At 34.5% G+C, this 62,761-nt stretch overlaps 2 protein-coding genes and 2 pseudogenes across 4 annotated transcripts; 1 reads left to right on the top strand and 3 right to left on the bottom strand.

Annotated features, from left to right (window-relative positions):
• Positions 1–9,698: 9,698 nt before the first annotated feature.
• Positions 9,699–12,711, bottom strand: LOC143549579 (protein PHOTOSYSTEM I ASSEMBLY 2, chloroplastic-like). Of its 2 annotated transcripts, none has more exons than XM_077040458.1 (6): positions 12,549–12,711; positions 12,296–12,396; positions 11,635–11,794; positions 11,454–11,546; positions 10,579–10,709; positions 9,699–10,042 (listed from the first exon to the last, which is right to left on the bottom strand). In XM_077040458.1, exons 1-5 carry the CDS (start codon positions 12,697–12,699, stop codon positions 10,579–10,581), a joined length of 636 nt encoding a protein of 211 aa, XP_076896573.1. In that variant the 5' UTR covers positions 12,700–12,711; the 3' UTR covers positions 9,699–10,042. The 2 variants fall into 2 exon arrangements, with proteins under 2 accessions (XP_076896573.1, XP_076896574.1); XM_077040459.1 differs by having other exon boundaries at positions 12,555–12,658.
• Positions 12,712–13,888: 1,177 nt separating this feature from the next.
• Positions 13,889–19,660, bottom strand: LOC143549592 (casein kinase 1-like protein HD16; annotated as a pseudogene). Its single transcript, XR_013138160.1, has 15 exons — positions 19,125–19,660; positions 17,488–17,616; positions 17,313–17,386; positions 17,158–17,227; positions 17,014–17,069; positions 16,825–16,896; positions 16,599–16,693; positions 16,458–16,524; positions 16,250–16,379; positions 15,951–16,169; positions 15,732–15,874; positions 14,957–15,131; positions 14,772–14,862; positions 14,504–14,661; positions 13,889–14,407 (listed from the first exon to the last, which is right to left on the bottom strand). The product of XR_013138160.1 is annotated as a casein kinase 1-like protein HD16 (transcript).
• A 19,871-nt stretch (positions 19,661–39,531) lies between these two features.
• On the bottom strand, positions 39,532–40,219 carry LOC143549578 (dirigent protein 22 pseudogene; annotated as a pseudogene).
• A 4,232-nt stretch (positions 40,220–44,451) lies between these two features.
• Positions 44,452–44,913, top strand: LOC143549567 (uncharacterized protein At5g01610-like). Its single transcript, XM_077040449.1, has one exon. The coding sequence runs from the start codon at positions 44,452–44,454 to the stop codon at positions 44,911–44,913; it is 462 nt and encodes a 153-aa protein (XP_076896564.1).
• The last annotated feature ends 17,848 nt before the right edge of the window (positions 44,914–62,761 follow it).

The raw sequence follows: 62,761 nt of genomic DNA, 5'->3' as shown, positions 1-62,761 counted from the left end.
TTTCACCTCAAAACTAAACCACACACACTCAGGCAAGTGTACCTATCGTATATGTAATATAGTATTGGTAAGAACCAAGTATCGATCCATGGACACGATAGTTCTTGATACTAAATCTTTGCTAATGTCTAACCGGCTAAAATAACAAGTTTGTTGGTTTTAACTAAAATAACATGCAAACTATAACAACTAAGCTAAAGAACACAAAAGCAAACGATCAACGAAGAATATCACTTTAATCTTGAATCCATTTAGCTCACAAATGACAACAATTATGGATACATAGCAAGATCACAAAACGCAAGTAACTAGAATTTCGCTAAAGATATCTAATCATGTTACTTGTTGGAAAGTTAGAATGAAAGATACAAACTAACCACCTAAAGTCATTCAAGTAGGACGAGTGATACGATTATGTCAATGTTTCATGATGGTATGGACTAGTTTCCTATCACGGGTGACTAATCCAACAACTCTTTGGAAAGATAACATGAAAAACACATAATCCACCTAAAGTTGATTAAACTAAGCAATAATCATTCACTTCTTCAACTTATGATGTTCATATCAAGATTACATAAATTAGATGTTCGTGTCAACAAACCCTAGATAGATATATCACTTAACATGACAAATCATAACAAATACTTTGTCTTTCCAAACATTAGCATAAGGATGCACATTCAAGAGTTTATCATGAATAATCAAGACTTCATTCACCATTCCTAGTTCAAAAGCCAGAGACTAGCATAAAAATATACAAATCCATGAATGGATGCTTAAATCATGAGTTTTCCAACATTACATAACCAAACAACCACAAGTCTTGAATATCATGACATAACAAACCTTTAAATACACAAAACCATTGAAGAATAATAATGAAATGGCTATATCACTAACACAATCCTTGCCAATAATCCATAAATACCATCAATTATTACTAAACTTCGTCTAAATCAAAGTGATAACAAAGAGTTTAGCTCATCATGAGCTCAAGAACAGCATACAAGATTGAAAAGATAACAAAATTCATGGTAAAATCAAGAATAATCAAACCAAGAATCCAAGCTGGATGATGTAGATGATGGATGATGCTTCTCTTGATGTTGGAATCCTTCAAAGTGCTTGCAAATGGATGGAAATCACCAAGGTTTAGAAGATAAACAGTAGGTTCAAAACTCCTTGGGACTCCCCTTTCTTCTTACTAGGAGTTGTTATTTATATAGATAAGAGATACATGATCATGTTTGGAGAAAAACATGATCATGTTTAAACAAAATACCAGATCTAGCCTCCCATTGGTCATTGCAAGTTACGAGATGTTGAAGGAGTGTACACGCTAACAAAAACAGGTGGCCTAAGATGAAAGTAATTGCCGAGCTTTGCTTAGTTGAGGCATGTGAACAAGGTGGAACATGATCATGCCATTCCAAAGGCATGGTCATGTGTGAAAGTGCGTTGGGTAAATAAATAGTGTATGAAGACATGGTCATGCTTATTTGTTAACATGATCATGTTTGCATAAAGTGCCATTTCTTCTATTTTTCTTCATAAAATATCCAAAGTCTTATATATCACCAACCAAGTCTTGAAAATTCACAAATAGATAAATAAGTATATAATTTCTTGATATTTCCAATAAACGTGCATGACACGGGGATAAAATCGAGCAATAAATATGTGTTATTTTAAGCACATCAAGCATCCGACTACTATAGTTAGAAAGGGGAGCCTACGTTGTGCATAAACTAAAACACATTCAGGGAACAAAACGAAACCTTCTTAAACTAAACGACTAAATATGTACAAACTAAAACATATTCAGGGACCAAAATGAAACCTTTTTAAAGTAAAGGACTAAATTTTTAATGTACATAACTTTACTATAGCAAAAAGTTGTGTACTGTGGATTGCTATCGTCATTTTCCTTTGATATACAGTGTAATATTTGGTTGTTTCTTTTCTTTTTTTTTAAGTTTTCGCATCACTCCATGTTACTGATATGGTACCACTCTTACTATCAGTACCTTGTTATTATGACTCGCCTAGTTACACTTTAAAATATCTGTTTTTATATAGTTTATTACATAGATTCAAAAAACATTTTTTTTCCTGTAGCAACAGATCTTAGTGGGAGCAGTCTCTCTATCTCCTTAAGATAGAGACAACGCTTGCCCTCGTCCCACCATCTCCAGACTCCACCTTAATTACGAGTGAGATTTTACTAGGTACATTTATTTATATCTTACAATTGTATTTTTGTTATAAACAATTGATGTTAAATGAAGATAATGTTGATCAGTTCTTCATGTATGTAATAGAAAACATGGATATTATGATAAACTTACAACTAAAACATACCTGCCACAGCAGAGAGAGAGAGACCACGGCTGATGAGAACGATCCAGACGACATGATTTTCAGCTTGGTCGAGTTCCCCTTTAGGATGTATATTAGTGATGGGGATTAGGGTTCTTGAGAAACCGAATAATATATGGAGAGAAGGTCACGACAATATTAGGTGAGGTTTAGGGTTATGTCATGTGATATTAATTAAACTCTCCATATATTTATACATACACCCAAGGGGAAACCCTTGATTAGCAAGAAAGAGTAATTTGGTCCATCAACAATTACCTAGCTAATATAATTATAAGGTATAATTTAATATTTTGATCTAATTATTATATAAATGATAATGATGGCCATATTTAAATATATATATCCATATATTTATTCTTACATTCTCCCACTTGGCCGAGTAATCATTTATTATAAGCATTAGATTAGTCTGCAGATTTTAACACTCATTTTAGCTTTAAACTTAAACTGGAGCAGAGAAATACAGTCATTGAATTGAACATCAGCTCAAGACCCCCATTAATCATACGACAGTCCTTATTTAAAACCTAAGTAGTTATGATCAAAATTTTATAAGTAAGCCCTTCAAATATTTGATTTGTATACTAATTTGTCTTAATGTCATTACGCATGCAAAACATATTAAGAGACATACAAAATCAAAATTGATGAGGAAAGTTAATAATTAGTCATTCATTTAACGATATACAGTTACATGGTCATTGATAATCCCGTCTTTATTATAAGCGCTTTCATAAGGCTTATGGGTGACAGACCTTTGGTTATAGGATCCTTAAGCATATCATGAATGTATTCGATATGAAAATGTAGTTTCCTCAATCCGTTCATAAACGATTAATGTATTTCAAATCGAAATTTAATGCAGCACCTCTCGAACTGTTATTGTTTGAGAAAACATGGTAGCTGACTTTATCACAATAAGTCTTCAATATATAATTTTTATGGAGTTAATAACTTGTGAGTCCAATGATAAATTTTCAACAAAATTTATTGACAATTGCGTTGTGATTTAACCAACATATTATGCCAATAAAATTTAAATTGTTGTTATCAGTTCATTATGACTCCTCCATTAGATAGATTTTTCTGATGACATAAGAATATATCCCGAAAATTAAATTATGTTATATTTGAATATAACAAAGTTTTAGAGTAATTAACCGCTTTGAATTCTCACTTCTTATAAATTATAGTCTTTCGTTTCTCTTAAAGATATTTTAATACTCTTTTAAACGCTTCACATTAATCTAGACATATCTAGTGTGTTGCAATTCTAAACGAGTATAGACTTGAACTTATATAAGGCTTCTACTTGATGAAGCATAAAGAAATAATCTATGTGATCCTATTATCCTCTAAAGTAGAGCAATACTGTTTGTTACATGTGTAAGAAATATCTCTGAGATCTATAATATCAAAGTATGTGTGAAAAATCCTTTGACTCATGTAACATATACTTGTTAGAAGAATGTCATCTATATAAGGACAAGTTTGTTTTTAGTTGCTCCGCTCCCACTCATCTTGAGGTAGGCACATTAATCCACTTGTTATTGATGAAAATAATTGTATAAAGATTTCTTCATATTTGATGTTTGCATTAATCCATATATGGATTTTATTGACTTATGGACAAAATGTTCTTTGACCTTCAATTTATAACTTTTAGGTTGTTTTATGAACATATAAATATGTAAGCCGATTGTTAGGGAAAGTTGTTTTAATGTTCATCTATTGTAGCTCTTAACTATTATAAGCTACGAGAAAAATAATGATCCTTAAAGAAATCTTTTGTAATATAGGTAAGAAGACTCTTTGATAATTGGTTTATCCTTGAATGTAACCTTTAACAATCAGTCGTGCTTCTTATTGTCTTAGCATTTCGTATTGGGATTTAGTTTAGTTATGAACACTTTTAGGTGATTCAACCAAATCTCAAAACGTTAGCTTGACTTATGGAGTTAATTATGATTGATGCTAATGGTTTAATTATAAGGGGTAAGATCATTAAACTTTCCAACATCCATTCCAACTTTAGTTAGGGAGGTTACATAATCATCAGTGTTAGTAGGTTTTAAAACCTACATGGCCTCCTGAGTTGATTATTGGGTAATTTTAAAAGTCTCGGTTTTATGGATTAGCTCTTGGTTAGGTTGCTATCATTTTTAGGATTCCAAGTATGTAAGAGTTTGTGTAGTATGGTGTACAAGAGTTGTAATTGGAGTTAAATTTGGAGAAAAATTTAATAACTCTTTTCCCCCCGCCTCTTGTACTTCTAACAAGTCATTATAAAGACTTTTACTGCTCGCACTGACCTTAGAAACCTTTAAGAAATTTACATGCTTATGGTCAATATTTAAAGACCAATAGATTCTAATAGAGAAACAAGTTAATAATATAAGTTGTTGTACTTTCTCTTGGTGAGGATTATTTTAGTAAGAAATCTGAATATGTCCACGTTTACGCAACAATGAAACTTTAGTAGCAGTAGTAGTAGCAGTAGCAGTAGCAGTAGTAGTAGTAGTAGTAGATTCTACAGAGATAAGTTTTGATGGAATAGTGTTGTGATGGAGCAGTGTCTTGTACAAGAGGTGTAATTAAGATAATATCAAGTTTTCACTCCCCCACCTCTTGCAAATCTTGTAAGTTATGATTGAGACACTTAGGGCTCCCACTAATATTCGATATCTCTAGGAAAACTGCATGATAAGTTTTAATGATGTACGTGATGTGGGATTTGTCATACATACGTTAGACTTAATTTGATTTCCGCTATGTGTCATAAGAAACTTAGGGACAAATTTAGAAGAAATCATATTAAGTATATATGAATGGATCTCTTTAAGACCATGAATGATAGAAGACAGATTAAATTCAAGTAAATAGCCTTTAAAGATAAAATAATTATGTCTGAATATTCCGTTTGAATAAGTTCCACTAATGTAAGTGAAATGTAACTTCTGGTGGACCCATACTTATTTCTTAAGCCAAACAATGTTTAGGACATCTAACACATGATTTAAAATCACTAAGAATGAGATTATATGAAAAATCACCCTCATGAACCATGTCATGATTTCTCATGAAATTTGGTTTTAATAGATGAATTTTATATATCTCATTTGTCTTTTGTTAAATTTTTATTTGCATGATAACAAAAGTTGTGAAAGTATATAGTATCATCTAGTTGTATTTTATAAATGTTTCAATCCAAATATTGATAACAAATCATATGAGAGTTTAAGGTAATAGTGACCTTATGTTGGCTACGCAAACCTTATAACTGTCATAATGTAGCTTAAGTATTGATACTGAATTCTGAATAATCTCCAGATTTTGTAAGGTATCATAAAGCGTACCTAAAAGACAGTTAATTATGATTCTAATGCCTTAACATTTGAATTTGTCACTAACTCTCAAGTTAGTAATTTGTTGAATCTTGGTAAGGAAACATATAGAACTAGACTCAACATATCATGTGTTAGTTGGAATATTAGAATTAGCAGACTTAAATATCATTAATATACAACTATCAATTTAACCAGTTGTTCTTTTGAATTATGGATAGTCTTGTTGCTTATGCAGAATCTGATGACATATATTTGCAGTGAGACTTCTCCTTAGAGAAATTAAAGCTGAAAGTAATATTTGTATTTTGTCCATGAACTTTAGTATTATCCTCTTTTAGGTTTTATTTAATGGAAATGAGTTGAATAACATCTTACTTTCTAGTACCATACATGTCTTTTCTTGTACATATGTCGCTGATCAACGCACTCATTTTCCTTTGGTACTTTTGAGTGTTATAGTTGATTCTTAAGGCATCAACTTGTACTATTGAAAATTTTAGTATATAATGTACTAGAAAATTATACTTATTTTTATGTGTGAGCCCTTAATTTTATGGGTCATGAAACTGTGTATTATGATGTATTCAGTAATGCCATTTAACCTTATAGTTAGAATTTAGAAGGAATGCACGCATCTTAAGGGTTATTTTGGTTATTTTCAATATATTAGATTAGTTTTAGGGAAAACTAAATCTAGAATAACTCTATTTGAAAGCATGAGTTTATTGATTATCATAAGAGACATTATGTTTGACTCATCTCATTTGTCATGCTCTAGATTTCTTCTTTATTACTATTATTAGAAAAAGCAACGAGATTGTCATGTCTTTAGGGATAATCAAAAACGATAAGAGCTAAAAGTTAATCAAACTCTTTATGAAGCAAAACATATGATGTTTTATAGTAAATGATTTGAATGAGATATTAATTTATAGGAAGAAAATTATAGTGAGTAATGTAATAGGATATTAAGGTAAGACAGATTAAATTTTATGATCATTAGATTAATGAAGGATTATTAATGTGAGGATCATTATATTTTATTGAAGATGTGATATGTCTATTATTAACATCAAACTAATAGACTATATAATTAATAAAATTCTACTTAAATAAAATATAAATTACCTTTGGGCAGAATTAAATTTTACTTAAGTATATGTGCATTACAATTGTAACACATCACCTTTGGGCAGAAGTGAGACAACCATTTTAATCATGCACAAGTAAGTTTTGCTTGATATTGATGTATCGCATCACCTTTGGGCAGAAGTGATACATTTAAATCAGGTTTAAGCTAAATTAACACAGTTTGTATTTAGACTTGAATGATATGTTAGATGTATCACATCACCTTTGGACAGAAGTGTACATCATCATTCATTCAAGTTAAGCTTTTTATATGTTTTGTAAATTAACTATTATTATTAACTTAAGTGTTTACAAAACACTATTAATTTTTAGTTTACTGTTTACGAGATTTAAGAGTTTTCGGAAAACTTGGTTTTTGGAAAATATAAGTTCTCGATAATTATGGCGTTTTCGGTATGATTAGTTCTCAGTTTTATGAGATCTCGGAAATTATGAGTTCTCGGTGAACATTAAAAATAAAACCCGAAAACTATTTTAGACAATAAAAATTAAGTCCAAAATTTTAAGTGGTTAAACTTTATCTCCAAGATTTAGTTATTTTTAAATTTTGTATTATATTAATTATTCAAATTTCATAAAGATACCTGAAGATTTGTTTATCTAATTAACAGAATCAAGATCCGAAATTTAAAACAAAATACGTATTATTTAAAAAAAAACTGTTTTTAGCCAAAAAAAAAAAAAAAAAAAAAATCATCAACCGTCACTAACTTTTGGTTGATAATTATTCAAATATTTATTCAGTAATGCTTACTTCCTTTTAGTCATAATATGCTTCCCTTTTTTTTATTTAAATAAATCAAAACAACTTTAAAAAATTAGAATAAATCTTTATTTCATAACTGGAAATTATTACTTTAATAGCACAAGACTGTCAATCCAACAAAACCAATTCGTCGTATGCAAACAAGTGACCAGTGTTAAATATTATCATATTTCAAAATCATAGAACGGAGCTAATAATAAAATTTATTAACTTAGGGTTTATCAGGTTTCAGTCCATGTCTTCCGATTTAGATCCTGAGTTAATGGAAAGCATGAAGAACTGATTAATCAACATCGCTCTGATACCACATGTTGATCAGTTCTTCATGTATGTAATAGAAAACATGGATATTATGATAAACCTACAACTAAAACATACCTGCCACAGCAGAGAGAGAGAGGCCACGACTGATGAGAACGATCCAGACGACATGATTGTCAGCTTGGTCGAGTTCCCCTTTAGGATGTATATTAGTGATGGGGATTAGGGTTCTTGAGAAACCGAATAATATATGGAGAGAAGGTAACGACAATATTAGGTGAGGTTTAGGGTTATGTTATGTGATGTTAATTAACCTCTCCATATATTTATATATACACCTAAGGGGAAACCCTTGATTAGCAAGAAAGGGTAATTTGGTCCATCAACAATTACCTAGCTAATATAATTATAAGGTATAATTTAATATTTTGATCTAATTATTATATAAATGATAATGATGGCCATATATAAATATATATATATCCATATATTTATTCTTACAGATAAACCATTCTTGTTCTTGAGTTTTTTAACCAAGGAAAGGAGAGGGAAGGATAAGAAAGGGAAAGGAAGGGAAGGAAATTTTTTTTTAATTAGGTGTGTTCTTGAGTTGGAAGGAAATTAGAGGAAAGGAAAGGATAACTATGTTAAAAAATAGCTATCCTTAGTAATCATCCCATTTTTTGGAGGATAACTTATAGGGAAAATACATTAATTTAATCCTTCCTAACTCCTCCTACTCCTTTCCTTTCCATCCTAAAAAAAAACTCAAAAACAACAATTTTTCAACTATCTTTAGTTTCCTTTCCTTTTCTTCTTTTAAGAAAACTCAAGAACCAGTGTTCAAGAATTACATGTATGTTCATTGATACTATGTAATATGTTCCGAATAAGAACTATATATCAAAATTGTCATATAATGTTTTGAAGGATATGGGAACTATCAAGCATTACATAGTACATTATTTATGTTAGAAGCTAAGTTAGTTGTAACTACACCTCGGCCTTTAATTGCCTTTCGATGTAGGTAGCAACAATAAGACTCATTATTGCAAGTTTGCCAAAAGTAAACACTTTGCCAGTGATTTATACCAGTTTTGACAACGTACATTCTCTACTAGAGTGATTATTTCTAGTTTCCACCCCAAAGTCACAAAGTCACCTGAACTCTTTATCAAGGTTTTGTGCATTACAAACAAGCATGAGAGGCTAAAACTTTTGCATTTTTGTTCAAATCAGTCGTTATATTTAGCATGATGAAACCGATGTCTAGACAATGTTAGCAAAGCTAACTAAGAGAGCATGAACACTAGTAACAACATAAACTATCGAAAATGCACAAACCGTGGTGAATGATGGTTGAAATGAGTTGTTAAGTAGTTTAAGACAGCGTTTGATAACATTCCTAGATTCTTTGATAACTTCGTAAAACGCAATGTAAAGGCAATAGGAGGTTAGAAATCGGAGCCTTACGTTTTTAAAAGAAAACGTAATAAGTTGATAGCACCACTCTCATGATTGATCATACGAACTAACCAGAAACAGAAGGCTAATCTATTTTAAAGAGCCCTGATATGCTTGCACATATGATGGAATCGACATCACCCTACATGATGTTTCATCCCTCGAATATTACACAAACTTTACGACACGGGGTTTACCGCCTTGAAAACTGTTCAAACCGTTAAACCCTTGAACAAGCAACACCGCAATGAGAAAATGAGTAAAATTGACGATTCAGAAACAGAAGCCACAACTTCTGCACTACAAACTGATGTATATGTTGATGACTAGAAGTGGTGTATTGACATATATACCCTGTAAAGATTAGTGTTTTCATCTGAGGTTCCTCTAAACTTATTGCCCAAAAGACTAAAAATATGTAATCACAACAAATTCCCATATTCTTAAAGTGTAGAATCATATGAACTATCTAAGCTAGACCTCAAATCCAATAAAACATATTAAAATTGTTGTTTCTTACTGGTTCTTATATGAAGAAACCGCGACCTCAAATTCAATGACTCAACAGCAGCTCAAGTTAAAGATACACCCTGAGCAGCTTCTATCTACGCGCATTTTTGCTGTTTTACACACCATGTTCAAGATAAACCCAAGAACCGAATGCTACCTGTGAAGAATAAAAACAGAATATCAATACTAACCATACGTCCATACTCCATACAACCCACTTTTCCCAGTAGAGGCACCGTTTGACTTTTCCGGCTCAAATAGACTAACGTCATTAGAAACAAGACTATATATTATTGCCTCTGATCCCAATTAATCCCATAATGTACCAAAAATGGAAGAAAACAAATCGAACGTACACATTGTGAAAATCAAAAAAGAGAAAAAGAAATGTTTTCAAAAGCCCAAAAACCAACATTTTGATTTTTTGGTTCAGACTGAGCTTAAAACCACCCAAACCGACCCATGCACACCACTATTTGGAGGGGCTGGTGAGTTTACAGCTAACGGGTTCTCACGTTTATAAAAAAACAAGGCAATGTAAGTATTTCCATCACTACACTTTTAGTGTAAATTCAATGAGTGGGTAAACAGCCTATATTTGGGCACATAATCTAACATGGCGTCTAATTGTCACTTTTTTGCAAAACTATATTCAAATAAACGGTAAAAGAATAACGAAAGTTGGAAAATGACCTAAGAATTTGGAATTAACCGCCCGTTATACATCTTATTCAGCAACTCTTTGGCATCGGGCCTCCTGAGAAGACCTTTGTTGTTAGGTAAACCAGTACCTAAACAAACCGGACATACAAGTTTTCCTCTACCTGCATTTAACTGAATCTTGTCATTACAATATAGAAGAAAGAAACTAGAAACAAACCCCTGAAAAGCCTAACTCGGGCCATGGGCTAAAGACAAATAAACCCTAATTATGAAATACTAATAATCTAATATCTACACGTCACAAAAATAATAGAGATGTAAATGAACCGAACGTTCAATGGACCATTTAGCTGGAAGTTTGTTTATTTAATAAACAAACGAACATGAACAAAAAACTGTGTTCATTTAGTTAAATGAAAGAGCATTAACATATGTCTCGTTCGTTCATTTATGTTTGTTTATGTTCGTTCATTTAAATTCGTTAATGTTCGTTCGTTCACGTTCATGTATGTTCGCTAGTTTACGTTTGTTTAATTTGTTAGATTATGTTCATTATTATAATCATTTAAAATTTTTGGGCGATTACAGCTTAGTCTAGTTTTAATAACTTTTTAAACCTAATACATTGTTCCCCACGTTACTTTTTAAATATTTTCATTTGTGAACAGTTCACTTACACTGTTAATGAACATAAAGGAGCATGGGCATGTTTATTTTCTTAACAAAGGGACAGGACGAAGAAAACCCTGTTTGTATGATCGTTCATGTTCGATCTTTGTTCGGTTAAAGCTAAACGAACACAAACATGCTTTGTTCGGTTCGTATACATGCGTAAACACAGACCAAGAATAACCATTGACACATCACATAAACACGGTTAGTGACAGTAAAAAAATGAAGTATACCATAACAATTAGGGCACTCGGTAAACTCGTACGTATCTTTGGCCCGCTTTCTGTTTAAAGCTTTCCATTTTCCTGTACCACCACACATAACACCTAGATAGGAAATCAAAATCTCATGGACCAAAAAGGGGATATTAATATTCATGTAAGTAAATGTCATTAAGCATATATGAAAGCTTACATATGATAGCACCACTACCACCACAGTTCCTACATACTGGTCTTTCCTTTGCATCTGAAGCAATTGCTTCAATCTGGTTACTGTTTGAACTGCTTATTAAAGCCATTGATGAAGCTAAACATGCTACACATAGTCTTCTTGATGTCAATCGGTTTTCAGTCTGTTAAGATGAGTTATTATGAGAACAGAAGATCTAATGTATAAAGGCTCAGGATCTATAAACATTTTATTATGCAAGAGAAAGCTGAGTCAAAAACTTGTTACAATAATTCTCTATTGATCACACATCCAAGCTTCTACCCAAGCCCTATATTTCTAACGCTAACTTGGTGACCAAGACATTACCATACTAATCCTATTAGTATTAAGGGGGACTAAAGAAACTTAATCGAATTGTCAGCTTAGGTCTTTCCATATACGGTCCAGAACTACCAACAATGTCCATAAACTGGTTAAACCGATAGCGTTGATTATGTTCAGTCAGTCGATGATCGCCTTTTCATTAACAAAAACATAGCATATATATAATTACAATATTAACACTCGACTACCTTCGTCTATACAAAATAATGTCACGAGATATCTAATCTAGTCGAATATAAACAACAAACAATTAGCAGTAAAAAGCATAAATGTTAGCAGCTAATGAGAAGAAGCACACCTTTTCCGTGATAGTTTCTGGTGAGGTGACCGGAGTATCTGCAGAGGAGCTCTCGGATTCTGAACTGCATCTCACACGAAAGCTCGCAAACTTCAAATTGGCTGATCATCAAAAGAGGCGATTAATACTATAGCTAGTTCTCAATGATGTAAACTGAATAAATTATATAATTGTTTAAATTCAATCAACAAATTGGAAGTACAGTACAGAAACCCTAGATTGTGAAATTAGGAACGTAGAAAGAGAGAGTTACAGTGACAGTGTAGAGCAGGTGGAGCGTTTGAGAGAGTTGTAATTGCGGAAGAAATGTGAAACGCCATTTTACTCCTTCTCAACTCAGCTCTGTCTGCTCTATGATGCAGATGAATTGCAGTAAAGCAAGACCGTTTATTGTTGGATATCATACCATGGCGTCGCCTGTTGACAACCGTTAATCTACATTCTATTCCCGCCACGTGCTTTATATCTGCAACTGCGTATTATTGGCAAATAACAATTTTAATTTAAGACTTGATTGGTGAAGGATCAAACTAAATGTGTATTTGTTTACAACAGTTCGCGACTAAAAGAACCCTCACGTCGTTAGTTGCAAGTCGCTGGAAAAACGTTTTCGGTCGGAAAACTTACGTTATTCGTTAGACAACTTAACCTAAACATCACCATCACCAACTGACTCACCACCAACCAATTGCCACCACCAATTGACTTCGATGGTGGTTTTAGAGTTCTGGCAACTCAATAATTGGGGCTTTTACCAGAATAATGTTCATAAAAGTCCGATCTAAGAGTACAACAAGGCTTAAGTAGAAAAGATTGAGTTTTCCGGGAAAAAAATATTTTTCCAGCGATCTACAACTAACGGTGTTATGGTTTTGTTAGTCGTAGTAAGCAAATACATATTTAGTTGGGACCGTCACCAGCCAAATGTTAAGTTTAAGACTGTTATTTGTCAATAGACTATATTGTCGATTATTTAAAAACCAATTTTCCATTTTTAAAAGAGAGATTTACATATTTCTCTAAATCAAAATATCACTTACATATTTATTCACACGTGATTTGTTTAGATTTCACTTTTAGAGTATACAACTTCCATAGAAACATAAAGCAGATGGTCTAAATAGATTGATGAAAGTTAACTTTCGTATATGTTTGATATTCGTAAATCTTTTTTACCATCTGGCAAAATTTATCACTAACTTTAAATTCTAAATGAAAGTAATAAAAGAAGCAATATAAGCAATCTAAATTGAACCATTTTAAGACGTCAAAGCTATGTAAACAAGTCGAGTCGCCCACAATTTACTTTAGGTTCGATAGCCAAAAGCTTAAAACTAGTCAAATAGAAGCAAAACTAATCTTGAGGTCGTTATTTGTAACAGGGTGTATGTTTCTTGTCTAGTCTAGCCTCTCCTCTCCCTAGTATAGATTTTACTGTTTTAGTGTGTTATGAACAAAATTGACCTTTACCAAACTAATCTTAAGTCTTTAGAGATAGATCTAGAGCTACATAGACAAACTAGCTGATTAGCTTAGAATTATAGCCATCACTCATCACCAAGGGGCTGTAACAAAAATAGCAAAAAATATAAAGAGGAGCCAACTATACAACTTCAAATTTAAATATAAAAACTTCTACAACACAAGAAAAAACATCATTCTACTTGTCGAAAATCCCAACTCCTAACATCAGTTCTTTCGTTGACTAACCAACGCAGTTAAAGTAAAAAACAAAAACAACAAGACAAACGGCTTCCTCGATTTCCAACTGTCGTCAGACAAGCTTCCCTTTGCAATCAATCAAGACACGGTTCTTCCATAACAAATGCAAGCAAGATACAAATTTTTCGCCCACTTCACCTGCACGTTGCAAAACCGCGAATAATTAGGTCAGTTATTACATGTGGCAATTTTTACCCGTGTACAATATGGTCAACGTTGACTAAGAGACGTACGCAACGTTTCCTGCGTTTCATCACCGGGCTTACGACGGGGCACACTTAATATGAGAGCAGACTGGTCCCACGTGGCGGCGGTTGATGTGATACGGTAACCGTTATCCCACCGTCTATGTATACCCTCACTCGGATACAAAAAGTCCAACTCCACCACCTACACACATAAACCAACACCCAATTGTAAACTTCAAATTAAAAGATTTTTAAAAAAAATATAATAAAGGGGGAAAACTTAAACCTTAAACCATACCTGATCACTGAAACCAGCATTGCGAGACATGACTACACCCCATCGTGCACCCGCAGTAGCCATGGAAGTCACATGAAACCCTTCTCTCCATTTCTTGTTTATCCACTTGAACGGGAACGAGTCACTTACTTTGTAAGATTGTTGAGAATATGGGGTCCCTATAATTTAACCAAGAAGTTCAGCAACCAAAAATAATAATAATAATAATAATAATAATAACAATAATAACAATAACAATGCACTATCTATATTCAGCACGTCTACAAACCTTTAGACATCACAACAAGAGAGCTTCCGTTGTTAGCACCAGCAATAGCGCTAATGTAATAGTTCTTCTCCCATTGTTCCATAATCCATTCCTATGGCATAAATGAAATTAACAACATAAATAATTGTTTAAAGAATGAAGAACATTTTTGAAGTGATTGTATCGCGTTATTTTATTTATAGTACCTTGTGTAGGAAGTAAGGAGAGAGTTCATAAACTTGGCTAGAAAAGCCGGTTCCAGCATCCATAATAAGAGCCCAGAGATTAGAACATGATGAAACGGAACTAATGAGCAAACCATCTGCATTTCCTCTCTCAACATGTTGTGCCAGTCTGGCATCAGCAACATTGTAATGGTACCTATGCAATAATTTATAGATATTGTCATAAACAAATCAAAACAAATGAACCCAACCAAAACCAAGTTTGATTTTGATTGTTTTCAAAAACTAAATTTCCAGTTCGATAGATTGGTTTTTATTCTCTTTTAAAAACCGAATTTCAGGTTCAGTTATGGTTTTGTACTGAAAACCAAAAAAAACAATACGAACCTGTAAAATCCAACAAACTGGTTTTTGTTATTAAATTTATAGATTATATTATAATTTTTATTTTTGAGTGTTAAGTAATTTATAAAAAAACTAATAACTGATGTAGCCCGAAAATCAAGTGTGTAATAGTCAAATAATCATAATGTAACAAAAAAACTTAAGGCCCAAAGTTTCAGACCCAAATTTATTATTTTGGGTCATTTGTTTTCAGCCTAAAAACTTCAAGCCTACTTAGCAAAACCAAAAATACTAAGACCAAAAAACTTTTTTAAATCCCAAAACCGAGTTTCGATTTGAGCCCAAAACCAAACCTCACACATGCCTAGTATATATGTATGTACACACACAAATACATACATATGTGTGTGTATTTATAGGTGTGTACAAGTATGCATAAAGCATGGTGTACCTCTGTTTCATGGGCTGTCTAGCATTGTAAACCGAAATCCACTGTGTCGCAGGAACGCCCATTCGAATCTTCTTCTTCGGCTGCCCATCATCATCCTCATCAAGATTCAATCTGCCTCGTTTTTGGCCAACTTGAAATATAATCTAAAAATTAAGAAATCCAAAAACCATAAATAACCATTTCACAAAAAGAATGTAATTCCACAAACATATACATCACCTTTTGAGCACCATCCGTATTAATTGGTCTTATTGCAGGATTCGGTCCAAGTAATCCCTCAAACAAAGATATTAGCTTTGAATAATTAGGTTCTTCATCAAACTTCATGTTCACGACAATTTCAAGAAAATTCTTTAAAGGTGCGGGGCAAAAATTGCATAATATTTCAGGCGATGTTGACATTTTCTTCTTGCAAACCAGAAATGATTTATTGTCACCCTAAAAATAATAAAAATTTTAGTATTAGATTTAATTAAACCTTAAAAAGTCAAAAATTTAACTTTGCGAACAAGTAATACCTGATACCCTTGCCAAGGAAGTCTACCACGGTAAAGAAACACAAGTGTGTATGCTAGAGATTCTAGATCGTCTCGTCTACTAGCTGTCCTACCCAAATGTGCATGCACACTCGCGTATCTAACCGTTCCTCTGTAGACCAAACAAATATTATATGTAATTTGAAATGAAATGAAGAGTTTTCTATAAGTTATTGGAAATGCATATTACCTAAACATGTCAGGCCTCTGATCATAGTCAACATGTTGACCACTGGCAGTCTCACGCCACTTTGTTGCTGTATTTCATATACAAACTAATTAATAAAAATTGAGAAAGAATGGAAAATGCATCATCAGATGTCTGTCTTACCTAGCCCTAAGTCAACAAGAAATAGTTTCTTTTCTTGAGGTGTTGATGGTTAACCAAGTAGAAAGTTTTCTGGCTTTACATCTCCATGCACATACCTGATAAGAACAGTAGTCGTTCAATACAGGCATAAAGTCAAGAAGCCAACTCACATGAATAAAAGAGAAAATAAAAACTTCCTGAAGTTGAGAACTAATTACAAAGAATATGAACAAATGGAATTGCATACCCTCTTGAATGCATCTTATCCAAAATTGATAAAGACTCAACAGCTATACAAGCTACCATTTCTGACGACATTCTGATAAACTGGCACAAAGTCAATAAGTCAACTCACATGAAGAAACATTTATTTTTCAAATACATGGTGTGCAGTTACTATCAAACAATTTAAAATACATATAATCTGGGAACTCACGATTGGCCTGAAGAATTCCAGACATCCCACAAACTAGGTCCCAACATGTCCATGACCTGGAATATAATTAACAGAAAAAAATTATTGATATTGTGTTAAGACAGTTGGTCATCTAAATGAAAGAAAAAAGAAGTATTATCATACCATTACATAGTAGTCTCCTTGTTTTCCTTTATAGTGAACTTTAGGCACGCCATGACTGCCACCGAGAGTACTGTTTCACCAAAAATCCCAAATATCACTTTTAGAATTTTAAAAAATAACTGCGTGAATATGTTCAAAAGAAATTGCGCACGTACTTGTAAACTTGCCACTCGTATGGAGGACCATAACTACAGCCTTTGCTGTTTCTATGCTCAAACTTAAGAGCTACCTGCCACAAACAGAGTGAATGCAAATTGACTTTAAAAAATCAAACTTTAAAGAAGAGAACATTTTCAAAGAATCCAAAACTGCTTGGTGCAAGAATATTACCTCTGTGGCACCAGGACCTGATATGCGATCAGTTCCACCCGAAACACGACGACCTACAAAAACCTGACCAAACCCACCCTTGCCTAACTTTCTCTCAACCTTATATACAGGTGATCCACCTACTTGAACCTGAAAACAAGCCCAATAAGGGTCAGTGAAATTAGATGGCCCTTATTCTGAAAGCTTAAAGAGAGCATTCTGCAATTTATGCAACACAACTTTCAGGCATTTGCAAAAAGGGCATTGGTCTAAGATAAATGATGAAACATTAATAACCAAGCCCACATAAATTAATTCTAAAATTTGATCACTGACTTTCTTTCCTTCTTTGAGACGAACAACACATAGACATTACATATCTTTTAACTAACAGCAACCTTGTATGTTTAACTCTCTACACAAATTCTAGGCTACACCAAACATTATAAAAAAATGTGATATCTACTACCTGAATATATATTCCATATTAGATGATCAGGTATTATGACTGAGAATCTGAAAAAAGGTTTTAGATTTAAATCCCATGTATCAAGATCTAGAACAGTTAAATGCCATGATATGTTGTTAGCTGGGCTAATCAAACCATAGATGATGTTCAGGTAAACAACATGCAACATAGCACACATCTTATGTGACCAATGATGACAGTTTCAAATTGAATTTCTTTTAACTTAAGCTTTCATGAAGTAGCATAAGATAAGAGTATGAGGCAGACATCACAATCAAATAACATGGAACAACTTTCAAGTCCACAAGATAGAACAAATGGTAGAAACACTTAAAACTTTAAAAAGTAAAATCCCTAGTTCACAAAGCTGAGAAACAGACAGCATTTGACATAATTGATAATTCCCATCAGTATATGAAACCATAGGTGTTTAAAACGACGGCAGCATAAACAGTTTCCAAAGCCAATGCATTCAAGATACCAAAAAGATCAAAACAAGACATGTAATAGCATCAAAAAGAATTAATGCCGTCATTAAGAGATACAACACATAACTGCAAAAATCATAAGGAAATCAAAGACTAATAGCTTTAAGATTTCCCACGGATCACATACCACAATGCCACTCATCATTTCAGCATTCAAGTACAGTCAATTAATTCACAAAAAATAACAAGAATTTTAACAAAATCATAACATTTAACTGCTATCGAGCCAGGGGTCTCACCGGAAGCAGCCTCTCTATCCTTATGGGGTACATGCACCGATCAGCCGGTGTCCCGATGATTGAGTGCTATGTGCCTTATGTCCAAGGCTTGATGCAAAACTACTATCGAGCCGGGGGTCTCACCGGAAGCAGCCTCTCTATCCTTATGGGGTAGAGGTAAGGCCGTCTACATCTTACCCTCCTCAGACCCTACTATAGCTTTGCTATTGGTGGGATATACTGAGTACGATGATGATGATGATAACATTTAACTGCATAATTTCAAAATATTCATTTAAAGCATAACTAAACAATAATATTAATCTGCAGAGACAAAGAGCATGTATTCACAAACAATAACAAAAGTTCTAACAAAATGATAACATTTAGCTGCATAATTTCAAAATATTCATTAAAACCATGACTTAAAATAATAATATTAATCTGCAGAAATAAATGAAAAGCATATATATTATATTATACCCTATCCGGAAACGGAGCGGTATTCCCTTCTTCTTCCTGACCAGTAACCTTATTAGCACTCAATCCACCACTACCATCCGCCATTACTATTACTTCTTCCTTCTTCGTCTTATTCTCTACCTTAACCTCAACCACAGCAGCCTCCGCCTTAGCCGCCTTAGCTGCAGCCGCGCGTGTCTTCACGTAACCACCGGCTAAATTATCCGATCGCTTCTTGTCAACTACAACTACAGGACGGCGTACTCCACTACGCAGCTCCGGCATTCTCTATCCATACAACTCACACATATCAGCAACGAAAACGTACTAATTAACATCGTCTATGTTGAAACCATCAATTGACCGGTGAATAATTGACGAAATGAAGAATTGGAAACGGATTGATGGATGAGTACGGTTGTGATAATTTGAAATGGATTTGGAAATGAATTTGAAGAGATGTGTTATTATTATATAATATAATAATATAGGGTTTGTGTGTGCATGTATGAGCTAGGTCAAATTAAGGAAGCCATAGGGGATGATGGATGAAAGAGAGGCGCGTGGGTTTAACCCTATATATTCGTCAGATATTTTTTACGTTTTATGAAATATTGAAATTAAAATTGAAATTGAAATTGAAATTCATTCATTCCCCCTTTTCAAAAAATCATTTCAAATGATTTTGATGTATTTAATGTGAATATATTTTTGTAAATTATTATTATTAATTAAATAAATATATTTTTTAATCTTATCTTAATCTTTATCTTATCTTAAATATATATAAACGAAGCATTTAAAAGCTCTCTTGTTGTTTTCTATATTCTATCAAGCCACCGGATTGCTTTATTGGTAAATGAAGGTTTCTCACGTATTTTACCCGAATTTACGTGTATGGGTTTCACCAATCCTAGATAGTCCTTAAGCGGGTTATAATACCTCATTAAATTAAAAAATAGTTTCATCAAATATTTGATATGAAAATCCTATAAAATAGGGATATACTAAAAATTAATATTGATTTTTTTTAAATATGATTTATAATTAAGAAGCAATTTTATAGTAAAAAAATAAGTGGGTCATGTGTCTCACCAGACCTATATAGCTTTTAAACCGGGATATAACATCTTATTTATTTGTGAACTTATTTCATCATCAAATCCTAAATATATTATTAATTTTATTACCATAAATAAAATTAAAATCCATAAAATATATATAAATATTAGAAATGAATAATATAAAACAACTCCGTAATACAGAAGATAAAAGCTAGTGTGTGTATATTGATTAGATGGCCGTATATACCACTTTAGAAGATTTCAAGGATATTTATTTGTTTGATTTCTTTAACTATGAAAAGAAGAGAAATTACTCTAAATCTGAATGCTTGACTGGAACACATAAAACTGATTTTTATTAACTTTTCATTTAAGTTTCATTTTTTATTGTCTAATGGGGTGTTTGGAATTCATTATTTTACATCCTTATCACTAATATACTCACCTATAAGTTATAAGTTATAATGAGGTCAAATAAGGAACCCCAAACACCCTCTAAATCTAGACCCACAACTACCATCGGAAAGTTAAGGCTCTAACATGATTGTATATATAAATAAACAATGATCTATGAATTCAAATTGTAAGGCCCCGTTACCGGTAGCCCTACTTTCGTGTTGGATTTACTCATAAACACAGTTCTAAATATCAGAGTTAATTAAAACATTCGCGGAATATAAAAACTTTCGTAAAACATTTCATAGCAAAACACATCTTGTCTTAAAACAACATCTTGTCTTTCAAAATAAACAAAACGTTAAACTTAAACGTCTTGAGTCTTCTGATGCCAGCCTCTTATTCAGGGCCACGTGTCTCCCCAAGCGAGCTGCCTCATCCTACTCACCTGCGTGCATACTAAAAGTCAGCTACGCTGAGTGAGTTCTAGTTAATCATACATTATACAATGCACATAAACTTATATTCTTTCAATCATACTTTCTTTTGTATTAACTTGCTTTCATATCTTACGTTATAAAGAGCATTACGCCCTACATTCCTCGAGTATTATTAGGGCTCGGTACCCTCCTTCCTCGAGTATTATTAGGGCTCGGTACCCTCTTTCCTCGAATATTAGTAGGGTCCGGTTCCCTAGTTATCAAATATTAGTAGGGTTCGATTCCCTCTTCGTTACCATACAACCATACATCATACCTCGAGTATTATTAGGGCCCGGTACCCTCTTCGTAACCATACAACCATACATCATACCTCGAGTATTATTAGGGTCCGGTACCCTCTTCGTAACCATACAACCATACAACCATCATTTCCTTCTTTTATTAACTTTATCTCATTCATACACATAAGCATACATATCATACTTACCTTATACATAGCGTTACAGCCTGACAGTACGTGCAATATCCGAAGATCGTTCACGTACCATCAAGCCATCATTCATACATATCACATCATTCACATAAGGCATACACTTATCTCTTAGGATAAGCGTATTAACAAACATATTGAGTATGCACACAGCCCCGAAAACATAACACATAAATGGGGCTAGAAACTCACCCGAATCCTGTTACGCTCCCCGTTAATCGTTATTCCCTTCTTGAGCTGTGCACGGCTAACTGTATAATATTTACACGTATCAATTAACTACTACTACTCACATTGTATTTCTATCTTTATATAACCCACAACGAACGGGGGTCCGGAGGCAGCGCCCCTGGAGCGGGGTCTAGGGGCGGCAGCCCCTAGCAGGGTCCAAGGGGCAGAGCCCCTGGCTGGGGTCGAGCTGCCAGGTCAGCTTGGAAAAATTTTATTTCCATTAACTGTCTTAACACATTTTTCATTAGGTTTTTCATTTATTTTCTAATTTGCTAACTCAAGCGAACTTATCATTAAGCGAACTTAACAATAAGCGAACTTAACATTAAGCGAACTTAACAATAAGCGAACTTAACACCAGGCAAAGTTAACTAGGCGAAGTTACACCTTAAGCGAACTTATGCCAGGCGAAGTTGTCAAGGGCGAACTTATGCCAGGCGAAGTTAACTTGGCGAAGTTACACCTTAAGCGAACTTATGTCAGGCGAAATTGTCAAGGGCGAACTTATGCCAGGCGAAGTTAACTTGGCGAAGTTACACCTTAAGCGAACTTATGCCAGGCGAAGTTGTCCAGTTAGGCGAACTTGCTTGCAAGCGAACTTGCTTGCAGGCGAAGTTCGCTTGTAGGCGAAGTTGTGCAGCAGCCCCGCTGTTCATCCTTAATCCCTAAAATCATCATCGTTTTAACGTGAAACTCTTGGATACGATATTTAACCAACTCGCGATCAATCCTATGGTCGTTTTTTGATATGGTTTGACCCGAAAACACGTAAAGTTTGGACCTTTAAGTTCAAAAACGTTCAATACTAGTGTTAAGGGTTCATTAACCAAGCCGTTCCATTTTCGAGTTCATTACACTCGTATTTATCATCAAGTTTACAACTTTATGTTTCGTTTATACCCGATACACTCTCGTTCTAAGTTTCAATGCTAAACGTTTATAAAAACGTAAACTTTAAGATCAAAACGTACCTTTTCGTGTTTGTTTGGCTTAGTCACGGACCATAGATCTTGTGTTTATCTTGCGAAATGAAGGATCTATCAAGAATCTCGTGTACTTGGCCTTGGATCTCACTCTCGGCCGTATATAGGTGTAAGTGTATGTGTGTGTTTTTGAGTGTGTAGAGATTAAGATGGAATGAAATGAGGTTTAGGGTTTTATGGTGGTTTAGGGGATATTTATACCCCTTAAAGCCCATGGACCTAAGGCCCATTCTCATTTAACCAATCTTAATTAATCTAAGTCCATGATCCGTTCTTTACTCGATATTAATTTAATTAATAACGCGAAATCACTAAACGTAACTTTCTTTATTTAACATTATAATATTTAGGATGTTACATGTTTAAAGGTGAATCATTTAAGATTTATGAACGGTTTATATAATGAAAATTTATAAATTTAAGATAAACTGAGCTTAGTGTTTTCCCAAAATAGGTGGGAGAAAAAAAAATATTTATCAAACCCATTTTGATAAATATTTTTTTCATCCGTCTTTCAACCCATTATGAGAAAAAAAAAAGCTCAAAGTGAGATGGTCTTAGTTTAATTTGGATTATAAAGCCAAACTCACTAATTTCATAATGGTTTTTAGCAAAATGTGTATTAAGTAATTACCACTTGAATGCGTTGATCAACCACCAGTGTTATGATTGTTTATGTAGTTTTCTCATCGATTGGTACATGTAGTGTTGATGCCACTACCATCTCCTTATTGTCAAGACCTTTACCGTCGTCATCACCACCATGTTCCTGAATAAATTCATTCAAATTTGTTCATGAAAAACAATCCTTCTAAGTCATAAATTTTTTAGTTGGGAGTCGATGTTGGAGCTACATCACTGTCTCATGAGAAAGTTTGTCCTCGTTTCTTCCTATACCCTATCATCGTGTTATATTTTACCATGTATATATCATGTATTATTCATCAATAATACTTAATGCATTCACAATAAACTAAGTAGCTCAAAAATGCCTTCTAATACAAGACAACAATTTTTTCTCTATTTTAACTTTGAATTTTGATTTTACCAAAATAAAAATTATGGCAACTCTTTATAATAATAAAACCATAGAAAAGAACCAACAAAATAATTCATAGATTGACCAAGGCTGAGCAGCACAAATTATATATCATATTTCAGTTAATAAATGTTTTCGAAAATAGGACAAACCAGTTACAAATTCTCCAAGTTTCAGTATATGTGAATAAACAAGTAAAAACACTGAATACATGGTTAATAATTAATACCGGCTAACACTTTTAGGTTTACTTGTAAGAATTACTTAATCAGGTTGTCTCTAAAAATTGTTAAAAAACTTTAAGCCTAGGCGAAAATAAATTTTCGGCCTAAAAAGTTTTGGCCTTATGTAAAAGAGTTTATCTGTTGGATTTAAAAAATTAAAATTTTAAATGAGTTTACATGTGTATAATTATGGTTGTGCAAAAAAACATTAAGTTTACATGGTTATGATTTGGGGTGTGCAAAAAAAAAGACTTAAATAAGTTAAGTAATTGGGATTAAACATTAAAAAACATATTTTTTTCATAAAAATATATATAATTAAAAAGCAAAGGGGCCTACCGGGTTGATTGGGCCGGAGACCGTCGACCACCCAGCCCCCTTCAAAGCGGACCATGACCTCAAGCATTTTTATTTCGGGTTGTGCTTTTATACACCTCTTTTGGAAACCCGTATATGATAGAGACAAAAACTAGTTATAATTGAATACTGTAAGTCCCGAATCTGGATCACTACAATATGATATCAACCAAACAAATCAAATATGCGGAATCTAGTTAACGTGGTGATTCAAGAACAATATAAATGAAGAACAAGATGAACACAATGTAATATGGGTTCAATGCATACGATTTTATTAACAATAAATCGTCTAATACATAAACCGATTCACACAGAATCTTATGCTCTCTAGATGGTGGCTCTTACTGATTTACAGTTTCTCTCAATGTCAATCACATTTACCCTATACATTATGTAAACTATTTTAGGGAAACCAACAATCAAGCCCAAAGTAAAGCCCAAAGCTCACCGAAATCCCAAGTGATCTCGGTTTACATTGTTAGCCCAATACGAAACCCAATAAACATATAACTAAGTACAAACCACCAAATATGGGCCCAACAATCTCCCCCTTGGTTTGTAGCTTCGTTCTTGTTTATTTCACTTCAGACCAGCGTAACCGAAATCCATAAGGATTTCGGTATTACACAAATGCAATTCTTCAACTCGTCTTCGTTTATGTCACTTTAGTCTTGATCATGTCATGGCCTTTTGATATGCGTCAGTCTAGCCAAATTATGGCCCAACAATCTTGCCCTTAGACTGATGCTTTCAAGATCTTCCGAATCTTTACTAGAGCATGATCAGCAACTTCAGCATCAGCATCCAATACTCTTCCATCTCCCCCTTTTTGACAGCATCATCCAATTGAGTCTCAGATACTTCATATGCTTCCGTTGCAAGAAATCAGTCTTGAAAGAACAGTCAACTTTGACAGAAAGATCAACCAAAATATTTTTGAAAACAATTAAATAAAACAAAATAAGACAAACATATTTTTGTAATTTTTATTTTTTTCTGTTTTTTTAATGATTTTCTTGAAAAGACTTGAAATGAGATCATACCAGCTAAACCAACTATAACACAATAACCGATATCAGATTTCATGAGCTGAAAAATTTCAAAACGATTTCTTAACACATTTGTTTCGACAAGAGTAATCAAGAAGTAAAAAATAAAATAAATGAAATAAAATAAAACCTAAAACAACAAATAAAACAAATTTAATCACCCGGTCTTATTGTAATTTAGCTAAAAGTTGGGATCAAATTTCAGCTTTTGATAAAAATGCCGCCTTTATGAAAAGATCCGAACATGGAATAATATTGTTTAAGGTGCTGTCACAAGGATTCATGTTCAGCGTTATTATGACAACAAGAGACAGGTTGATAGCGTGTATCCCATACTTAGCATGATTTTTCATCGCATCAGTGATATGATTAAGGTTCAGTTAGGCATAAAGCTTAGATGGACATCACTCATGGACCTGTGATGCCTCCTATCTCTTCTCAAAGCGTATTTGGCTTTCCCCAGATCACCCCAATTTGACTCCAACCCCCTGGATTTGGTTTAAAAACTTTTAATGATAGAACTTTTTATTTGATTTTTCTTTTCAAATTTGCAAACATATTTGAGGTTGAACGTTGGACGTACAGTTAATTAACAGGCCTTTCATTTGGGATGTTAAAGGACTTATATTATTGCCTCCACCCCTGTAGTTCTGTTATTAACCCTCATGTTTGTGTTTTTCTTAAAAGCTTGTGAACATTTATCAACTTTTGGTTGATTATATATTTACAGTAATTTTGTTCACATTTGTTCTTTGTCATTCTCAATAAGATACATCATTTGGGGACCAAATACCAACGGGCTCGTGTATGACTGGGTAATTGCTTTTCTGCCTATCATTCGGAGAGATGTATATGGAGACATGCACATGTCTTCAAAATGACTCTCCACAGTAAGTTTAGCATATTTAGTTTATATCACTTTAACTTTTACGCATCATGGAAAGCTACCATACACATCAATGACTGTTCTAGAGCCTTTTAAGCTTAATAACTTCACCCGTTAGGCACGCAGAAACAATTTATCTATCACTTTCCAAATATTGGATCAATTTTCATTTGAAAATATTTTAAAGCTTCTAAAAAGCTGTTAACTGAATAGTAATATCACTTCCCATGGGAGTTAAATAAAACACACGTGTTGAGAATTCAGTCACCCCGGTCACTTTAAACCTTCAGGTAAATGGCTATCCATTATAACCACAGATGGTTAACCGGACCAACCACATATGAAAATACGTGTCCCTCCAACTTAGAGTTACCGACTTAATTTTAAGTAAAGGAATTCAAAACACAAAATCACATCACAATCGCCCCGGGTGCTTTCAATCTTTAGACAAATGGCTATCATGTGAATCTACAAGTGGATCACCGGACCAAACATATACAAGTATATGTTCTTCAAACTTGAGCAGCCGGCATAATTTTAAGCAAGAGTGAAGCTTGAAAGACAAAGAATTTTTTTATTATTAAACGCACACACACTCTTTTTGAATTTTTTTAAATTTCTCCCCCTAAATTTGTGCAAAAACTTTTATGTACAAATTTAACCTAAAAAAAACTCAATCGTCGAAACGAAGTATTTAATAAAAATCAAGTGTGATAGTCAGCCAACTGATGTACTATCATTTCTCATGTACGTTCAAGTCATTTTCATATTTTGAACTAAAACAAAATAAAAACTATACTTGAAAAACTAAACGTGAACATATTTTTGTATTTTTATAAAAAAAAAATTTAATCTTTTTGACTGATCAATCTTTCATACCAAAGTGATACGGTTACCTTTTATCTTCAAGACATCATCTTTCCATTTGTGAGAATCTCCCCTATGAATAAGCTTATTTTGAATGTCTGGAACAAAACTTTTAATATGCAATGTATTCCCTGATTTGTTCCTACACACTTAAAGAGCAGATTAAAAACGTCCTATCACCCTAAAATCCCGTCCAGGCAACAAATAATCCATTTCATGGTTTAAAGATTTAAAAATAATGGATATTTGCCCTGTCATGTGCCTGGAACAACCCATTTAATAAACAATGAATTTGTGGTTGTTCCTACACGCATAGCGGGATCAGTTGGACATAGGAACCCAAGTCATAAATGTCTTGGGGTTCCCTTGAGCATCAACATATGTGACCTCTTGCCAGCTCATATCTTTCCCATCTTTAACAGAATCATTTGTCATTACAGATTCTGTTTGCTGAGTTTTAAGTTTCCAAGTCTGTCTTGGTTTAGTGAAATTTGAAAGAACAGACTTTGGAGTGGAGCAATTCGAATTAGAATTTGAATTCTTAGAACTCTCAACACTCTTTGACTTCTGAAAATTTATTCTTCTTTTAACATTTTCTAAATCATTAGAGTGCAAACCTGTCATATTAACTTTGAATCCTTGAGTATCTGTGACCCGTTGTACAGATACTCGTGGTTTTCTAAAATAAGCATTTTGTTTAACCACTGGATTCGGTTGAAACTTGTTACCTTTCACCTGAGGGGCTTGTCTATTAACAACACGGTAGTGACACTCCTTTGCCAAATGCCCATCGTTCTCGCAGACGAAACACGCTTTAATCCTTCTTCTAATGTCAATGTAAGCACTAGCCTCATGTTGAAATTCCTTCTTATGAAAGGTTTTTCCATTCTTCTTGCCCCTTGGCACAACCTTCTGATTTTGCTTGTAGTATGGAACATATAGACGATGAACACAATTTCTGGCTATATGTCATGGCGTGCCACAGTGGTAGCATGTTTGTCTCTTGATATAAAAAGCACCCATTGATTTATCAACACATGGAGATCCGTAGGTTTTATGAGGACGAGACTGTCCTTGTTGTACTGATTTCTTACGTGCCTTCCCTTTGTTGCCACAACTCGGTGTATTATTATTAGTACAATTTTGAGTTGTGATGTCATCTGAGTTTGATGACACGTTAGAATGAGATTCATTTTCACTAGCCTGAACCCCTTTACTATCAGAAGCAACATCATTTATCTGCACATGAAGTAGAAGCATCAAAATTGTTCACACATTTAAAAACAGGCTTGATTTCCTCTATGGATCCTGATCCAACAGTTTCAGATTGAACCTGTTTACCATACTTCATATATTTTATCTTTTCCTCTTGTTCTTTGGTGACAGGGGTAGGGACATAATTGTGGTTGTAAGGTGGGGGAACTTGACTGTATCCTATTCCCTCACCTTCATTTTCCTTCCACCACAATTGGTTTTCAATCATTGAGTTAACTACTTTACTGGAACCATCGAATTTTTTAAAATCAAGTTCAGCCTTTTCAAACTTGCTAGTTAGATTCAAGATTTCTAACTTGGAGGATTCCAGTTTAGCAGTTAACTCAGCAATTTCTTGTTTGACATCTAGGTGATGACAACTTTTTATACTAAAATCAGACTTAAGCTTTTTAATATCCTAGTTTTGTGCTTCTATTTTTTCTAGATAGCCCTTTTCATTTTTCTTAAGTTTAAAATTTTCTGATTTTATTCTCTCCATATCTCTAGTTAGGTTATCGAAATGGAGCTTATACATTTTTATTTTTTCACCACAATTTAAAGAACATGGTTTAAAAACGAGTTGTGAAGAATCCATTGAGTAATTAACGAGATTAAACTGATTTTCCCGCGAAAATTTCTCGAAAAAATATGATCGCCAAAATTCTCAATAAAGATGTCCTGCTCAAAAGAGGCGTCCAGGAAAAATTTCGTTCAAGGCAAAATTTTCGAATTTCCCGCCAAAATTTCGCCGAAAATTACCCCGAAAAAAAAAATGTTTTCACCAAAATTTTTAAAAATAGATTTTTACTTATAAGGAGTATTTGGGAAAAATTTCGTTCAAGAAAATTTTTCCCGCCAAAAAACTCTTTTTTTTGAATTTAATGTTTTGACCGAGAACACCTTTCTTTGGCCGAGAACCCTTGCTTTGACCGAAAACTCTTGAATTTTGGCCGAGAACCCTTGCTTTGACCGAAAGCTCTTGAATTTGGCCGAAAACACTTGGTTTTGGCCGAGATCTCCTTGTTTTTAAACCGAAAACGATCAAATTTGGCCGAAAACTATGAAGTACACCGAAAACACAGAGTTTTGGCTGAAAACAGATGAAATCTTGTCCAGAACCTTATATTCTTTGACCGAAACTTCTTAAATAGCCCCGAAATCTGTCTAAAGAACCCGAGAACAGGTTTAACCAGTCAGTTTTGGTAACAAATAAATCCCTAAATCAGTGGGATTTGAATTATTACCAAAGATAATCCAATCTATGACCAGAAGAACTGCTCATTCTTTTCAGATGAATTATTCACCGGAAAAACAAACCCAAACACACAAATCACCAGAACAGCCAACAAATCAAAAACCTTGAATCGTTGATATCACAACCGAGCCTAGAATAGGTCTAAAAGCTCTGATACCAATTGTAAGTCCGAATCTGGATCACTACAATATGATATCAACCAAACAAATCAAATATGCGGAATCTAGTTAACGTGGTGATTCAAGAACAATATAAATGAAGAACAAGATGAACACAATGTAATATGGTTTCAATGCATACGATTTTATTAACAATAAATCGTCCTAATACATAAACCGATTCACACAGAATCTTATGCTCTCTAGATGGTGGCTCTTACTGATTTACAGTTTCTCTCAATGTCAATCACATTTACCCTATACATTATGTAAACTATTTATAGGGAAACCAACAATCAAGCCCAAAGTAAAGCCCAAAGCTCACCGAAATCCCAAGTGATCTCGGTTTACATTGTTAGCCCAATACGAAACCCAATAAACATATAACTAAGTACAAACCACCAAATATGGACCCAACAATCTCCCCCTTGGTTTGTAGCTTCGTTCTTGTTTATTTCACTTCAGACCAGCGTAACCGAAATCCATAAGGATTTCAGTATTACACAAATGCAATTCTTCAACTCGTCTTCGTTTATGTCACTTTAGTCTTGATCATGTCATGGCCTTTTGATATGCGTCAGTCTAACCAAATTATGGCCCAACAATCTTGCCCTTAGACTGATGCTTTCAAGATCTTCCGAATCTTTACTAGAGCATGATCAGCAACTTCAACATCAGCATCCAATACTCTTCCATCTCTCCCTTTTTGACAGCATCATCCAATTGAGTCTCAGATACTTCATATGCTTCCGTTGCAAGAAATCAGTCTTGAAAGAACAATCAACTTTGACAGAAAGATCAACCAAAATATTTTTGAAAACAATTAAATAAGACAAACATATTTTTGTATTTTTTATTTTTTTCTGTTTTTTTAATGATTTTCTTGAAAAGACTTGAATTGAGATCATACCAGCTAAACCAACTATAACACAATAACCGATATCAGATTTCATGAGCTGAAAAATTTCAAAACGATTTCTTAACACATTTGTTTCGACAAGAGTAATCAAGAAGTAAAAAATAAAATAAATGAAATAAAATAAAACCTAAAACAACAAATAAAACAAATTTAATCACCCGGTCTTCTTGTAATTTAGCTAAAAGTTGGGATCAAATTTCAGTTTTTGATAAAAATGCCGCCTTTATGAAAAGATCCGAACATGGAATAATATTGTTTAAGGTGCTGTCACAAGGATTCATGTTCAGCGTTATTATGATAACAAGAGACAGGTTGATAGCGTGTATCCCATACTTAGCATGATTTTTCATCGCATCAGTGATATGATTAAGGTTCAGTTAGGCATAAAGCTTAGATGGACATCACTCATGGACCTGTGATGCCTCCTATCTCTTCTCAAAGCGTATTTGGCTTTCCCCAGATCACCCCAATTTGACTCCAACCCCCTGGATTTGGTTTAAAAACTTTTAATGACAGAACTTATTTATTTGATTTTTCTTTTCAAATTTGCAAACATATTTGAGGTTGAACGTTGGACTTACAGTTAATTAACAGGCCTTTCATTTGGTATGTTAAAGGATTTATATTATTGCCTCCTCCCCTGTAGTTCTGTTATTAACCCTCATGTTTGTGTTTTTTTTAAAAGCTTGTGAACATTTATCAACTTTTGGTTGATTATATATTTACAGTAATTTTGTTCACATTTGTTCTTTGTCATTCTCAATAAGATACATCATTTTGGGGACCAAATACCGACGGGCTCGTGTATGACCGTAATTGCTTTTCTGCCTATCAATGACATATTTAGTCCTCGCCACCAATGGCCCAGGACAAAAGGATGTGGTATCTTTTGAATATATATATATATATATATAACTTTATGCGAAATACATCGACTTGTTTGTTAATAAATATGATATGACGTAACTAGGGGTGTAGCTAAGCCAATCCAAACCTAGCTTATATAAGCTCGAGTACCTAAAGCTCAAGTTGGGCTCAATAACTTTTCGCGCTCCGGTTTAGCTAATTTGTTTCATGATGAGCGTGTGTATATATACATATATAATTATATTATTTAGTTATGTTATCAAAAAAATTTATGTTTTACAGTAATAAAATTTTATAGTTATCATGTAAAGTTAAAAAAAAGTATTGTTTATAAAAATAATTTGCTGTTTAAGCTTGCGAGCATGTTAGGTTGGTATATGAAGTTTGAGCTCAAGCTCATTAGAAATGAGCTTAATTTTAGGTTCGAGCATGTTTAAGCTCACCTTGTTTTGGGCCTGTAAGACGACCACAACTCCACAAGTAGCTTGGCCCAGTATACACATTAGAAAACGCACACCTAAGCATTTGCAGTTTTGGTGGCCCAACTCTTTAGATTTTAGAAAGCAGGCCCCCTAAAGCCCACTTCCCCATTTGATATTTCCGAAAAATGTCACTAAATATAGTCCTAAATTTCAACCATTTTAGTGTAGTCTTCTTTCTTGTTTGATTTGGTTTTAAGTCCTAAATACTTAATGTTAATGCAGATCCCTATATTTTAAATCAGAAAATTGAGTGTAAGTTGTAAGTTACTTAACTTATTTGTTATGTTTAAGAAAAAAAAATGTAAGATTATAAGTTGGCTTTTATGTGGTTAAAAGATAAAGTAGAATACATTTTAATTTCTTGAAAGAACAAACTTGATAAAGAAACAACCACAAGATAAATAGGAGGTTATAACAAAACTATGAACTAAAATTAGCTTATGACTAATGAGTTTAAAAATGAATGTTTAACCACTATTTGAATCATACAGGTAAGGACCTAAGGTCTATAGGATGAGTCGTCCAATATTTCAATTCGTTACAGTTTTCAAACTATCTTGACCCGACCAATTACAAATACATAATCTCATACTATTAATCCCAAATCACATCGGTCGAATAAAACTTCGATTTCTAACACAATGGATTCACCATCAAACATATAGGTTGAAATCACATAACTAGACAAGAATCGTCTACTTGTTGAAACCCTAAATCAAACAAAAAAAAAGAACAGACATGACTTAAGTAACAAGATGAGAGATATGGATAATTTTGGTGTGAGTCATAAACCCCAGAGTAAATTCCATGTTCAAGCTCATCCATCTAATCTTACCCAATGAAAACATAAAAAAAATATAGAAATGATGATACTGATAAAAGAAACATTTATAACATATATTTACGTTTGAATGTCAACGTCTGATATTGAATTGACATTATATATTTTAACACCTAATAACAAAAATTTCAATACCCATCACTTCTTGGCATTATATCATTATCGTGTTATATAATGATAACCTCTTGTTTCGTATTGTGGATACCCTTTGTTTTTACATAGAAATTATTATTAGTTATATTATAAATCAGTTTACTAATATCTAAATATGTTAGATAGTTTATATGCGTTTATTAAATAGTTTTTTTTAGTTCCGACGGCAGGAAAGTTCGTGGAAATGCGACGAAGAGTGGGAGTAGGCGGATGAAGATTTTGGATTAGTGGAACCTAATTTATAATGCAGCCACCACCAATTATTTTATCAACTAATCTGCTACTTTTCTTAAATTTGAATAAAATTTAGCAATAAAAAAGAATAAGCAATAGTGGTTTAATATATCATATTGTTTATATAATTTTAAAAATATAAACGTTGGTTTTAATACAAGTTTGGTTTAATTAACTCGGTTATATAAAAATTTTACAAGTTTGATTTAATTAACTCGATTACATAAAAATTTGTTATCAAATAAATCACACCAAAACCACTGTTTCTCAATGGTCATTAGGTTATGCTTTTCTTTCGTTAAGATTTGGTAACTCAATTTTCTACCCACCCTAATACCTTTTGTAACTTTAATTTTTAAGCCAAGTAACATTGTTTTTAACATGATGGCAGCGTTCAAGAGATACAAGTGTGAACGGAGATACTACAGCCAGGAATACCGCTTCGATGGTCTTGGCATTGGCCAAAAATAATCCAATTGGGTTCGCCAAACCGATGATGCTAAGGGTGAGTTAGCCGGTTACCAATGGTAGTATTACCATCAAACAATAATGTTTAATGAAAATAACAATTTAAAAATCATTACCATATAAAATGGTTGAAATATATAAGTGTTAGTAATTTTTTGATAAGAAAAGTTAAAGTAAATTGTATATCATATTAGGGTAAAGTTAAAATACAAAGGACAATAAAAATGAGAAGGGTGAGAAGGAATTTAATCCATTGATCTTATATTTGGATGGTGGAGATTAATTCAAGAATAAAAATTAAATAAAAATAGATGAGAATGACATGAAGGTAATAACTCATTTACGAAAACTTTTTCTCTCCACATGCAAGACACATGTCAATCTCCCATCATTTTAAAACGTCTATAACTTTTTCATACGACGTTTTTGTTAGAAATTTTTTTTACCAAAATAACGAGCGTTTTTTTTATCTTTAACATGAATATCATATTGTTATATAAAAATAAAAAAAAGTTGGTGGGTTTTTTTTGTATTATGTTATTTGGTTGCCCATTGTGTTTTTTAATTGGGTTTTTCTATGCATTGTGTTATATATTTTGGTCATTGTGTTTTTCAACTGATACTCATGTTAAAGATAAAAATTAAAATAAAGATTACGTCACGGTGTCTTTCGTTTGTCACTGTGTCTTTGTGCTCAACATTTGCTTTATGTTGATTGTGTATTACGTTCAAGCCATTGTGTAATATGTAGATTCCATTGTGTTTTACGTTTATGGTCATTGTGTTATATGTATTTACCATTATGTCTTATGTTTAAGGTCATTGTGTTATATGTATTTACCATTGTGTCTTACGTTTAAGGTCATTGTGTTATATGTATTTACCATTGTGTCTTACGTTTCAAGTCATTGTGTTATATGTATTTACCATTGTGTCTTACGTTTCAATTCATTGTGTTATATGTATTTACCATTGTGTCTTACGTTTAAGGTCATTGTGTTATAAGTATTTACCATTTTGTCTTACATTTAAGGTCATTGTGTAATATGTATATACCATTGTGTCTTACGTTTAAGGTCATTGTGTAATATGTATATACCATTGTGTCTTACGTTTAAGGTCATTGTGTTATTTGTATTTACCATTGTGTCTTACGTTTAAATTCATTGTGTTATATGTATTTTACCATTGTGTCTTACGTTTCAAGTCATTGTTTATATGTATTTTACTATTGTGTCTTACGTTTCAGGTCATTGTGTTATATGTATCTATTATTGTGTTTTACGTTTCATGTTAATGTGTAATATGTATTCATCATTGTGTTTAGTATTAGATAATTTGTTGGTATTGTTCATTACATTTACATATTAGTATTACACAATGGTGTTATTAGTATTTAAAAAAAACACAATGATCAGTTGAAAGACACAATGTTGACAAAATACAATAATAAACAGAAAGACACAATGACGAAAAAAGACATAATGGTAAGCAAAAAGACACAATGACGTAAATTATTTTTTAGTCTTATATAACAAAATTATACTCATATTAAAGGTAAAAAAAACGCTTGTTATTGTGGTGAATTTTATTTTTTTTAAAAATATCATATGAAAAAGTTATAAAAGTTATAAAATGATGGGGGTATTAACATGTGCCTTGCATGTGAAGAGAGAAAATGTGTACAATTACCTCCATACCCTTTTTCCTTTGATCCCTACTTGACACATGTCAATTAATTATGGCTTCTTATCCTTCTCATTTTTATTCCCCTTTGTAGAATAACTTGACCCTATTATATTAATATAAAATGTTTGATTTTAACAAGACTTCTATGCAAGTCATGAGCAACGAAATCAAATATATATCTATACTATATATAATACACCAAATAAGGGCAAATTAAGACACCAATTTTTAAGTATTTACAACACTTAAAGCATGATGTACATGTGTTAGTAAGGGTAAACTTGTCTTTTAAACACAATTTATTCAACTTACAAGTTTGGTCCCTCATCTTTAACCATTATATGTTTTTAATTTAAGTTGTAAACTAATTTCCCATCCATGCTTTTTTAAACGACTATAGCCTTTTCAAACGTTAATATTTTTATAAAAAAAATTACACCATAAAAACGAGCATTTTATTCTCTTTAATATGGATATGATATTGTTATAATTTTTTTGATTTTAAATAAATTAATATGTTACGTAGGAGTGTTCAATGTCGGTTTTGATGATTTTTAAGTTAAACTTATGAGTCAAACCGTTAATACTGATTTTTTTGTCGTCCAAAACCAAACTCAACCATTGAAAGTTGAAACCGAATAGTTACTAACGGCCTGGTTCCAGTTTGGTTTCCCAGTTTGAACTCTAGTAATAAATTTAGTTTAAAATAATTATTAATTTAAATGTACCATCAAATTTAACTAATCTATACTATATATAATACATCAAACAAGGGCAAATTAACTAATCTATACTATACGGTACATAAATTAATGAAACATTAACCAAAGTACCAAACATAAGTAAACGAACCAGTCACACCAAAATATAACACCTAAAGATAACATAGAGAAGGGAAAAAACTTATAAGTTATAATCATACAAAATTTATTCTCACTTAATTAAACAAAATGCTTGTCGAAGCACGAAATGAATCTGACCTGATCCATGACGATGTTTCCACGGATGTCGAGATGAATGAACCACGTCTTGATCTTCTTCTCCGGCTGGTTGGGATCTGCAATGACTTTTTGGGGGTATGGAGGTGACCGCTAAGAAATCTCCAGGATCTCTTGTTCACAGACACAAAAATATGGCGGTGGCTCTTATTGAGAATGACCAACCCCTAATAAGGAGGTGGAGACCTCCTTATATAGGGAGCCTCATGGCCACCATCATGGTACCCTAATGGGCCTAGCCCAGTTAGGGTTACCTCCACAAAACCCCCTCAGCCCAATAACATTGTATTAGTCCATATAATAAAATAAGCCAAACATAATAAATTTAGGGTCGTAAAACCGGGTTTAGTACCATACCCCTACAAGCCCCCCCAAGTCCAGCGTTGCTCCTGGGCGCGGAAGCGTTTAGGTGGAGCGCTGGACTTTATGAGGAGTGTTAGGGCGTGAGGCGGTTTTTTCCCTTTTCTACGGCCTTATCTTTATTGTCTTTGAGTTTTGGGAGGTTTTCTTCATGATGGTGACGTGTTGTGGTTTTTATGATAATGATGGTGCACTACCATGAATAAGATATAGCACGCCGAATAATAAAAGCCTACGCGCGAGGCGACTTACGAGCTATGAGAATAATAAAGCTTGCGCGCGAGGCGACTTATGAGCTATGAGAATAATGAAGCCTGCGCGCGTGGCGTCTTACGAGCTATAAGAATAATAAAAGCTTGCGCGCGAGGTGTCTTACGAGCTATAAAAATAATGAAGCCTGCGCGCATGACGTCTTACGAGCTATAAAAATAATGAAGCCTGCGCGCATGACGTCTTACGAGCTATATGAATAATAAAAGCTTGCGCGCGTGGCGTCTTATGAGCTATATGAATAATAAAGCTTGCGTGCGTGGCGTCTTACGAGCTATAAGAATAATAAAAACTTGCGCGCGAGGCGTCTTACGAGCTATAAGAATAATAAAAGCTTGCGCGCGAGGCGTCTTACGAGCTATAAGAATAATAAAGCTTGCACGCGTGAGGCGTCTTACGAGCTGTAAAAATAATGAAGCCTGCGCGCGAGGCGACTTACGGATCTATGAGAATAATGAAGCCTGCGCGCGAGGCGACTTACGGATCTATGAGAATAATGAAGCCTGCGCGCGTGGCGTCTTACGAGCTATAAAATGATGATAATGACGGGCCCACAAGGGCCTCCTCCGCGCAGGATGAATATCCCGGCCTGTTTTCAAAATAATAATGGAGGCACAAGTGGCCAGATAATAATAATGATGTCATAGGTGTTTGTGCGGCTCGTAGCCGAACCTGCAAAAACATGTCAACTAAAGGTGGATGTATTGCATGGTTCCCATCCTCGGGCAAATTATGAGGTGTGCCCAACCTTTAAGCTTGGCGCGTGGCCTATGGGTTTATGAGGATTCCCAACCTTTAAGTTTGGCGCGTAGCCATATGGGATATTATGAGGATTCCCAACCTTTAAGTATGGCGCGTAGCCATATGGGATATTATGAGGATTCCCAACCTTTAAGTATGGCGCGTAGCCATATGGGATATTATGAGGATTCCCAACCTTTAAGTATGGCGCGTAGCCATATGGGATATTATGAGGATTCCCAACCTTTAAGTATGGCGCGTAGCCATATGAGATATTATGAGGATTCCCAACCTTTAAGTATGGCGCGTAGCCATATGAGTACAATCATGGTTGTTCTTATCCTGATTTGGATTAGACTGTTCATTTGTTATGTCGCTTATGCGCGGCCTGCGCAATGTCTCCTTTATTCTCACGCGCAGATGTGGTGCGTGAGCGTGCATGATGCGTGAGCATCTAATATGCATGAGCGTACGTGAAGCCCAATAACATATGTGATGCGTGAGCATATGAGATGCGTGAGCATGTGATATGCGTGAGCATACGTGATGCGTGAGCATACGTGATGCGTGAGCATACGTGATGCGTGAGCATACGTGATGCGTGAGCATACGTAATACGCGTGAGCATGCGTGATGCGTGAGCATGTGATATGCGTGAGCTGTGGCGTAGAGTAATCGCCGGGAGCGCGCATGCGATCCGCTGTGGCGTAGAGTAATCGCCGGGAGCGCGCATGCGACCCGCTGTGGCGTAGAGTGATCGCCGGGAGCGCGCATGCGGCCCGCTGTGGCGTGTAGTGATCGCCGGGAGCGCGCATGCGACCCGCTGTGGCGTAGAGTGATCGCCGGGAGCGCGCATGCGGAATCCGAAGTTGATCCACAGGGAGCGATTTTGATCCGCGGTGGCGCGCACGACTAGAGATTTTGAGTATCCACATCAGGTAGGTTTTATGTAAAACCAACAGATCTAATAGGATTTATAGATCTATGAATATGAAGTGTGACTGTTGCTCAAACGAACCCAGATCTGAAAAGATCATAACTAGATTTGGTATATTTCACTTAGAAAAAACACAGATCTAAGGGTTTTCCCCAAAAGTTCGGTGGTATTTCTTCCTGTGTATTTCCAGATCTGGAAGTATTTTTAGATCTACGGATTTTTGGATTTCCATAGAACATATCTGAAAGAAGAAACCGTAGACCCGAGATATTGATGAACAGATCGGAGGGCCGAGACGAGAAGCGAAGCGTGGTTCATTGCCGTCCCACGGATGGCGCCAATGTCGAAGCACGAAATGAATCTGACCTGATCCACGACGATGTTTCCACGGATGTCGAGATGAACGAACCACGTCTTGATCTTCTTCTCCGGCTGGTTGGGATCTGCAATGACTTTTTGGGGGTGTGGAGGTGACCGCTAAGAAATCTCCAGGATCTCTTGTTCACAGACACAAAAATATGGTGGTGGCTCTTATTGAGAATGACCAACCCCTAATAAGGAGGTGGAGACCTCTTTATATAGGGAGCCTCATGGCCACCATCATGGTACCCTAATGGGCCTAGCCCAGTTAGGGTTACCTTCACAAAACCCCCTCAGCCCAATAACATTGTATTAGTCCATATAATAAAATAAGCCAAACATAATAAATTTAGGGTCGTAAAACCGGGTTTAGTACCATACCCCTACAATGCTCAAAATAGTATCAACCATCAAGTGGTCCAAATAAAGTCAAGTGCAACCCACTATAACCCAACACAATCTCAAAACACAACAAAAAGTGTAACAACTAATAATAACCTTAACTAATAATGCAAAACATGAACATTATACTCAACACAAGCATCCCCTGTCTTCAAATCAAAAGTATGTGTACTCGCCTGAACATACCCTCTAGCAAACCGAAAGAGCCCACTTCCACCGATCACAGGCATCTCCCTCACCTTATGAAACACCGGGTTCCGACCCAAAATCGATATCGTACTCCCGTTATACTTCCCGGTCGTAAACACAAAATTCATAGCCATTAATAACCCGGGTTCCTCTTGTGACGCCATTCCATAAAACCCTTGTGCTCTTCCTAGTAACTTTGACCCCATTTCGGGTTTTTCGGTCAATGGGTCGTCGATCATGTTGATCATGCCGAACCCCGTGGGTGTGGTTTTGGTATTGTTGGTTGCGGGTGGTTGGACAATGTTTACTACGGTCGGGTTGGGACCGCTTATTATGTCGTGCCAGTAGAACCGAAAGTGGCTTAGTTTTTCGGTTCGGAGCTTCATCGGATTCCTTTTAACCGATTGGAGAAACGTTGGATCGGCAAAAGTTTGTGAGAATGTGAAGAGGAGAAAGAGTAGGCAGAGGAAGATTTTGGTCATTGTGAAATATTTTGTTAGTAGAAAATGAAGGATATGATAAATGACAAGAGAGTATGTGATGGGGGTATCTAATTTATGTCACGTCTACCAACTATTTTATTAATTAATCAATTATAACTTTATAAAAGTTTGTTGTTTATTGTTTTTCGGCTTTAAGAGTACCTTTTAAACTCGTTACATGTAGTGTTAGTAAAAATTGCTAGTTAGGCGGTGAGATGAGGACTAACTATTAATCAGGATTAATCGAGATTAATTAAATCAGAATTTAATGTATAATTTTCAGTTTAATAAATATGCACACATTTTTATATTTTATTTTCAGTCTTATACATACATAAACATATTTTGGCCGAAAATTGGCTGGAATATCGCCGGAAACTGCTGATTTTAGTCGGAATCTCGCCGAAATCCGTCGATTTTGGCTGGATTTGACCGTTGACCGATTAATTAGCCGACTAGCCCAAAATTAATCAGTGAAGTGGGGACTAGCTATTAATCGGGGATTAATATGTACCTAGTTAAGATTTTTGCAACATTGATTACATAGTTAAAATTAATTAATGTTTTTTTTGTGGGTGTAAACAGTTCTAGCAGTTTTGAAATGATGGAGATTGGTTCATCAAAAAACCGAATCATTTCGAGTTAAACAAGCCTGGTCCCAAACTTTATTAATCGAGTGTTTACTAGACTCACTTGACACCGTTCATTCTTGTTGGGTCAAATTTGGACATGGTTGCTTTTGTCCTTTTTATATGTTGATGAATGAACTCAAATGAGATCTTATTGCCATTGAAATGTTAGGGGATAAAGTAAATAGATTGTTAATTAAGTGTATACTTATTGAATATATATATGATGTGATCAAGTTCTTTTTGACGTATTTAGTCTTTATAATTGAAAGTAAACGTAGTGTTTATTGAAAAATAAGTGAAAATATAAATGTCTTGACGGCTGACTAGACACGTTCTTAGGCTTTTTTGCTCCGTCGTTATGTATTCTCTAAGCTACTTGTATCGCATCCATATTTCACTATCATAACTCTTTATGTGGTTCACCTTATTTCATCGGTTAGGAGAGAATAAACGTGCCTCATAAGTATCGGCAATTGGTTCAAATGGTTAAATCATGCCCTTAAATAGAGTTCATATCATCGCAAGTAGTAAACATAACGAACAAAAGTACAAAACAACATAAATCTATAATATATATAAATGAAGACATAAAAATCCGACGTGTTGCGATGTGGTCGCTCTCACTTTTTTTGGAGTCACCATATTTGTTTGATTTTTAAATAGAGACTTCTCATGCATTTGACCCGAATTCATGGGTATGGGTCTTACCAAACCCATATATTCCTTAAACGGGTTATAATATTTTATTAAATTAAAAATTATTCTCAACAAATTATTGATGTAAAAATCCTATAAAATAGGATATAAAAAATTATTCACACCAAATTATTTATGTAAAAATCCTATAAAATAGAATATACTAAAAATTAATATCTTATTTATTTAAAAAAAAAGATATTTATATTATTTAAATTGAAAAACCAATTTGATAGTAAAAAAAATAAACGGGTCTTGGGTCTTATCAAACCATAAGTATATTATTAACTTCATAAATATTATTTATAATTAAAAAACCAATTTTATAGCAAAAAAAATAAACGGGTCTTGGGTCTCAAACCATATAGTTTTTAAACTGAGTTATAACATCTCATTTATTTATCAAACAATTTATCATCAAATCATAAGTATATTATTAACTTTCATACAATAAAAAATATAAATACAAATAATATAAAACAACCTCCTATAATACGAGGATAAAAACTAGTATAAATATAATGTTTCTAACAAGTGTCTAGAAGGAGAAGATGTGGAAACACCACATGAATAGTTAAATAGGTTCAGTCGGTGGGATGGTCCACGCATTTACTTTAGTAGCATTCGAATTCAAAAGTTATGTTTGAATTTTTTTTTCCTTTTTTGTGTTCAAAGGAAAATAAAGATAATATTATTTTTAATAGCACTTTAATTTCACAAATATATAATGAGTAACTTTTACCGAATTATTAACGTGACATAACAATTCAAGTACCATTCGTTATAAATTTCGAGGCATTAGTGGAAAACTCAAGAAAATATAAAATATACTTCTATTTCATTATCATTTTTCTCTCTTTTAAATAACACTGATTCTAACAATAATTGATCTCTTATACCAAACAATATTATTCGATTTACCTACAAAAGTTTCAGAGATTTGTTTTTTGTTTGCACGGGTGTAAACATTCAAGAAGGTCATCAATCAATAATTAATTATTACTTCCATTAAAACACATTTAACTATGAAATTCTCCTATCGCTGACAACCAAATGCAACAAAATGGGTTTGTGAAATCTAACATGAGTAATTTTTTATAGCATCGTATCTCTCTCGTGGACCAAACGCAACCTTACGATGTGTTATTTGTCTTAGATATCACCCTATTACTAGAACCATAAAGGTCTTGTTAAAAAGTTAGGTGGATGTAATTATTTCATAAGCAAGATGGGTTAATATCTAGAAGATAAAATGGGTTGCAAGACTTTTATCGAGATCATGTGTAATAAAACAAAATATTATAAAAAGAAAGACATGATAGCCCAAGGGCCACGTTTTCTACTTTGCACCGTCAAGTGTACGTCAAGTTTACGTTTGAAAAAAAGTTGCATCACAAGTCCACCAGACCACCACCACCACGACTTAGTTACATCATCATGTTTTCACGTGAGAAGCATATACAATGTTTTTGAACAGCCAATATTTTTTATACTCCTACCAAGAAACTAGGAGCAACTAGTTTGTTATTGAAATCTTGTTGTTTCGTGCTTTCAAGATATATCATCTATAGTTTAACAAAAGCTAGGTGGGAGCTTAGTCTAGGTCCAAATCTTGAACCAAACTCAACACGCAAATGGGCGTCTCACGACCAGATGATTAGCCGATTTGGTAATCTCACTGCAAAATGCACAACTGTTGGTGTTTATAGACATTCGCTATGTTCACTAAATGCTTTATGTTGTTTTTCCACCCCCCTTAATCGCCATATCTTAATGACATATTTAGTGACCTTTAATCTTAGCGACAAAACCTTGTTAGAAAGCTAAGCACCAATACCTTAGAGAAAGCTTGAGGTACCACTTCAACAAACCCTTGTATAACCACAAATTATGCGAACCGAACCCACCCTAATAATACGAATAAAAATGACCTTGAAGGCTGGAAAGTCGAAATAGGAAGTTGGGCCGAATCGGTACTCTCTCCAAGCCCAAAGCTTTATAGGACTAATCAAGTTGAGCCGTTGACTTTATTGGGCTAAAGTCTAGACTTTGAGCCTTTGACGACCACTCACGTTTTCATGATCCAGAAAACCATCAAGTTCCATGGTTTTGTGCCGAATCTAATAGTTCATTAACCTGCCACCCGAATCTAAGTGCCACTGTAACAGTTCTATTTTCTATTTTTGTTATAAATTGTAATTAATAATTTGAAAAGGTTATTATAAAATTCAAAAAATAATTATTTTTTTGCCTTGTACATTAGAATTAAGTATGAAATATTATATTGCTTAGTTTCCTACATGGATATTACAAGTCAAACCAACTCACTTATATTGTTGTGTTTTGAAAAAAAAAAAAGAAGAAAAAATCCCTAGTTGATATCGTGACTTGACTCGCTCATTGAACAAATTTACACCTAGCACAATTTCACCGGTTGAATGTGATGCATCATAATGAATATATTGAAATACTCAATTGATATTAGACTTATGAATATAGGGGCTTTTGACACTGACATTATTCTTATACTTGTTTATGTTACAAGTTTTATAAAATCTCAATTTATAAAAAATTGTTAACTATAAAATATTAATGTTTTCGGGGAAATGAAGATAATCGGGTGGACCAGTAGCCGTAGCCCTTTACTAATTGAAATTGGGATAAAAAAAATCTATAATCAGTATCATTGTTATTATCATAATCAGTTTTATCCATTTATGCTTAATCATTTAAACCAAAACAATAAATTAGGCAGCTCTTCCTCATCTACAAGAAAAAGACTATCCTATTAATTAAAAAAAATATTATGTTTATATAATAAATCAAAGAATATTGTAGTTACCCTTCTTATTTCTATTTCTTAACTCGTTTTTATTTGAGAGTCCGAGTTGACTCAGAGTCTGACATCTGCAACTTCACCGATCCACCAATGGCATCCTTCAACCAATCACTACTCATCACTTTAATCTCACTCTCCGTCACCGTCACCGCCACCGCCACCTCCACCACCGACATCCTCCCACAATTCGGCTTACCAATCGGCATCCTACCTAACGCCGTCGAATCCTACACACTCTCACCTACCGACGGTGCATTCACCGTCCACCTAACTCGTCCGTGCTACGTTAAATTCGACGATCAGACCGTTTACTACAGTAAGGACATCCAAGGCAAGTTGACTTACGGATCGGTCTCTGACGTCACCGGTATTCAGGCGAAGCAGTTTTTCCTATGGCTTAGTGTTACCGGTATGGATCTGGATACTGATTCCGGTATGCTTGAGTTTCACGTTGGAGTTTTATCGAAGAAGTTGCCGGCGGATATGTTCTCGGAGGTGCCGGAGTGTAAGATTAAAGCTTGTGAACACGAATCGTACACTCAATCGATCTAAATCGGAAGGTAAATATGTTTAACTAGAAAAATTCGGTTAATTTCGGTTACGTTTGTTACGGTACGGGAATTAAACAAAAAAAACTGGTGTTCCGTCGCTTCTGTTACATTCTCTACGATACCATATGAAAATAAAAAAATTGTGTACTAATACGGTGCCACCACTTGGTATTGGCATAAATAATCCGGGTTTAGCGGCGCACCAAAGTCCTCATCTATTCATATTATATAGATAATTTCTTTGTGCCTGTACAAAAAAAGTTAAATCTAATATTTGTGCTTATGCGATTAAGATGATTCGCTTCTTTGTAAACACAATTATAACTGAAAATCCCCTATTTGAGTCTACTAGGGTTCAAGAATGAAATGGCAAAAGAATTAATAGAAACTTTTGATACTAAGTAAACATTTAGGTGGTGTTTGGGATGCTTATTTGCACGCTTATAACCTGTTAACTTTTGAAAAGTTAGCAGTTGTTTGGGATTGCTTTATGTTGTGAAAGGATAAGTTAATAAGTCACAATGTTATGACTTACTAATTTTTTAGAAAAGTTATAAGGTGCGAAGATAAGAATCCCAAATACCCAGTTACTCATGTATGGATCAGTTTGATTTGTGTTTAATATTAATCAGATTGAATGATTGAGCATCTTAGATTTTCAGATTTTACTAAGGCTATGTGTAGTGGATGAGTTACAAAATGTGACGATTTGTACCATGTGGCGCCCAGTCAAAATAAGGGGGCCACAAATAGGTCTTGACATGTTGAATGATACGATCCCAATACCGCATGAATAAGTAACAAAGCCGCCCGTTTGGTGAATTGGTTATTGAAAATAATGATGGACGGCGAAACTTTCAAAAGTTATCAAGAATTTAATTTACTTTTCTCTCTCTCAAAGAATTATTCTGGTCTATTCTATCTTCTTGCTTTTGTTTTTGTTTTGGTGGAGATTATCGGTTGTTTCAAATAAAACCCATCAATTACTTTATTCGAGCACCATTAATTTCCAAGAAATAAAAAACAATAGGAGAGAATAAGCCAGATAATTCATTGATCTTTTTATATAAAAAAAAAAAAAACAAGGGAGGTTCAACCTTAAAGTAAGAGATAAATAATAAACTAACAAACAATTAACATTTAAATTTACAAGATAAAAGTAAATCATATTTGTTGATAACTTCCGAAAGCTTCCATCATTATCTTCAATTGTTAATCCACACGATGGCCGGGTTTGTTGCTTATTCGTTGATGTGGTATTTGGATCGTATCACTGAAAGTCTCCTGAGTCCTATTTCCGATAGTTACAACTAAGAGTGGCAAACCTAACCTAAATGGATTGTTTTAGGTCAAGATGAATAAACTTTAAAAGTAAAATAAGTTAAGATGGATCATAAAAATTCTTCAAGTAGGTCAGGATGAGTTGAAAATATACAAGTGAGTTTCATTTATAGGTTAAAATGGGTCAAAACAAAATATCCAAGTTATCCAAAATTTATCTAATTCAAAATACCAAAGCTATGACGTGGGAAACAAAACTCATCTGAAACCCAAAAAACGATCAAAACGAAACAAAAATCCCGACCGACTAAAACGAAACTGAACCGAAATAGAAAAACGACCAAAACGAAACACAAAAAACCGGAATGAAACCGAAAAATTGACCAAAACGAAACGAAAAGGCGAAATGCAACCGAAAAGCTAACTTAAACTAAACAAAAACACCGAATCGACTGAACCGAAACAAAACTGAATCGAAATTGAAAAACGAACAAAACGAAACAAAAAAACCGATATGAAACCGAAAAGTTGACCAAAACGAATAAAAAAAGCGAAATGCAAATGAAAAGTTGACCAAAACAAAAAAACACCGAACCGACCAAAACGAAACAAAAAAACCGAAAAAAAACTGAACTGAACTGAAATAGAAAAACGTTCAAAACGAAACAAAAAAATCTAAACGAAACTGAACTGAAATAGAAAAACGACCAAAACAAAACAAAAAAACCAAAACGAAACTAAACCGGAATAGAAAAACGACCAAAATGAATAAAAAAAAGCGAAATGCAACTGAAAGCTGACCAAAACAAAACAAAAACACTGAACCGACCAAAACGAAACAAAAAACCGAAACGAAACTGAACTGAAATAGAAAAACGACCGAAACGAAACTGAACTGAAATAGAAAAACGACCGAAACGAAACAAAAAAAAAACTGAATTGAAACTAAAAAACTGACCAAAAGGAAACATAAAAAAACTAAATGCAATTTAAAAACCGGATCAAAACGAATCAAAAACACCGAACCGACTAAAACGAAACAAAAAAACTAAAACGAAACCGAAATAGAAAAACGACCAAAACGATACAAAAAAAACTGATATGACACCGAAAAACTGACCAAAACGAAACAAAGAAAATCGAAATGCAATTAAAAAACTTACCAAAACGAAACAAAAAAACTAAAACGTAACCAACCAAAATAAAACAAAATGAATCGAAAAAAAAAACAAAAAAAAAAACAAAATGAAACCGAAAACAACTGACTAAAACAAAACAACACTGAAAGCTAAAAAACTGAGAAATCGAAACCGAAATCATTGAAATCAAGCAAATACCGAAACTGACCGAAATGAAAAAAAAAACAAAACCGAACCGGAAAAAAAACCCCGAAAAACTCGAACCTGAACCGGTACAAAACGAGTTTTTTTTAATGAACGAGGATGACGGGGAGAACATTTTAGTTATTTTACATTTTGCATTTGTTATTTATATTTTGAGTTATTATTTTTTAATAGTTTTTTTGAATATTTTTTTGAGGGTTTTTAAAACCCCTTGTATGTCAATCTTAACTTAGGTCAAGATGGGTTAGCTTTACTCATCTTGATCCATATTCATCCTAACCCTCTATTTTAAAAATCCATCCTCACCCCATACCCATCCTGACCCATCACCCAAATCCAACCCAACTCACTCACATTGCCACCTCTAGTTACAACCTTCTAACTAGTTATTTTAATAGATTAATCCATTTTTGTGATCGTGATTATAATTATGAGTCTAAACCTTGATCGATTGTATATTTGTGTGAGCAAGTTTTAAAGAAACATGGATGAAGATTCTATAGCTCAAGTAATTGATGATGATTCAAATCTTATTAATACTATTGATTATTTGCATGTTTTGGATCAAAGGTTCATTTTAGGACATATATACATATTGTTTTATGATGTAAGTTGCGTATATGTACAGCTCTCTTAAAAAATGTACACTTGTGTATGCATATGATAAATATGTCTATTGCATAAAGCTTATTTCTATTGAACAAAACTTGAAGCTTCATTTTAAAATTATATTACAAAAGGTGCATATATGAGATGCATAATGAATTGAACTCTTAATAATTTGGGTTCCGTGTTTACTAACATATGTTAAAAATATATTTTATATCTTTTATAAACAACTCGTTTGCCCTTTTAGACCATGTATGATCAAAACTAGGTACACCCGGGCATTTTACGTCATGTGACGCCTAGTCAACTTTTGGACATTTTGTAAGAAGTGGGTGTAGTGGGAAAAAGACCTCAAAACGTCTCTCTATCCTCCCCCTCTCTAGACGTGCACAAAAAAACCGGTTCCGGACACAAACCGATGTACCCGACCCGGAACCGGTTCCAGTTCGTACCCAGTGTACCTAAAACCCGGTTTGGGTATTTATATACCCGAAATCCCTACCCGATTCTACATATTATATTCCCAATCGGTTCGTACCCGATTCGTACCCGGTTCCTGTTCCAAACTAGTTCCGGTTTCTACCCAGAATAACCGGTTCCGCGGGGTATTTTATGTAAAACTCAACTGCAGGTCAAAAAGTTTAACAAAAACCTTCAAGACCTTTATGACCATTATTTTCAACTTTATGGTCCAAGCATGAGGTCGTCTTTTATGAGGCAAACAACGACTAGTATGTCGTGCAAGGACAAACTTATAAATTTGATGAATGCGGTTCGTGAATCGGCCTCTAAGAGGCAAAGTGGAAACACACAAACTAGTGAACTTGGTCGATATAGTGGAGCAAACTATGTTGAGGGTGTATCGGTCGATGAAGTTCGCAAAATTGATATCTTGGTTTGGTGGAAAGGAAAACAAAACAAATTTCATATTCTATCCGCCATGGCGCGTGACTTGCCTGGCATACAAGCCTCAACGGTTGCTTCCAAATAAGTTTTTTCTCTTAGTGGGAGGGTATTATTAATGCGAAGAACAAAATTAAGTCTCTAGAGGTTTGCATTTGCTTAAAGGATCATTTGGATACGGTGGATCGTGTACAACACAAGGCAAACTTTGAATACGGAATACTAATAGAACGTCCTATTCATGATGAGGAAGTGAAGGAAGAGCTTTCTCAGGGAATTCTGGTGGTGAAGAAGAGAAGGATGAAGACTAAGAAGACTTGTAAAGTTGTAAGTTTATTCGTTTTAGTAAAATAATTTGTAAAACGATCAAATTTCAAATAATATTTAGTTTTGCTTTGTTTATAAACTAGTTTTGCTTGTTTATTACTAGTAATATTTTATTTCTTATTATTCAAATTAACATTTTATTATATAAACAACACATATTACATAGTAATATTTTATTTCTTATTATTCAAATTTTATTTTTTGTTACCTTTTCAATTGATTACAATAACGACGAACATTTTATTATATAAACAACACATATTACAAATACTATTAAAACATGATGATACTAAACATAACAATTTAAAATAAAAAATAAGTCCGTCGTTTTAATCTGGCGTTCTACAACGATTAAGCGTTGTTACTGGCGGCGATAGGTGCCTGAGTTGTATAGCCGGACAACTTTCCCGCTTCCGCTTTCTTGGCATCCAAACTTTTTTCTCACGACAATACTTAATGGTATGTTTGCGTAAGGTGAAATTCGACCTCGCTTTCTGAAACTTGAAACAATACTTGCAACGGGCCATCTCTTGAAAAATAATCTGATCAACTATGTTAAAAACAAGTACGGATCCAACCGACTTGACGAAGGTTTTTATCTACTTTACCTTCCTTGCAGAAAAAAACATAAATAATTTTACCACCTCATTTAAACAGTGAAATCACGATCGAAACACTAACGTCTTGAGAGATAAAGCCCTCTCCAAAATCCCATCCACCAGATCCATTCGAATCCAAACCCAAAATGAATGGATCCAACTTCCATGAACTTCAATTAACGATTTAAAACTTGTCAAAGAAAAAAAAATAAAAACAGAACTAGAAGTTTGTAAGGCTGCTACATGACGGCTAGGCTAGGGTTTATAAGAGATAAAAATGGGTGTGTGATGGAGAATAGGCGCAATTGCAGTTTATATAAGCGAACACTTAGGGTATAAAGATAGCTGGAAAAATTACTATATTGACCTCAGTGGATCTAGAATACTCCCGTGCATTTGACATCAATATATTAACATTTTACAATAAAGGTTTTCATCTGGAATATTCTTCTTATTATTTTTATCATCACACATATTTGTTGTTGATACCGTATATTAGGTACCGTCAAATAAAGTTCATATCCAGGAATTATTGCGTATATATACGTGGTATACAGTTGCAAAACATAGAAAATAATGATACATTTTGTAGTTGGATTAACTTAATTAGTGATTGTTTTTAAATTACAAAAGGCCATTTAACGGGAAGAAGAGAAGTCATGTGAGTCGTTTGTCGTTCTATTTCATAGCATAATTTAGTGAGCAAGCGATATGAAACTAATTGAAGAAACACTTGTACTTAATTTAGAGATGATCAGGTGTCCTAATGATGTGCTAGTAATTCAAATTAGGCGTTAAAAAAGGTGGAACTCAACTACCTATCCAAACATCTTTATCCTTAACCGAATATATAATTATACTAATATCATAAACAATATGTTATAAGCTGTTAGAAACTTGAAATGTTTAAAATGATACAAACGTCACAACTATAGTTGAATATTTTATATTTTAAGTCGGCCATTAAGATACACTGAAGATCGGATTTCCATTAATGATTATACTGCATCTAAATAAATAATTTTAACCATATTATAACATAAAAGGGCATACCCGTTACATGTGTATGCACACATATCTTGTGGGTATTGAGTAGGTACCTAACGAGTAAGGGAATGAGTATGAATCGGTTTTATAATTCAATATGAGAAATGGGTATGGGCTCGTAGTCGACTCATTGTCATTTCTGTCTAAATTGTCGTAAATAGTTATCATTGTGTTAATGTAGGCGTTACATTATAACCATTTTACACACACTAGTGTAATATTACACCTGTACATGAATAACTATTTTACACACACCATTGCAATTAACGATACATGCATATTTAAGTGTGTTCATTTTTCAATGTATATCTTTTAAAATAAATGAAGTATATAAAGAGATTACAAAAGGTGCGTGCCAAAGTAAATAAAGTTCATTTCACTATATTAAGCTTTTAATTAACCATTTGGGTTTTATGTTTCAATACTTAAACACCCAACAAAAGAATGTCATTCACAATTGGGGCATGAGCTAGTGAAATTATGTCGACATTCTAAAAGCACAACTGTTTCCGCACTCATATCCCTCTAGTGTTGGCTCGGGATAAAAGAAGCATTACTCTTCGGTTAGGCTCTTGCGTAGTCATCTGGTTATATACTTGTATATCTTTTGGTGCAACGGATTCGAACATTTTTTAGCAAAAGATCATGGTGCAACGGATACATGCACTGTTTGCACCAAAAGGCCCCAAAAATTATTATTATTTTAATTTAAAATTTACACATTACGTATTAGATCTCTAATATTACATATTTAATTGCCCTTAAAATTTCTAAACAATTTTTGTTATATAAATTGTTACTTGTAAATTGGCCTTTGTAAACGTCATATTTAAGAAACATATAGCATTATTATACTCGAAGTAAATATGATAAAATTCGTAATTTTATAGTATAACCTTTTAAGTTTATATTAAGCTATTTGAATTAAAGAAAATGGTAAAGGTTGATATTAAAAAATATTAACAAATGAAGTCCTCTTGAGCATTCAATTAAACGGATCGATGCATAATTTTTTTCACGATCGATAATGATATATACCTTTTTAATGGTTAAGATTGAGATGACGAATAAAGGAAAGTCCAAAAAAGTAAAAAAATAAAAAAACCGACAAAAGAAAGAAATATTATCAACTTGTTTTGTTGATATATAGTTATAGACTTCTATCACTTTGAGAATTCTATTAACTTTTATATTGATATATCTGAATTCATAAAAACTTTTGTGAATCTCCATTACATAATCCTCTTTGAAGTTGGAATTCGGTAAAAGGTCTGCCATTAACTAGTACATAAGACTTGGTAGAATACTACAAGACATAAGCCAAACGGCCAAACCTCTTGAATTTTGTACCACTCTACAATGGCATTCATGATTAATAAAGATCCATTAAGAATCTCATGACCTTTAACAAAAGCATATTGTTCGATACTAACCACCGAGCCTACTGTAACATTCGTTATTTTGGGTGTGACACCTACCGCCTTAGTCAAACGATTAGCCAATAATTTAGTGCTAATCTTATACCGTAAGGCTGGCTTGCTTTAGAAGTCAAGCTAATTGGACTGAAATTATCAACCAACAACGGGCTATATACTTTAGAAATCAATGAAATGAAAAAGAGAAAATAACATTTCTCTCGAATCCTTGAGTTACGTAAAAAGTCTTTCACAAAGCCATAATATTGCTCACCATGAGATCCCAATATCTACAAAGCAAAAGAGAATCCATCAAAAGGCCTTGCGAATTTTCACTATCACAATACGTCTATACCATACAATATTTATTTTAACTTCTTGAGCAGTGAAATTATGTTTTAATTATAGGATTTTAGAACTAATTTGTAAACAAAAAATAAGAATATATTTATTTGCATATAATCATATATCATGTTCGAGCTATACATGTTAAATGTATCAATTTTCAAATCGATTAAAAACCACGTACATAGTAACATTATATTACATTTTAGTTACCACAAACAAATATTTACAACATAAAAACACAATCCTAAATACAAATCACAATATAATAAAACATAACTCTAAATACAAATAACTACCTACGAAAAAAAAAACCCCATAAATAATAGATATTAACAAAACAACTAGTAAATGATCTTGCTGCATTGCAGCGAGAATGTTAATACACATTAGTTTGCGTGTCGTAAAGAGAGCGCTGGTAAAACATAAAGTTGATAAAGATTGTTCGCGCATTATAGTGGCTCAGTTTTAATAAATTTATATCGGAACGTATGTCGAAATAAGTTTGTCTTTGTAAAAACTAAGTTGTCGTGGATAAAAAAATATAGCATTGGTCGTGCATTGCATGAGCTCGGTATTGGATCAAATTTATATCGAAGGTGCGTAGAAACATTGTCGTTTGTATTTAAATTTGGAGCAATATTAAGTTGCGAAAAAGAGTTAAAAATATATAATATTTGATCTAGATCGGTTTTGAACGAAACTTATGTTGAAACGTAAATAAAAATAAGCCTTCACAATGGTATATTAGGAATTTAAGAAAAGAAAGTATATAATATAATAAATATCTGTTAGAAAAAATAAAATATGTCAAGGTCAAAAGTGAGTTGTAAGTGACTAATTTCCTTGCACACATGATTAAAAACAATTGGTTGTGCTTATAGATAGTAAGTTTTAGTGAGTAAACTAACACTTGAGAATTAATATGCATATAATTAGAGCATAAGTGACTAATTTCCTTGCACACATGATTAAAAACAATTGGTTGTGCTTATAGATAGTAATTTTTAGTGAGTAAACTAACACTTGAGAATTAATATGCATATAATTAGAGCATTCCAATTTGGTTCCTAACATCATCTCATTTATAAATTTGAATAAAAATACAAAAAAATATTTTCTTTTTCACTCCATATCAGAATCCCCGTCCCATATCTCATTCCTTAAATTTTAGGAAAAAAATATACGAGTTCCATTTATCTAGTGTTGACGTGTATGCTCATGTTCCAAAAGAGATGAGATGTGAAAGGTTTTGAAAATAAAGATAAATTTAAGAAATTGCGATTTTAATTAAAAACAAGGAATTGGTGACATGGAACCGCATAGAAGATTTTAAAATCATTTTTTAGAAAGATTTATACCTTTCGATTTAAACAGCGAAAACACTATCAAAAATTATAGTATGTGTAGATGTAATTCCATATCCAAGATCTCATCCCTAAGATGTATCAAGAGAAACATATTACAAATCAAACTATATGATTTGCAGAATACGAATCAAAATTTAGGGAAATTGGTGATGAGTATTCTTGTTTTATACTATTAGTGAAGATGTGAGAGGATATTACCATATTGTCCTTAGTGGTCCAAAAATGTCTGAAGGCAGGCCTCGTGAAATCAATAAATGAATAAACATTGCATATACTAATTTATGGGACCTTGGTTAAAATTTCAAAAGTGACAGCTACATCATTAAATATTTATAACGTTAATTTATTTATTTATATATGTACTTTTATTAAAAATATAAGCTCCATAATATTAATTTTATTATTACCGTTTTGTGTTGCTTTAAAAAATAATCACCAAGTTCATTGCCTTTGGTATATGTAAGTTGTTCAAACTTTTATACGTTTCATTCATTTATATCAAAGCGATCTAACCCAAACTGACCAACAAAGCTGAACTCTGATCAGCCGACCACCTAGGCATGTGTTCGCCGGTTTGCGTTTTTTCCTTATCCCTCATATGTGTCTATACGTAGAACATAATTTGAGATATTGACAATCATATTTAAGAGAGTGAAAATATAGAAAACAAAAAGTTCAATATTTTTTTTTTATTTAGTAGAGGCATGCGCACATATGATGTATATATGATGTATATATGTGTGAACCCTCGGGTGGGCAAAAGTGAAATTGCACTAATTTTGACGTTATTTTACTAATCTCGTGAAAATAACGTTAAAAGTGACGGACGGTAATCAGGCATCATGTAGTGGCGTTGATAGCTGAAAGATAAGGGTACATGCACCGATCAGCCGGTGTCCCGATGATTGAGTGCTATGTGCCTTATGTCCAAGGCTTGATGCAAAACTACTATCGAGCCGGGGGTCTCACCGGAAGCAGCCTCTCTATCCCTATGGGGTAGAGGTAAGGCTGCCTACATCTTACCCTCCTCAGACCCTACCATAGCTTTGCTATTGGTGGGATATACTGAGTACGATGATGATGATGATGATGATGATTTTTTTTTTATTTAATGTACTTTTATATATAACACAAACCAAACTACATCTGGATAATGGGTAAACGAGCAACAAGCTGCGCCGCTATCCCCTTTTGAATCGCAAAGCCTATTCTACTAAATATAAATCTCTGGTTCCTCGGGCTCTGCGAGTCACTGTGGACCACCTTCTGCACCCGCTCCAAGAAGCGAACCGCCTCGGGAGCTAGGGATCCAAAGTATCGAAGGCAAATGGAATGAACACGTGCTGATTCTCCAAACACAATGTCTCATGCTTAGCAACCTTCCTAGACTCCGCTCTCAAAACCGTCTGTCCTTTTACGAAGCCACTGTCTCTCAGCCCCACCAACAGGGACACCCCAGTGAGGTCAATATTTGAAAAGAACTTTCAAGTACGCCTACTATTTAAGCTTTTTGTCTCTTAACATAAATTAAACATAAGCTTTTTGTCCCTAAACATAAATTAAGATATTGTAAAGATTGATAACCCATGTTTTAATAAAGTCAATCATAGCAACTGGAATTCCATTTTGTGTTATTATTATTAATATTTAAGAAATTTGTGACGTCTTATTGTTTAACACTTAGGCAGTTAGGACATGGGTATGCATCACACACACTACACATTTTTATTTCATCTAATGAAACCATTCTCAAATTATTGTGTGTGTGGAGGTTTCTAAATAACATTTCAATATTTCACACATACTCGTTAATATCGTACCCTCAAATAAAGTTCATGCCAAGGAATTATTGCGTATATATATACGTGGTATACATATACGAAACATAGTAAATAATGATACATTTTTTAGATGGATTAACTTAATTAGTGATTGTTTTTAAATTACAATTTCTAAATAAAAAGGCCATTAACGGGAAGAAAAGAAGTCATGTGAGTCATTTGTCGTTCTATTTCATAGCATAATTTAGTGAGCAAGCGATATGAAACTAATTGAACAAACACTTGTACTTAATTTATTGATAATGTAGTTATATATGTAACCACTTGTTGTAACACACTAGCAAAAGACACAATCAGTCAAATAGTCTAGAAAATCGGCAATTCTTGACTGATACGGTCAAACATCGACGAACTCAAGTGAACAAACCCATATTGATCGGCTATTACTATCTTGGACAAACTCATAATATATTTTAGGGTCTCATTTTGTCTGAAACTTGAAAGCCTTTTAGTGGACAATTGTTTTGAACTTTTGTGGGAAAGAATATCAAAGCGTGTTTCATTTGATTTGTTCTTGATTTTAACTTTTACAAATTTTAATGATTTTTTTTCTGATATGAAGTATGCAACTAAGACCATTCCATATTAGTGAACTAGTTCGGGTTGAAATACTATTTAAAAAAAAAAGCGAAAAGCCCCCAAACAAGGCCAAACAACCCGTGGGAACAACCTAATTTGCCCATAACTTGCATGGCTACGTGTCACTAGATCATTGGTTCACATTTTAATTTATTTTTCTTTTTCATTTTCATACTAATTAAATTTAACACTAAAACTGTTTTTCTTTAATAACTTTTAATTAATAAGTTTTTAAAAAAAATCTAAAAACACAATTTTGTTTCGTTTGCTTTGTGAACACACCGGTATAAATTTTATTAAAAAACGTAAGATTGCAAAAATATATATTTTTATATCAAAATAAATATTAATCATTATGATTTACATTATTTTTTATATTTCTAAACGCTTTTAATAAAAAAACAATTATTAATAAAAAAACAATTATAAAATATATTTATTTAATAAAAAGTAATGAAGTTTGGTTTGCTAACTAGTGTGAAAAGTTTGGTTTGGTTTGGTTTGGTTTTATTAGGTTGGTGAAAGAAATAGAAATTAGTTTTATAATAAAGGTTGGGTTGAGTTGAGTTGAGTTGAGTTGAGTTGGTTTGTGAATGAGAATGATTTAACAAAAATATTAATAGAATAATATAATTAACAAAAACAAAGAACAAAAAGGAATCTAAAAAAATCACTTTGGGCAAAAAAAAGAAAAAAAACCGATTATATTAATAACTACCGGCTCACCCGCCGCGATGCGGCGTCGTTGGGTTGCCAACACGATATTTTCGTCTCGCGTAAAATGGTGACGAACAAAACTCTTACATAGCTGTAATTTAGTGGCATCTTAGATAATGTCCATATTAGTTATGCTAATATATGTTGCATATGTAGTGTCTTACATGCATCTACTTAACAAACACTTAAAAGAGTCCAACATATGCTAATATATATGTTGCATAATATCCAAGTAGCCCATTATCATCTAGTAGGGTATTATTGGATTTACATTGTAAATGCAAGGACATTTTACAAAAAAAATATATATATGATTTCGTCTTCCATTCGTGTTTGTCCCACCAAAATTATAGCCTTTTATGCTTGATGTCTTCACTCGTGTTCTTCCCAAAAAGCGTATGTAACCACGATTTTCTTCGCACATGTTGTTTCATTTCTCATGGTCCTGGATATGTCATTTATTGTTAGTGTTAGGATGTGCGTGTTGTGACTTGTGAGTAGCTTGTGTGTCTGTGCGTATTGTTTTGAAAAGAATTGTGAGAGTTAACTTATCCGTTGAAGGCTTTTGCTTCATTTTTTTTAAGCCCATGGTTAATTAGGTTGTCAAGAAAATACTTATGTTTGTTTATGTCATGCAATATGCCAATTAAGAGCGTGAAAAGAAAGACGCTACGCTGGTAAGAACATACCTTAAACAACTTGGCTGCATGTCACCATGAAACAATTGTAAGAGCAGACCTGCTACAATCATAGACAAAAATCCCGGATCATTAACAAAAAACAATATGCATAGACCGAAAGCTCGGATCATTAACGAAAAGCAAAATGCATAATGACAATAATTTAATTATTTATATACGTAATACTTTAAAATCTTTTAAAATGGAAAACTAAAAGGTCAAATCATGATGCTGAACTCTATCAGCAGCACCGAGCCAACACCTGTTAGGCCTAAAGCACAAAGTATGACTAATCAAACCGCCATCTAGAAGGGAGGATACTCGTTAAAACACAAATATGCATCAAATAGGTTGAAAGCTGAAGAAACGTGGATCGACTTACTAGTATACGATCAACTTTCCCTCCTTCAAGAATTCCATTATTGGAGTTATCCATGATGAAGGTGTTGTATGAATTACAAGGACAGACTTCGCTCCCACCGACGGGTTGCTCATTACTTCCACCCTGACATCTTTGCCAAAGTGATCGAAGCTGGTTGATGCCATCTTGCTCAGCGCGTCGGCAGACTTATTTTCACTGCGCGGAATGTGTATGATTCTGAAAGATTCAAATTGTTCGATGAGTTTTTTCGCCTGCTCTAGATACAGAGGCATGGTATTCTCCTTGGCATCATAAAGGCCATTGACTTGTGCTGCTACCAGGTATGAATCTACATGAGCCTCTAGCTTTTTGACTCCGAACTTGTGCGCGATGCGCAAACCAGCCAGCAGGGCTTCATACTCAGCTTCATTGTTGGTGCTCTTGAAATCCAACCTGATTGCGTAAGTATACTCATGATTTTCTGGATCCACCAGCTTGAGGCCTGCGCCGGACCCTTCGTTGTTTGAAGCTCCGTCAGTGAATAATCTCCAAACGTTTTCTTCATTATTGGCTTGCGGAGGGTCTAATTCGCGCTGAGCCTCTTCAACTTTTCATTCAGGGATTTCTGCGATGAAATCAGCTGAGACTTGTCCCTTGATTGCTGGACGAGGCTTATAGGCGATCGTGTGCTCTCCTAATTCCAGCGCCCATTTTGTCAGCCTTCCTGAGAGCGCGGGACGCCGCAAGACTTGCTGGATGTTGTAACTAGTCAGAACTTCAATAGGATGACCATTGAAATATCTGTGAAGCTTGCGCGACACATGCATTAGTGATAAAACTAACTTTTCTATGATGGTGTAGCGCGTCTCAGGATCTGTCAGCACCCGACTTACATAATAAATTGGTGTTTGGATTCTTTTGCGATCCACCAGTAATACTGCGCCAATGGCGCGCTCTCCTGCTGACAGGTACAACGTTAAAGTTTCACCAGGAAGTGGAGCTGTGAGCGCAGGCAGATTTATCAGACATTCTTTTATCTCATTGAAAGCTTGCTCGGCCTCAGGCGTCCACTTGAATTGGCTTTTCTTTAAGCAATTTCTCAATGTGTTAACGAATGGGGTAGATTTGCTTGCATGGTTTGCTAGGAACCTGTTAATTGATACCAATCTGCCATTCAACTTTTGAACTTCCTTCATGGTGGATGGTGAGGGCATGTCAAGGATAGCCTTCGCCTTCTCTGGGTTCACCTTGAAACCATCCTTGGTGACCATTACACCGAGAAATTTCCCTTCTTCTACGCCGAATGTGCATTTGCTCGGGTTGAGCTTCATGTTTACTTCCTTTAGGCGCCAAAGGGTTTCTTCGATGTCTTTGAGCATTTGTTTTTCCTCCCTGCTTTTAATCACCAAATCATCCACGTAGACTTCTAAGTTTCTTCCAATTTGCTCGTTGAAAACCGCATCCATGAGTCTTTGGTAAGTGGCTCCTGCATTCTTCAAACCAAAGAGTATTTTTGTGTAACAGAAAACACCCTTGTCAGTTCTGAAGGCAGTCTTGTCTTCATCTTGTGGTGCCATTTGAATTTGGTGATAGCCCTTATTGGCATCCAGGAAACATTTGAGCTTAAATGGCGCCATAGAGTCCACCTTCGCGTCAATGTTTGGGAGGGGGTAACAATCTTTTGGACACGCTTTGTTGAGGTCCTTGAAATCAATGCACATTCTCCATGACCCATTGCTCTTCTTTACCATCACAGGATTGGCTACCCATGTTTGGTATCGTATTGGGCGGATGATATTTGCGCGCAGTAGATCTTCTACTTGCTCATTCATGGCCTTTGCCTTCTCATCCCCCATGACTCTTTTCTTTTGAGCAATTGGCTCTACAGACTTGAATGTGTTGAGAGAATGCTGCGCAAGGTCTCGCGGAACCCCAGTCATATCAGAATGTTGCCACGCGAAGACCGATATATACGTTGTGAGCAATCTTTTCATTCTCACCCTTGTGTCATCTGATATCGTAGCTCCAATTGTGATTGTTTGTTCTGGGAATTTTGGGTTGAGAATCCATTCCTCTGGCGCGTTGTTTGCCATTGGAAGCTTCATTCTCCCTTCTCGCGGTATACTTGTTACTGCGCACAAATGATCTCGGTATACAAATGTTACTCCTGTTGGTGTTGGGAACCCCAACGCGCCGTGCGCTGGTGACGGTATGGCGTTGAATTGGGCAATCGTTCCTCTACCCAAGATCATATTATGGCATGAAGTGGTGGCAAGACCAAGAAGTTGACAATTTCAGCTCGCTTGTGTTTCTCATCCCCCATAGTTAGTTCGAATTGTATCTGACCTAGGGGGTGAATAATTTCGTTTGAGACACCCGAGATTGGTGCATTCACAATTTCGAGCCTTGCTTGGTCTGCTGGATCCAACTTCCTGAAACATTGCTCATACATGATGTCTGATTCACTGCCGGTGTCCACCAGGACTTTTGACACCTCATAATGAGCGATGTGTGCAGTGATGACTAGAGGACTGCTGATAGACGGGCCTCCTCTGATTCTTGGGAAGATTACTTGTTGCTCGCGCCAATCCCCTTGGACTTGCGCGCTTCTCTTCCTCGATCTTTGCCCTTGCCTTCCTCCTTCAGCTACACAGATTCTTTTGAATTTTTTACTGGCTGAGGCTCCATCTGGTTGTTCATTCTCTGGTCTTGGGTTTTTCACCAGGTGAGCCAACTTGCCTGATTTCACATCTCTTTCAATCGCATCCTTCAAATGGTGGCATGCATCGGTGTTGTGCCCTGTGGACTTGTGAAACTCACAATACTTGCCACTGTTTGGTGGTCCCTTATGGAGTAATGGCTTGGGGCTTTTAAACTGGACATTCTCTGTGCTTAACACTTGCGAAGGCGTTTTGGTGAGGGGAGTCCATATTCTTGGTAGAGGTCTGTTAGGCTCTCTGCCACATTCCCTCTTGTCACCTTCTCCGCGATTACGAATGTCTTTTTGGGGCTGGGGTGAACTTTGTTGCGCTTGCTTTTCTGCGGGAGAATAACTGGTTTGTTGCAACCTGGACCATACGGAGTTTTGTTTGCCCCTCCTTTCATTGTTGCGTGGTGCTTCTGTTTGATGCCCTCTATCTCTTGCTCTGTCTTGGGCAATTTGTTTTTCATTTCGCGCGAAGACTCGCGATGCTTCCATAAGCTTAGCCCAAGTGGTTGGCATGCCATCTCTGCTCACGAGAGCTCTGCGGAGTTGATCACTGCGCGCACCTTGTATAAAGGCCACGCGCAAGAGTTGTTCAGTGATACCTCCAATTGCAAGAGATTCCTGATTGAAACGAGTTATGTAGTCTTCAATGGTTTCATCATTCCTGCGCACGCAGTGCATGATGTCATCGGGGTCGCGCGTGTGTCTGCGCTACTGTACAAAGTGAGCCTGGAACTTCTCCAATAGCTCTTCGAACCCATCGATTTGTCCTGTCGGCAAGCTTTCGAACCAGACACGCGCTGCGCCCGTGAGGCAGCGAGTAAACATGTGACACCATGTTGGCATCGTCCAGCTTTCTAGGTTTCCAGTGTTGTAAAAACCTTGTAAGAAATCATCTGGATCTGTTGTACCATCGTACTTGCCTAGACCACTTGGCATCTTGGTTTTGTGTTGAATGGGAGCCTTCGCAATGCGCTCAGTGAATTTTGAATGCTTCACCAAGATGGCTGGCCTATATGGTGTGGTTACGTCCACTTGCCCTTTCGCTTGTGGGCTGTACGGTGTGTATAGATCCATATCAACTTTGGCTCCAGGCGCTATGTTCATGTGCGCGCGAAGCTGTGAACCTCCTGCATGAGTATCTCGCGTCTTCCTCATGCTGTGCACCTCTTCCTCATCACTAACATCAGCGTGTTCGGTGTGAACAGAGTGACCATCTTCCGGCGCGCGCGCCCTTTTTGTTGTTCCCTGAATGGTTTGTTTATCAAATGCGAGCCTTTGTGTTAAGTCGGCTAACTTTTTGTGTTTGACCAGCTCATTGTATTTGTCCATTAAACGCCGTTGTTCGTTTATGAGCCATTCTTTAGGGTCATTGGTTTTAACTTCCGGACCCATTGGTCCTTTTTGCTTTGCACCAGTCAGATTTTGGAACGTGAGATCGTCTGGAGGAGTTTCAGTCTGGCTATGAGGTGTTGTGATGAAGGGATGGTTACTGGTGGTGCGCGCAGTATCACGCGGCGCCCTCAGAAACTGATGTCCCTCATTAACATCCTCAAGCTCATTATCCTCCAGAACTTGATCGCTGTTTCGAACACCGGAAACCATGGTGAAGATTTTCAGAGATAACTGATGAGATAGTGGTTTTGTTGCCGTTGTAACAGGTGATGGCGCCAATGAAGAAACGTGGATCGACTTACTAGTATACGATCAACTTTCCTCGGGTAT

This window comes from Bidens hawaiensis, unplaced genomic scaffold (genome assembly GCF_021521415.1).
Source record: "Bidens hawaiensis isolate Kalapana, Puna unplaced genomic scaffold, B.hawaiensis_p1.1 tig00015702_1, whole genome shotgun sequence".
Lineage (NCBI taxonomy): Eukaryota > Viridiplantae > Streptophyta > Magnoliopsida > Asterales > Asteraceae > Bidens > Bidens hawaiensis.
Note: the sequence above shows the minus strand (reverse complement) of the source record. Positions and strands in the feature narration are given on the sequence as shown.

Coding starts and splice junctions, on each gene's coding strand:
- LOC143549579 (XM_077040458.1), bottom strand. CDS start 12,699: ATGATATCCAACAATAAACGGTCTTGCTTTACTGCAATTCATCTGCAT. Junction 12,397..12,548: donor ACCTGCTCTACACTGTCACT/GTAACTCTCTCT, acceptor TTTGATGATCAG/CCAATTTGAAGTTTGCGAGC. Junction 11,795..12,295: donor CAGAAACTATCACGGAAAAG/GTGTGCTTCTTC, acceptor TCATCTTAACAG/ACTGAAAACCGATTGACATC.
- LOC143549567 (XM_077040449.1), top strand. CDS start 44,452: ATGGCATCCTTCAACCAATCACTACTCATCACTTTAATCTCACTCTCC.